At 49.2% G+C, this 71,861-nt stretch overlaps 1 pseudogene; it reads left to right on the top strand.

Annotated features, from left to right (window-relative positions):
• Window positions 1–46,530: 46,530 nt before the first annotated feature.
• LOC146632947 (rab3 GTPase-activating protein catalytic subunit-like) lies at window positions 46,531–60,118 on the top strand (annotated as a pseudogene).
• Window positions 60,119–71,861: the final 11,743 nt, after the last annotated feature.

Below are 71,861 nucleotides of genomic sequence, written 5' to 3' on the forward strand. Positions count from 1 at the left end.
TCCGGAATGTTCAGAGTTCCGGAATGTTCAGAGTTCCGGAATGCACAAAGGTTCCGGAATGTTCGGAATTCCGGAATGTTCAGAGTTCCGGAATGCACCAAGGTTCCGGAATGTTCGGAATTCCGGAATGTACCAAGGTTCCGGAATGTTCGGAATTCCGGAATGTTCAGAGTTCCGGAATGTTCAGAGTTCCGGAATGTTCAGAGTTCCGGAATGCACCAAGGTTCCGGAATGCACCAAGGTTCCGGAATGTTCGGAATTCTGGAATGTTCAGAGTTCCGGAATGCACCAAGGTTCCGGAATGTTCGGAATTCCGGAATGTTCAGAGTTCCGGAATGTTCGGAAATTCGGAATGGACCAAGGTTCCGGAATGTTTGGAATTCCGGAATGCACAAAGGTTCCGGAATGTTCGGAATTCCGGAATGTTCAGAGTTCCGGAATGTTCAGAGTTCCGGAATGTTCAGAGTTCCGGAATGCACCAAGGTTCCGGAATGTTCGGAATTCCGGAATGTTCGGAATTCCGGAATGCACAAAGGTTCCGGAATGTTCGGAATTCCGGAATGTACCATGGTTCCGGAATGTTCAGAGTTCCGGAATGCACCAAGGTTCCGGAATGTTCGGAATTCCGGAATGTTCAGAGTTCCGGAATGTTCAGAGTTCCGGAATGCACCAAGGTTCCGGAATGCACAAAGGTTCCGGAATGTTCGGAATTCCGGAATGTTCGGAATTCCGGAATGTTCGGAATTCCGGAATGCACCAAGGTTCCAGAATGTTCGGAATTCCGGAATGTTCAGAGTTCCGGAATGTTCAGAGTTCCGGAATGCACCAAGGTTCCGGAATGCACAAAGGTTCCGGAATGTTCGAAATTCCGGAATGTTCGGAATTCCGGAATGTTCAGAGTTCCGGAATGCACCAAGGTTCCGGAATGCACAAAGGTTCCGGAATGTTCGGAATTCCGGAATGTTCAGAGTTCCGGAATGCACCAAGGTTCCGGAATGTTCGGAATTCCGGAATGTTCGGAATTCCGGAATGTACCAAGGTTCTGGAATGTTCAGAGTTCCGGAATGCACCAAGGTTCCGGAATGTTCGGAATTCCGGAATGTTCAGAGTTCCGGAATGTTCAGAGTTCCGGAATGCACCAAGGTTCCGGAATGCACAAAGGTTCCGGAATGTTCGGAATTCCGGAATGTTCGGAATTCCGGAATGTTCAGAGTTCCGGAATGCACCAAGGTTCCGGAATGTTCGGAATTCCGGAATGTTCAGAGTTCCGGAATGTTCAGAGTTCCGGAATGCACCAAGGTTCCGGAATGCACAAAGGTTCCGGAATGTTCGGAATTCCGGAATGTTCGGAATTCCGGAATGTTCAGAGTTCCGGAATGCACCAAGGTTCCGGAATGCACAAAGGTTCCGGAATGTTCGGAATTCCGGAATGTTCAGAGTTCCGGAATGCACCAAGGTTCCGGAATGTTCGGAATTCCGGAATGTTCGGAATTCCGGAATGTACCAAGGTTCCGGAATGTTCGGAATTCCGGAATGCACAAAGGTTCCGGAATGTTCGGAATTCCGGAATGTACCATGGTTCCGTGTGAAAGAAAGAAGAAAAGAAGAAAAAACCCGGACCGGGCCGCCTGGCCACCCTTTTGTGCGGGTGTCCACTCCCCAGGCTCCGAAAGCCTTGCCAGCCCTTGTGATCGGGTGGCACCGCCCACCAGGCGCGTGAAAGAAAGAAGAAAAAACCCGGACCGGGCCGCCTGGCCACCCTTTGTGCGGGTGTCCGCTCCCCAGGCTCCGAAAGCCTTGCCAGCCCTTGTGATCGGGTGGCACCGCCCACCAGGCGCGTGAAAGAAAGAAGAAAAGAAGAAAAAACCCGGACCGGGCCGCCTGGCCACCCTTTGTGCGGGTGTCCGCTCCCCAGGCTCCGAAAGCCTTGCCAGCCCTTGTGATCGGGTGGCACCGCCCACCAGGCGTGTGAAAGAAAGAAGAAAAAACCCGGACCGGGCCGCCTGGCCACCCTTTGTGCGGGTGTCCGCTCCCCAGGCTCCGAAAGCCTTGCCAGCCCTTGTGATCGGGTGGCACCGCCCACCAGGCGCGTGAAAGAAAGAAGAAAAGAAGAAAAAACCCGGACCGGGCCGCCTGGCCACCCTTTGTGCGGGTGTCCGCTCCCCAGGCTCCGAAAGCCTTGCCAGCCCTTGTGATCGGGTGGCACCGCCCACCAGTCGTGTGAAAGAAAGAAGAAAAAACCCGGACCGGGCCGCCTGGCCACCCTTTGTGCGGGTGTCCGCTCCCCAGGCTCCGAAAGCCTTGCCAGCCCTTGTGATCGGGTGGCACCGCCCACCAGGTGCGTGAAAGAAAAAAGAAAAGAAGAAAAAACCCGGACCGGGCCGCCTGGCCACCCTTTGTGCGGGTGTCCGCTCCCCAGGCTCCGAAAGCCTTGCCAGCCCTTGTGATCGGGTGGCACCGCCCACCAGGCGCGTGAAAGAAAGAAGAAAAGAAGAAAAAACCCTGACCGGACCGCCTGGCCACCCTTTGTGCGGGTGTCCGCTCCCCAGGCTCCGAAAGCCTTGCCAGCCCTTGTGATCGGGTGGCACCGCCCACCAGGCGTGTGAAAGAAAGAAGAAAAAACCCGGACCGGGCCGCCTGGCCACCCTTTGTGCGGGTGTCCGCTCCCCAGGCTCCGAAAGCCTTGCCAGCCCTTGTGATCGGGTGGCACCGCCCACCAGGCGCGTGAAAGAAAGAAGAAAAGAAGAAAAAACCCTGACCGGACCGCCTGGCCACCCTTTGTGCGGGTGTCCGCTCCCCAGGCTCCGAAAGCCTTGCCAGCCCTTGTGATCGGGTGGCACCGCCCACCAGGCGCGTGAAAGAAAGAAGAAAAGAAGAAAAAACCCGGACCGGGCCGCCTGGCCACCCTTTGTGCGGGTGTCCGCTCCCCAGGCTCCGAAAGCCTTGCCAGCCCTTGTGATCGGGTGGCACCGCCCACCAGGCGTGTGAAAGAAAGAAGAAAAAACCCGGACCGGGCCGCCTGGCCACCCTTTGTGCGGGTGTCCGCTCCCCAGGCTCCGAAAGCCTTGCCAGCCCTTGTGATCGGGTGGCACCGCCCACCAGGCGCGTGAAAGAAAGAAGAAAAGAAGAAAAAACCCGGACCGGGCCGCCTGGCCACCCTTTGTGCGGGTGTCCGCTCCCCAGGCTCCGAAAGCCTTGCCAGCCCTTGTGATCGGGTGGCACCGCCCACCAGGCGTGTGAAAGAAAGAAGAAAAAACCCGGACCGGGCCGCCTGGCCACCCTTTGTGCGGGTGTCCGCTCCCCAGGCTCCGAAAGCCTTGCCAGCCCTTGTGATCGGGTGGCACCGCCCACCAGGCGCGTGAAAGAAAAAAGAAAAGAAGAAAAAACCCGGACCGGGCCGCCTGGCCACCCTTTGTGCGGGTGTCCGCTCCCCAGGCTCCGAAAGCCTTGCCAGCCCTTGTGATCGGGTGGCACCGCCCACCAGGCGTGTGAAAGAAAGAAGAAAAGAAGAAAAAACCCTGACCGGACCGCCTGGCCACCCTTTGTGCGGGTGTCCGCTCCCCAGGCTCCGAAAGCCTTGCCAGCCCTTGTGATCGGGTGGCACCGCCCACCAGGCGTGTGAAAGAAAGAAGAAAAAACCCGGACCGGGCCGCCTGGCCACCCTTTGTGCGGGTGTCCGCTCCCCAGGCTCCGAAAGCCTTGCCAGCCCTTGTGATCGGGTGGCACCGCCCACCAGGCGCGTGAAAGAAAGAAGAAAAGAAGAAAAAACCCGGACCGGGCCGCCTGGCCACCCTTTGTGCGGGTGTCCGCTCCCCAGGCTCCGAAAGCCTTGCCAGCCCTTGTGATCGGGTGGCACCGCCCACCAGGCGTGTGAAAGAAAGAAGAAAAAACCCGGACCGGGCCGCCTGGCCACCCTTTGTGCGGGTGTCCGCTCCCCAGGCTCCGAAAGCCTTGCCAGCCCTTGTGATCGGGTGGCACCGCCCACCAGGCGTGTGAAAGAAAGAAGAAAAGAAGAAAAAACCCTGACCGGGCCGCCTGGCCACCCTTTGTGCGGGTGTCCGCTCCCCAGGCTCCGAAAGCCTTGCCAGCCCTTGTGATCGGGTGGCACCGCCCACCAGGCGTGTGAAAGAAAGAAGAAAAAACCCGGACCGGGCCGCCTGGCCACCCTTTGTGCGGGTGTCCGCTCCCCAGGCTCCGAAAGCCTTGCCAGCCCTTGTGATCGGGTGGCACCGCCCACCAGGCGCGTGAAAGAAAGAAGAAAAGAAGAAAAAACCCGGACCGGGCCGCCTGGCCACCCTTTGTGCGGGTGTCCGCTCCCCAGGCTCCGAAAGCCGTGCCAGCCCTTGTGATCGGGTGGCACCGCCCACCAGGCGTGTGAAAGAAAGAAGAAAAGAAGAAAAAACCCGGACCGGGCCGCCTGGCCACCCTTTGTGCGGGTGTCCGCTCCCCAGGCTCCGAAAGCCTTGCCAGCCCTTGTGATCGGGTGGCACCGCCCACCAGGCGCGTGAAAGAATGAAGAAAAGAAGAAAAAACCCGGACCGGGCCGCCTGGCCACCCTTTGTGCGGGTGTCCGCTCCCCAGGCTCCGAAAGCCTTGCCAGCCCTTGTGATCGGGTGGCACCGCCCACCAGGCGTGTGAAAGAAAGAAGAAAAGAAGAAAAAACCCGGACCGGGCCGCCTGGCCACCCTTTGTGCGGGTGTCCGCTCCCCAGGCTCCGAAAGCCTTGCCAGCCCTTGTGATCGGGTGGCACCGCCCACCAGGCGTGTGAAAGAAAGAAGAAAAAACCCGGACCGGGCCGCCTGGCCACCCTTTGTGCGGGTGTCCGCTCCCCAGGCTCCGAAAGCCTTGCCAGCCCTTGTGATCGGGTGGCACCGCCCACCAGGCGCGTGAAAGAAAGAAGAAAAGAAGAAAAAACCCGGACCGGGCCGCCTGGCCACCCTTTGTGCGGGTGTCCGCTCCCCAGGCTCCGAAAGCCTTGCCAGCCCTTGTGATCGGGTGGCACCGCCCACCAGGCGTGTGAAAGAAAGAAGAAAAAACCCGGACCGGGCCGCCTGGCCACCCTTTGTGCGGGTGTCCGCTCCCCAGGCTCCGAAAGCCTTGCCAGCCCTTGTGATCGGGTGGCACCGCCCACCAGGCGTGTGAAAGAAAGAAGAAAAAACCCGGACCGGGCCGCCTGGCCACCCTTTGTGCGGGTGTCCGCTCCCCAGGCTCCGAAAGCCTTGCCAGCCCTTGTGATCGGGTGGCACCGCCCACCAGGCGCGTGAAAGAAAGAAGAAAAGAAGAAAAAACCCGGACCGGGCCGCCTGGCCACCCTTTGTGCGGGTGTCCGCTCCCCAGGCTCCGAAAGCCGTGCCAGCCCTTGTGATCGGGTGGCACCGCCCACCAGGCAAAAAACCCTGACCGGGCCGCCTGGCCACCCTTTGTGCGGGTGTCCGCTCCCCAGGCTCCGAAAGCCTTGCCAGCCCTTGTGATCGGGTGGCACCGCCCACCAGGCGCGTGAAAGAAAGAAGAAAAGAAGAAAAAACCCGGACCGGGCCGCCTGGCCACCCTTTGTGCGGGTGTCCGCTCCCCAGGCTCCGAAAGCCTTGCCAGCCCTGGTGATCGGGTGGCACCGCCCACCAGGCGCGTGAAAGAAAGAAGAAAAGAAGAAAAAACCCGGACCGGGCCGCCTGGCCACCCTTTGTGCGGGTGTCCGCTCCCCAGGCTCCGAAAGCCTTGCCAGCCCTTGTGATCGGGTGGCACCGCCCACCAGGCGTGTGAAAGAAAGAAGAAAAGAAGAAAAAACCCGGACCGGGCCGCCTGGCCACCCTTTGTGCGGGTGTCCGCTCCCCAGGCTCCGAAAGCCTTGCCAGCCCTTGTGATCGGGTGGCACCGCCCACCAGGCGTGTGAAAGAAAGAAGAAAAAACCCGGACCGGGCCGCCTGGCCACCCTTTGTGCGGGTGTCCGCTCCCCAGGCTCCGAAAGCCTTGCCAGCCCTTGTGATCGGGTGGCACCGCCCACCAGGCGCGTGAAAGAAAGAAGAAAAGAAGAAAAAACCCGGACCGGGCCGCCTGGCCACCCTTTGTGCGGGTGTCCGCTCCCCAGGCTCCGAAAGCCTTGCCAGCCCTTGTGATCGGGTGGCACCGCCCACCAGGCGCGTGAAAGAAAGAAGAAAAGAAGAAAAAACCCGGACCGGGCCGCCTGGCCACCCTTTGTGCGGGTGTCCGCTCCCCAGGCTCCGAAAGCCTTGCCAGCCCTTGTGATCGGGTGGCACCGCCCACCAGGCGTGTGAAAGAAAGAAGAAAAAACCCGGACCGGGCCGCCTGGCCACCCTTTGTGCGGGTGTCCGCTCCCCAGGCTCCGAAAGCCTTGCCAGCCCTTGTGATCGGGTGGCACCGCCCACCAGGCGTGTGAAAGAAAGAAGAAAAGAAGAAAAAACCCGGACCGGGCCGCCTGGCCACCCTTTGTGCGGGTGTCCGCTCCCCAGGCTCCGAAAGCCTTGCCAGCCCTTGTGATCGGGTGGCACCGCCCACCAGGCGCGTGAAAGAAAGAAGAAAAGAAGAAAAAACCCGGACCGGGCCGCCTGGCCACCCTTTGTGCGGGTGTCCGCTCCCCAGGCTCCGAAAGCCTTGCCAGCCCTTGTGATCGGGTGGCACCGCCCACCAGGCGTGTGAAAGAAAGAAGAAAAGAAGAAAAAACCCGGACCGGGCCGCCTGGCCACCCTTTGTGCGGGTGTCCGCTCCCCAGGCTCCGAAAGCCTTGCCAGCCCTTGTGATCGGGTGGCACCGCCCACCAGGCGCGTGAAAGAAAGAAGAAAAGAAGAAAAAACCCGGACCGGGCCGCCTGGCCACCCTTTGTGCGGGTGTCCGCTCCCCAGGCTCCGAAAGCCTTGCCAGCCCTTGTGATCGGGTGGCACCGCCCACCAGGCGTGTGAAAGAAAGAAGAAAAAACCCGGACCGGGCCGCCTGGCCACCCTTTGTGCGGGTGTCCGCTCCCCAGGCTCCGAAAGCCTTGCCAGCCCTTGTGATCGGGTGGCACCGCCCACCAGGCGTGTGAAAGAAAGAAGAAAAGAAGAAAAAACCCGGACCGGGCCGCCTGGCCACCCTTTGTGCGGGTGTCCGCTCCCCAGGCTCCGAAAGCCTTGCCAGCCCTTGTGATCGGGTGGCACCGCCCACCAGGCGCGTGAAAGAAAGAAGAAAAGAAGAAAAAACCCGGACCGGGCCGCCTGGCCACCCTTTGTGCGGGTGTCCGCTCCCCAGGCTCCGAAAGCCTTGCCAGCCCTTGTGATCGGGTGGCACCGCCCACCAGGCGCGTGAAAGAAAGAAGAAAAGAAGAAAAAACCCGGACCGGGCCGCCTGGCCACCCTTTGTGCGGGTGTCCGCTCCCCAGGCTCCGAAAGCCTTGCCAGCCCTTGTGATCGGGTGGCACCGCCCACCAGGCGTGTGAAAGAAAGAAGAAAAGAAGAAAAAACCCGGACCGGGCCGCCTGGCCACCCTTTGTGCGGGTGTCCGCTCCCCAGGCTCCGAAAGCCTTGCCAGCCCTTGTGATCGGGTGGCACCGCCCACCAGGCGCGTGAAAGAAAGAAGAAAAGAAGAAAAAACCCGGACCGGGCCGCCTGGCCACCCTTTGTGCGGGTGTCCGCTCCCCAGGCTCCGAAAGCCTTGCCAGCCCTTGTGATCGGGTGGCACCGCCCACCAGGCGTGTGAAAGAAAGAAGAAAAGAAGAAAAAACCCGGACCGGGCCGCCTGGCCACCCTTTGTGCGGGTGTCCGCTCCCCAGGCTCCGAAAGCCTTGCCAGCCCTTGTGATCGGGTGGCACCGCCCACCAGGCGCGTGAAAGAAAGAAGAAAAGAAGAAAAAACCCGGACCGGGCCGCCTGGCCACCCTTTGTGCGGGTGTCCGCTCCCCAGGCTCCGAAAGCCTTGCCAGCCCTTGTGATCGGGTGGCACCGCCCACCAGGCGCGTGAAAGAAAGAAGAAAAAACCCGGACCGGGCCGCCTGGCCACCCTTTGTGCGGGTGTCCGCTCCCCAGGCTCCGAAAGCCTTGCCAGCCCTTGTGATCGGGTGGCACCGCCCACCAGGCGCGTGAAAGAAAGAAGAAAAGAAGAAAAAACCCGGACCGGGCCGCCTGGCCACCCTTTGTGCGGGTGTCCGCTCCCCAGGCTCCGAAAGCCTTGCCAGCCCTTGTGATCGGGTGGCACCGCCCACCAGGCGCGTGAAAGAAAGAAGAAAAGAAGAAAAAACCCGGACCGGGCCGCCTGGCCACCCTTTGTGCGGGTGTCCGCTCCCCAGGCTCCGAAAGCCTTGCCAGCCCTTGTGATCGGGTGGCACCGCCCACCAGGCGTGTGAAAGAAAGAAGAAAAGAAGAAAAAACCCGGACCGGGCCGCCTGGCCACCCTTTGTGCGGGTGTCCGCTCCCCAGGCTCCGAAAGCCTTGCCAGCCCTTGTGATCGGGTGGCACCGCCCACCAGGCGTGTGAAAGAAAGAAGAAAAGAAGAAAAAACCCGGACCGGGCCGCCTGGCCACCCTTTGTGCGGGTGTCCGCTCCCCAGGCTCCGAAAGCCTTGCCAGCCCTTGTGATCGGGTGGCACCGCCCACCAGGCGCGTGAAAGAAAGAAGAAAAGAAGAAAAAACCCGGACCGGGCCGCCTGGCCACCCTTTGTGCGGGTGTCCGCTCCCCAGGCTCCGAAAGCCTTGCCAGCCCTTGTGATCGGGTGGCACCGCCCACCAGGCGTGTGAAAGAAAGAAGAAAAGAAGAAAAAACCCGGACCGGGCCGCCTGGCCACCCTTTGTGCGGGTGTCCGCTCCCCAGGCTCCGAAAGCCTTGCCAGCCCTTGTGATCGGGTGGCACCGCCCACCAGGCGCGTGAAAGAAAGAAGAAAAGAAGAAAAAACCCGGACCGGGCCGCCTGGCCACCCTTTGTGCGGGTGTCCGCTCCCCAGGCTCCGAAAGCCTTGCCAGCCCTTGTGATCGGGTGGCACCGCCCACCAGGCGCGTGAAAGAAAGAAGAAAAGAAGAAAAAACCCGGACCGGGCCGCCTGGCCACCTTTTGTGCGGGTGTCCGCTCCCCAGGCTCCGAAAGCCTTGCCAGCCCTTGTGATCGGGTGGCACCGCCCACCAGGCGCGTGAAAGAAAGAAGAAAAGAAGAAAAAACCCGGACCGGGCCGCCTGGCCACCCTTTGTGCGGGTGTCCGCTCCCCAGGCTCCGAAAGCCTTGCCAGCCCTTGTGATCGGGTGGCACCGCCCACCAGGCGTGTGAAAGAAAGAAGAAAAGAAGAAAAAACCCGGACCGGGCCGCCTGGCCACCCTTTGTGCGGGTGTCCGCTCCCCAGGCTCCGAAAGCCTTGCCAGCCCTTGTGATCGGGTGGCACCGCCCACCAGGCGCGTGAAAGAAAGAAGAAAAGAAGAAAAAACCCGGACCGGGCCGCCTGGCCACCCTTTGTGCGGGTGTCCGCTCCCCAGGCTCCGAAAGCCTTGCCAGCCCTTGTGATCGGGTGGCACCGCCCACCAGGCGTGTGAAAGAAAGAAGAAAAAACCCGGACCGGGCCGCCTGGCCACCCTTTGTGCGGGTGTCCGCTCCCCAGGCTCCGAAAGCCTTGCCAGCCCTTGTGATCGGGTGGCACCGCCCACCAGGCGCGTGAAAGAAAGAAGAAAAAACCCGGACCGGGCCGCCTGGCCACCCTTTGTGCGGGTGTCCGCTCCCCAGGCTCCGAAAGCCTTGCCAGCCCTTGTGATCGGGTGGCACCGCCCACCAGGCGCGTGAAAGAAAGAAGAAAAGAAGAAAAAACCCGGACCGGGCCGCCTGGCCACCCTTTGTGCGGGTGTCCGCTCCCCAGGCTCCGAAAGCCTTGCCAGCCCTTGTGATCGGGTGGCACCGCCCACCAGGCGCGTGAAAGAAAGAAGAAAAGAAGAAAAAACCCGGACCGGGCCGCCTGGCCACCCTTTGTGCGGGTGTCCGCTCCCCAGGCTCCGAAAGCCTTGCCAGCCCTTGTGATCGGGTGGCACCGCCCACCAGGCGTGTGAAAGAAAGAAGAAAAAACCCGGACCGGGCCGCCTGGCCACCCTTTGTGCGGGTGTCCGCTCCCCAGGCTCCGAAAGCCTTGCCAGCCCTTGTGATCGGGTGGCACCGCCCACCAGGCGTGTGAAAGAAAGAAGAAAAGAAGAAAAAACCCGGACCGGGCCGCCTGGCCACCCTTTGTGCGGGTGTCCGCTCCCCAGGCTCCGAAAGCCTTGCCAGCCCTTGTGATCGGGTGGCACCGCCCACCAGGCGCGTGAAAGAAAGAAGAAAAGAAGAAAAAACCCGGACCGGGCCGCCTGGCCACCCTTTGTGCGGGTGTCCGCTCCCCAGGCTCCGAAAGCCTTGCCAGCCCTTGTGATCGGGTGGCACCGCCCACCAGGCGTGTGAAAGAAAGAAGAAAAGAAGAAAAAACCCGGACCGGGCCGCCTGGCCACCCTTTGTGCGGGTGTCCGCTCCCCAGGCTCCGAAAGCCTTGCCAGCCCTTGTGATCGGGTGGCACCGCCCACCAGGCGCGTGAAAGAAAGAAGAAAAGAAGAAAAAACCCGGACCGGGCCGCCTGGCCACCCTTTGTGCGGGTGTCCGCTCCCCAGGCTCCGAAAGCCTTGCCAGCCCTTGTGATCGGGTGGCACCGCCCACCAGGCGCGTGAAAGAAAGAAGAAAAAACCCGGACCGGGCCGCCTGGCCACCCTTTGTGCGGGTGTCCGCTCCCCAGGCTCCGAAAGCCTTGCCAGCCCTTGTGATCGGGTGGCACCGCCCACCAGGCGCGTGAAAGAAAGAAGAAAAGAAGAAAAAACCCGGACCGGGCCGCCTGGCCACCCTTTGTGCGGGTGTCCGCTCCCCAGGCTCCGAAAGCCTTGCCAGCCCTTGTGATCGGGTGGCACCGCCCACCAGGCGCGTGAAAGAAAGAAGAAAAGAAGAAAAAACCCGGACCGGGCCGCCTGGCCACCCTTTGTGCGGGTGTCCGCTCCCCAGGCTCCGAAAGCCTTGCCAGCCCTTGTGATCGGGTGGCACCGCCCACCAGGCGTGTGAAAGAAAGAAGAAAAGAAGAAAAAACCCGGACCGGGCCGCCTGGCCACCCTTTGTGCGGGTGTCCGCTCCCCAGGCTCCGAAAGCCTTGCCAGCCCTTGTGATCGGGTGGCACCGCCCACCAGGCGCGTGAAAGAAAGAAGAAAAGAAGAAAAAACCCGGACCGGGCCGCCTGGCCACCCTTTGTGCGGGTGTCCGCTCCCCAGGCTCCGAAAGCCTTGCCAGCCCTTGTGATCGGGTGGCACCGCCCACCAGGCGTGTGAAAGAAAGAAGAGAAAACCCGGACCGGGCCGCCTGGCCACCCTTTGTGCGGGTGTCCGCTCCCCAGGCTCCGAAAGCCTTGCCAGCCCTTGTGATCGGGTGGCACCGCCCACCAGGCGTGTGAAAGAAAGAAGAAAAGAAGAAAAAACCCGGACCGGGCCGCCTGGCCACCCTTTGTGCGGGTGTCCGCTCCCCAGGCTCCGAAAGCCTTGCCAGCCCTGGTGATCGGGTGGCACCGCCCACCAGGCGTGTGAAAGAAAGAAGAAAAGAAGAAAAAACCCGGACCGGGCCGCCTGGCCACCCTTTGTGCGGGTGTCCGCTCCCCAGGCTCCGAAAGCCTTGCCAGCCCTTGTGATCGGGTGGCACCGCCCACCAGGCGCGTGAAAGAAAGAAGAAAAGAAGAAAAAACCCTGACCGGGCCGCCTGGCCACCCTTTGTGCGGGTGTCCGCTCCCCAGGCTCCGAAAGCCTTGCCAGCCCTTGTGATCGGGTGGCACCGCCCACCAGGCGCGTGAAAGAAAGAAGAAAAGAAGAAAAAACCCGGACCGGGCCGCCTGGCCACCCTTTGTGCGGGTGTCCGCTCCCCAGGCTCCGAAAGCCTTGCCAGCCCTTGTGATCGGGTGGCACCGCCCACCAGGCGCGTGAAAGAAAGAAGAAAAGAAGAAAAAACCCGGACCGGGCCGCCTGGCCACCCTTTGTGCGGGTGTCCGCTCCCCAGGCTCCGAAAGCCTTGCCAGCCCTTGTGATCGGGTGGCACCGCCCACCAGGCGCGTGAAAGAAAGAAGAAAAGAAGAAAAAACCCGGACCGGGCCGCCTGGCCACCCTTTGTGCGGGTGTCCGCTCCCCAGGCTTCGAAAGCCTTGCCAGCCCTTGTGATCGGGTTGCACCGCCCACCAGGCGTGTGAAAGAAAGAAGAAAAGAAGAAAAAACCCGGACCGGGCCGCCTGGCCACCCTTTGTGCGGGTGTCCGCTCCCCAGGCTCCGAAAGCCTTGCCAGCCCTTGTGATCGGGTGGCACCGCCCACCAGGCGTGTGAAAGAAAGAAGAAAAAACCCGGACCGGGCCGCCTGGCCACCCTTTGTGCGGGTGTCCGCTCCCCAGGCTCCGAAAGCCTTGCCAGCCCTTGTGATCGGGTGGCACCGCCCACCAGGCGCGTGAAAGAAAGAAGAAAAGAAGAAAAAACCCGGACCGGGCCGCCTGGCCACCCTTTGTGCGGGTGTCCGCTCCCCAGGCTCCGAAAGCCTTGCCAGCCCTTGTGATCGGGTGGCACCGCCCACCAGGCGTGTGAAAGAAAGAAGAAAAGAAGAAAAAACCCGGACCGGGCCGCCTGGCCACCCTTTGTGCGGGTGTCCGCTCCCCAGGCTCCGAAAGCCTTGCCAGCCCTTGTGATCGGGTGGCACCGCCCACCAGGCGCGTGAAAGAAAGAAGAAAAGAAGAAAAAACCCGGACCGGGCCGCCTGGCCACCTTTTGTGCGGGTGTCCGCTCCCCAGGCTCCGAAAGCCTTGCCAGCCCTTGTGATCGGGTGGCACCGCCCACCAGGCGCGTGAAAGAAAGAAGAAAAGAAGAAAAAACCCGGACCGGGCCGCCTGGCCACCCTTTGTGCGGGTGTCCGCTCCCCAGGCTCCGAAAGCCTTGCCAGCCCTTGTGATCGGGTGGCACCGCCCACCAGGCGCGTGAAAGAAAGAAGAAAAGAAGAAAAAACCCGGACCGGGCCGCCTGGCCACCCTTTGTGCGGGTGTCCGCTCCCCAGGCTCCGAAAGCCTTGCCAGCCCTTGTGATCGGGTGGCACCGCCCACCAGGCGTGTGAAAGAAAGAAGAAAAGAAGAAAAAACCCGGACCGGGCCGCCTGGCCACCCTTTGTGCGGGTGTCCGCTCCCCAGGCTCCGAAAGCCTTGCCAGCCCTTGTGATCGGGTGGCACCGCCCACCAGGCGCGTGAAAGAAAGAAGAAAAGAAGAAAAAACCCGGACCGGGCCGCCTGGCCACCCTTTGTGCGGGTGTCCGCTCCCCAGGCTCCGAAAGCCTTGCCAGCCCTTGTGATCGGGTGGCACCGCCCACCAGGCGTGTGAAAGAAAGAAGAGAAAACCCGGACCGGGCCGCCTGGCCACCCTTTGTGCGGGTGTCCGCTCCCCAGGCTCCGAAAGCCTTGCCAGCCCTTGTGATCGGGTGGCACCGCCCACCAGGCGCGTGAAAGAAAGAAGAAAAGAAGAAAAAACCCGGACCGGGCCGCCTGGCCACCCTTTGTGCGGGTGTCCGCTCCCCAGGCTCCGAAAGCCTTGCCAGCCCTTGTGATCGGGTGGCACCGCCCACCAGGCGCGTGAAAGAAAGAAGAAAAGAAGAAAAATACCCGGACCGGGCCGCCTGGCCACCCTTTGTGCGGGTGTCCGCTCCCCAGGCTCCGAAAGCCTTGCCAGCCCTTGTGATCGGGTGGCACCGCCCACCAGGCGCGTGAAAGAAAGAAGAAAAGAAGAAAAAACCCGGACCGGGCCGCCTGGCCACCCTTTGTGCGGGTGTCCGCTCCCCAGGCTCCGAAAGCCTTGCCAGCCCTTGTGATCGGGTGGCACCGCCCACCAGGCGCGTGAAAGAAAGAAGAAAAGAAGAAAAAACCCGGACCGGGCCGCCTGGCCACCTTTTGTGCGGGTGTCCGCTCCCCAGGCTCCGAAAGCCTTGCCAGCCCTTGTGATCGGGTGGCACCGCCCACCAGGCGCGTGAAAGAAAGAAGAAAAGAAGAAAAAACCCGGACCGGGCCGCCTGGCCACCCTTTGTGCGGGTGTCCGCTCCCCAGGCTCCGAAAGCCTTGCCAGCCCTTGTGATCGGGTGGCACCGCCCACCAGGCGTGTGAAAGAAAGAAGAAAAAACCCGGACCGGGCCGCCTGGCCACCCTTTGTGCGGGTGTCCGCTCCCCAGGCTCCGAAAGCCTTGCCAGCCCTTGTGATCGGGTGGCACCGCCCACCAGGCGTGTGAAAGAAAGAAGAAAAGAAGAAAAAACCCGGACCGGGCCGCCTGGCCACCCTTTGTGCGGGTGTCCGCTCCCCAGGCTCCGAAAGCCTTGCCAGCCCTGGTGATCGGGTGGCACCGCCCACCAGGCGAGTGAAAGAAAGAAGAAAAGAAGAAAAAACCCGGACCGGGCCGCCTGGCCACCCTTTGTGCGGGTGTCCGCTCCCCAGGCTCCGAAAGCCTTGCCAGCCCTTGTGATCGGGTGGCACCGCCCACCAGGCGCGTGAAAGAAAGAAGAAAAGAAGAAAAAACCCTGACCGGGCCGCCTGGCCACCCTTTGTGCGGGTGTCCGCTCCCCAGGCTCCGAAAGCCTTGCCAGCCCTTGTGATCGGGTGGCACCGCCCACCAGGCGCGTGAAAGAAAGAAGAAAAGAAGAAAAAACCCGGACCGGGCCGCCTGGCCACCCTTTGTGCGGGTGTCCGCTCCCCAGGCTCCGAAAGCCTTGCCAGCCCTTGTGATCGGGTGGCACCGCCCACCAGGCGCGTGAAAGAAAGAAGAAAAGAAGAAAAAACCCGGACCGGGCCGCCTGGCCACCCTTTGTGCGGGTGTCCGCTCCCCAGGCTCCGAAAGCCTTGCCAGCCCTTGTGATCGGGTGGCACCGCCCACCAGGCGTGTGAAAGAAAGAAGAAAAGAAGAAAAAACCCGGACCGGGCCGCCTGGCCACCCTTTGTGCGGGTGTCCGCTCCCCAGGCTCCGAAAGCCTTGCCAGCCCTTGTGATCGGGTGGCACCGCCCACCAGGCGCGTGAAAGAAAGAAGAAAAGAAGAAAAAACCCGGACCGGGCCGCCTGGCCACCCTTTGTGCGGGTGTCCGCTCCCCAGGCTCCGAAAGCCTTGCCAGCCCTTGTGATCGGGTGGCACCGCCCACCAGGCGTGTGAAAGAAAGAAGAAAAAACCCGGACCGGGCCGCCTGGCCACCCTTTGTGCGGGTGTCCGCTCCCCAGGCTCCGAAAGCCTTGCCAGCCCTTGTGATCGGGTGGCACCGCCCACCAGGCGCGTGAAAGAAAGAAGAAAAGAAGAAAAAACCCGGACCGGGCCGCCTGGCCACCCTTTGTGCGGGTGTCCGCTCCCCAGGCTCCGAAAGCCTTGCCAGCCCTTGTGATCGGGTGGCACCGCCCACCAGGCGTGTGAAAGAAAGAAGAAAAAACCCGGACCGGGCCGCCTGGCCACCCTTTGTGCGGGTGTCCGCTCCCCAGGCTCCGAAAGCCTTGCCAGCCCTTGTGATCGGGTGGCACCGCCCACCAGGCGCGTGAAAGAAAGAAGAAAAGAAGAAAAAACCCGGACCGGGCCGCCTGGCCACCCTTTGTGCGGGTGTCCGCTCCCCAGGCTCCGAAAGCCTTGCCAGCCCTTGTGATCGGGTGGCACCGCCCACCAGGCGTGTGAAAGAAAGAAGAAAAGAAGAAAAAACCCGGACCGGGCCGCCTGGCCACCCTTTGTGCGGGTGTCCGCTCCCCAGGCTCCGAAAGCCTTGCCAGCCCTTGTGATCGGGTGGCACCGCCCACCAGGCGCGTGAAAGAAAGAAGAAAAGAAGAAAAAACCCGGACCGGGCCGCCTGGCCACCCTTTGTGCGGGTGTCCGCTCCCCAGGCTCCGAAAGCCTTGCCAGCCCTTGTGATCGGGTGGCACCGCCCACCAGGCGTGTGAAAGAAAGAAGAAAAAACCCGGACCGGGCCGCCTGGCCACCCTTTGTGCGGGTGTCCGCTCCCCAGGCTCCGAAAGCCTTGCCAGCCCTTGTGATCGGGTGGCACCGCCCACCAGGCGCGTGAAAGAAAGAAGAAAAGAAGAAAAAACCCGGACCGGGCCGCCTGGCCACCCTTTGTGCGGGTGTCCGCTCCCCAGGCTCCGAAAGCCTTGCCAGCCCTTGTGATCGGGTGGCACCGCCCACCAGGCGTGTGAAAGAAAGAAGAAAAAACCCGGACCGGGCCGCCTGGCCACCCTTTGTGCGGGTGTCCGCTCCCCAGGCTCCGAAAGCCTTGCCAGCCCTTGTGATCGGGTGGCACCGCCCACCAGGCGCGTGAAAGAAAGAAGAAAAGAAGAAAAAACCCGGACCGGGCCGCCTGGCCACCCTTTGTGCGGGTGTCCGCTCCCCAGGCTCCGAAAGCCTTGCCAGCCCTTGTGATCGGGTGGCACCGCCCACCAGGCGCGTGAAAGAAAGAAGAAAAGAAGAAAAAACCCGGACCGGGCCGCCTGGCCACCCTTTGTGCGGGTGTCCGCTCCCCAGGCTCCGAAAGCCTTGCCAGCCCTTGTGATCGGGTGGCACCGCCCACCAGGCGTGTGAAAGAAAGAAGAAAAGAAGAAAAAACCCGGACCGGGCCGCCTGGCCACCCTTTGTGCGGGTGTCCGCTCCCCAGGCTCCGAAAGCCTTGCCAGCCCTTGTGATCGGGTGGCACCGCCCACCAGGCGCGTGAAAGAAAGAAGAAAAGAAGAAAAAACCCGGACCGGGCCGCCTGGCCACCCTTTGTGCGGGTGTCCGCTCCCCAGGCTCCGAAAGCCTTGCCAGCCCTTGTGATCGGGTGGCACCGCCCACCAGGCGTGTGAAAGAAAGAAGAAAAAACCCGGACCGGGCCGCCTGGCCACCCTTTGTGCGGGTGTCCGCTCCCCAGGCTCCGAAAGCCTTGCCAGCCCTTGTGATCGGGTGGCACCGCCCACCAGGCGCGTGAAAGAAAGAAGAAAAGAAGAAAAAACCCGGACCGGGCCGCCTGGCCACCCTTTGTGCGGGTGTCCGCTCCCCAGGCTCCGAAAGCCTTGCCAGCCCTTGTGATCGGGTGGCACCGCCCACCAGGCGCGTGAAAGAAAGAAGAAAAGAAGAAAAAACCCGGACCGGGCCGCCTGGCCACCCTTTGTGCGGGTGTCCGCTCCCCAGGCTCCGAAAGCCTTGCCAGCCCTTGTGATCGGGTGGCACCGCCCACCAGGCGTGTGAAAGAAAGAAGAAAAAACCCGGACCGGGCCGCCTGGCCACCCTTTGTGCGGGTGTCCGCTCCCCAGGCTCCGAAAGCCTTGCCAGCCCTTGTGATCGGGTGGCACCGCCCACCAGGCGCGTGAAAGAAAGAAGAAAAGAAGAAAAAACCCGGACCGGGCCGCCTGGCCACCCTTTGTGCGGGTGTCCGCTCCCCAGGCTCCGAAAGCCTTGCCAGCCCTTGTGATCGGGTGGCACCGCCCACCAGGCGTGTGAAAGAAAGAAGAAAAAACCCGGACCGGGCCGCCTGGCCACCCTTTGTGCGGGTGTCCGCTCCCCAGGCTCCGAAAGCCTTGCCAGCCCTTGTGATCGGGTGGCACCGCCCACCAGGCGTGTGAAAGAAAGAAGAAAAAACCCGGACCGGGCCGCCTGGCCACCCTTTGTGCGGGTGTCCGCTCCCCAGGCTCCGAAAGCCTTGCCAGCCCTTGTGATCGGGTGGCACCGCCCACCAGGCGCGTGAAAGAAAGAAGAAAAGAAGAAAAAACCCGGACCGGGCCGCCTGGCCACCCTTTGTGCGGGTGTCCGCTCCCCAGGCTCCGAAAGCCTTGCCAGCCCTTGTGATCGGGTGGCACCGCCCACCAGGCGCGTGAAAGAAAGAAGAAAAGAAGAAAAAACCCGGACCGGGCCGCCTGGCCACCCTTTGTGCGGGTGTCCGCTCCCCAGGCTCCGAAAGCCTTGCCAGCCCTTGTGATCGGGTGGCACCGCCCACCAGGCGTGTGAAAGAAAGAAGAAAAGAAGAAAAAACCCGGACCGGGCCGCCTGGCCACCCTTTGTGCGGGTGTCCGCTCCCCAGGCTCCGAAAGCCTTGCCAGCCCTTGTGATCGGGTGGCACCGCCCACCAGGCGCGTGAAAGAAAGAAGAAAAGAAGAAAAAACCCGGACCGGGCCGCCTGGCCACCCTTTGTGCGGGTGTCCGCTCCCCAGGCTCCGAAAGCCTTGCCAGCCCTTGTGATCGGGTGGCACCGCCCACCAGGCGTGTGAAAGAAAGAAGAAAAAACCCGGACCGGGCCGCCTGGCCACCCTTTGTGCGGGTGTCCGCTCCCCAGGCTCCGAAAGCCTTGCCAGCCCTTGTGATCGGGTGGCACCGCCCACCAGGCGCGTGAAAGAAAGAAGAAAAGAAGAAAAAACCCGGACCGGGCCGCCTGGCCACCCTTTGTGCGGGTGTCCGCTCCCCAGGCTCCGAAAGCCTTGCCAGCCCTTGTGATCGGGTGGCACCGCCCACCAGGCGTGTGAAAGAAAGAAGAAAAAACCCGGACCGGGCCGCCTGGCCACCCTTTGTGCGGGTGTCCGCTCCCCAGGCTCCGAAAGCCTTGCCAGCCCTTGTGATCGGGTGGCACCGCCCACCAGGCGCGTGAAAGAAAGAAGAAAAGAAGAAAAAACCCGGACCGGGCCGCCTGGCCACCCTTTGTGCGGGTGTCCGCTCCCCAGGCTCCGAAAGCCTTGCCAGCCCTTGTGATCGGGTGGCACCGCCCACCAGGCGCGTGAAAGAAAGAAGAAAAGAAGAAAAAACCCGGACCGGGCCGCCTGGCCACCCTTTGTGCGGGTGTCCGCTCCCCAGGCTCCGAAAGCCTTGCCAGCCCTTGTGATCGGGTGGCACCGCCCACCAGGCGTGTGAAAGAAAGAAGAAAAGAAGAAAAAACCCGGACCGGGCCGCCTGGCCACCCTTTGTGCGGGTGTCCGCTCCCCAGGCTCCGAAAGCCTTGCCAGCCCTTGTGATCGGGTGGCACCGCCCACCAGGCGCGTGAAAGAAAGAAGAAAAGAAGAAAAAACCCGGACCGGGCCGCCTGGCCACCCTTTGTGCGGGTGTCCGCTCCCCAGGCTCCGAAAGCCTTGCCAGCCCTTGTGATCGGGTGGCACCGCCCACCAGGCGTGTGAAAGAAAGAAGAAAAAACCCGGACCGGGCCGCCTGGCCACCCTTTGTGCGGGTGTCCGCTCCCCAGGCTCCGAAAGCCTTGCCAGCCCTTGTGATCGGGTGGCACCGCCCACCAGGCGCGTGAAAGAAAGAAGAAAAGAAGAAAAAACCCGGACCGGGCCGCCTGGCCACCCTTTGTGCGGGTGTCCGCTCCCCAGGCTCCGAAAGCCTTGCCAGCCCTTGTGATCGGGTGGCACCGCCCACCAGGCGTGTGAAAGAAAGAAGAAAAGAAGAAAAAACCCGGACCGGGCCGCCTGGCCACCCTTTGTGCGGGTGTCCGCTCCCCAGGCTCCGAAAGCCTTGCCAGCCCTTGTGATCGGGTGGCACCGCCCACCAGGCGTGTGAAAGAAAGAAGAAAAAACCCGGACCGGGCCGCCTGGCCACCCTTTGTGCGGGTGTCCGCTCCCCAGGCTCCGAAAGCCTTGCCAGCCCTTGTGATCGGGTGGCACCGCCCACCAGGCGTGTGAAAGAAAGAAGAGAAAACCCGGACCGGGCCGCCTGGCCACCCTTTGTGCGGGTGTCCGCTCCCCAGGCTCCGAAAGCCTTGCCAGCCCTTGTGATCGGGTGGCACCGCCCACCAGGCGTGTGAAAGAAAGAAGAAAAGAAGAAAAAACCCGGACCGGGCCGCCTGGCCACCCTTTGTGCGGGTGTCCGCTCCCCAGGCTCCGAAAGCCTTGCCAGCCCTGGTGATCGGGTGGCACCGCCCACCAGGCGTGTGAAAGAAAGAAGAAAAGAAGAAAAAACCCGGACCGGGCCGCCTGGCCACCCTTTGTGCGGGTGTCCGCTCCCCAGGCTCCGAAAGCCTTGCCAGCCCTTGTGATCGGGTGGCACCGCCCACCAGGCGCGTGAAAGAAAGAAGAAAAGAAGAAAAAACCCTGACCGGGCCGCCTGGCCACCCTTTGTGCGGGTGTCCGCTCCCCAGGCTCCGAAAGCCTTGCCAGCCCTTGTGATCGGGTGGCACCGCCCACCAGGCGCGTGAAAGAAAGAAGAAAAGAAGAAAAAACCCGGACCGGGCCGCCTGGCCACCCTTTGTGCGGGTGTCCGCTCCCCAGGCTCCGAAAGCCTTGCCAGCCCTTGTGATCGGGTGGCACCGCCCACCAGGCGCGTGAAAGAAAGAAGAAAAGAAGAAAAAACCCGGACCGGGCCGCCTGGCCACCCTTTGTGCGGGTGTCCGCTCCCCAGGCTCCGAAAGCCTTGCCAGCCCTTGTGATCGGGTGGCACCGCCCACCAGGCGCGTGAAAGAAAGAAGAAAAGAAGAAAAAACCCGGACCGGGCCGCCTGGCCACCCTTTGTGCGGGTGTCCGCTCCCCAGGCTCCGAAAGCCTTGCCAGCCCTTGTGATCGGGTGGCACCGCCCACCAGGCGTGTGAAAGAAAGAAGAAAAGAAGAAAAAACCCGGACCGGGCCGCCTGGCCACCCTTTGTGCGGGTGTCCGCTCCCCAGGCTCCGAAAGCCTTGCCAGCCCTTGTGATCGGGTGGCACCGCCCACCAGGCGTGTGAAAGAAAGAAGAAAAAACCCGGACCGGGCCGCCTGGCCACCCTTTGTGCGGGTGTCCGCTCCCCAGGCTCCGAAAGCCTTGCCAGCCCTTGTGATCGGGTGGCACCGCCCACCAGGCGCGTGAAAGAAAGAAGAAAAGAAGAAAAAACCCGGACCGGGCCGCCTGGCCACCCTTTGTGCGGGTGTCCGCTCCCCAGGCTCCGAAAGCCTTGCCAGCCCTTGTGATCGGGTGGCACCGCCCACCAGGCGTGTGAAAGAAAGAAGAAAAGAAGAAAAAACCCGGACCGGGCCGCCTGGCCACCCTTTGTGCGGGTGTCCGCTCCCCAGGCTCCGAAAGCCTTGCCAGCCCTTGTGATCGGGTGGCACCGCCCACCAGGCGCGTGAAAGAAAGAAGAAAAGAAGAAAAAACCCGGACCGGGCCGCCTGGCCACCTTTTGTGCGGGTGTCCGCTCCCCAGGCTCCGAAAGCCTTGCCAGCCCTTGTGATCGGGTGGCACCGCCCACCAGGCGCGTGAAAGAAAGAAGAAAAGAAGAAAAAACCCGGACCGGGCCGCCTGGCCACCCTTTGTGCGGGTGTCCGCTCCCCAGGCTCCGAAAGCCTTGCCAGCCCTTGTGATCGGGTGGCACCGCCCACCAGGCGCGTGAAAGAAAGAAGAAAAGAAGAAAAAACCCGGACCGGGCCGCCTGGCCACCCTTTGTGCGGGTGTCCGCTCCCCAGGCTCCGAAAGCCTTGCCAGCCCTTGTGATCGGGTGGCACCGCCCACCAGGCGTGTGAAAGAAAGAAGAAAAGAAGAAAAAACCCGGACCGGGCCGCCTGGCCACCCTTTGTGCGGGTGTCCGCTCCCCAGGCTCCGAAAGCCTTGCCAGCCCTTGTGATCGGGTGGCACCGCCCACCAGGCGCGTGAAAGAAAGAAGAAAAGAAGAAAAAACCCGGACCGGGCCGCCTGGCCACCCTTTGTGCGGGTGTCCGCTCCCCAGGCTCCGAAAGCCTTGCCAGCCCTTGTGATCGGGTGGCACCGCCCACCAGGCGTGTGAAAGAAAGAAGAGAAAACCCGGACCGGGCCGCCTGGCCACCCTTTGTGCGGGTGTCCGCTCCCCAGGCTCCGAAAGCCTTGCCAGCCCTTGTGATCGGGTGGCACCGCCCACCAGGCGCGTGAAAGAAAGAAGAAAAGAAGAAAAAACCCGGACCGGGCCGCCTGGCCACCCTTTGTGCGGGTGTCCGCTCCCCAGGCTCCGAAAGCCTTGCCAGCCCTTGTGATCGGGTGGCACCGCCCACCAGGCGCGTGAAAGAAAGAAGAAAAGAAGAAAAATACCCGGACCGGGCCGCCTGGCCACCCTTTGTGCGGGTGTCCGCTCCCCAGGCTCCGAAAGCCTTGCCAGCCCTTGTGATCGGGTGGCACCGCCCACCAGGCGCGTGAAAGAAAGAAGAAAAGAAGAAAAAACCCGGACCGGGCCGCCTGGCCACCCTTTGTGCGGGTGTCCGCTCCCCAGGCTCCGAAAGCCTTGCCAGCCCTTGTGATCGGGTGGCACCGCCCACCAGGCGCGTGAAAGAAAGAAGAAAAAACCCGGACCGGGCCGCCTGGCCACCCTTTGTGCGGGTGTCCGCTCCCCAGGCTCCGAAAGCCTTGCCAGCCCTTGTGATCGGGTGGCACCGCCCACCAGGCGCGTGAAAGAAAGAAGAAAAGAAGAAAAAACCCGGACCGGGCCGCCTGGCCACCCTTTGTGCGGGTGTCCGCTCCCCAGGCTCCGAAAGCCTTGCCAGCCCTTGTGATCGGGTGGCACCGCCCACCAGGCGCGTGAAAGAAAGAAGAAAAGAAGAAAAAACCCGGACCGGGCCGCCTGGCCACCCTTTGTGCGGGTGTCCGCTCCCCAGGCTCCGAAAGCCTTGCCAGCCCTTGTGATCGGGTGGCACCGCCCACCAGGCGTGTGAAAGAAAGAAGAAAAGAAGAAAAAACCCGGACCGGGCCGCCTGGCCACCCTTTGTGCGGGTGTCCGCTCCCCAGGCTCCGAAAGCCTTGCCAGCCCTTGTGATCGGGTGGCACCGCCCACCAGGCGCGTGAAAGAAAGAAGAAAAGAAGAAAAAACCCGGACCGGGCCGCCTGGCCACCCTTTGTGCGGGTGTCCGCTCCCCAGGCTCCGAAAGCCTTGCCAGCCCTTGTGATCGGGTGGCACCGCCCACCAGGCGTGTGAAAGAAAGAAGAAAAGAAGAAAAAACCCGGACCGGGCCGCCTGGCCACCCTTTGTGCGGGTGTCCGCTCCCCAGGCTCCGAAAGCCTTGCCAGCCCTTGTGATCGGGTGGCACCGCCCACCAGGCGTGTGAAAGAAAGAAGAAAAAACCCGGACCGGGCCGCCTGGCCACCCTTTGTGCGGGTGTCCGCTCCCCAGGCTCCGAAAGCCTTGCCAGCCCTTGTGATCGGGTGGCACCGCCCACCAGGCGCGTGAAAGAAAGAAGAAAAGAAGAAAAAACCCGGACCGGGCCGCCTGGCCACCCTTTGTGCGGGTGTCCGCTCCCCAGGCTCCGAAAGCCTTGCCAGCCCTTGTGATCGGGTGGCACCGCCCACCAGGCGCGTGAAAGAAAGAAGAAAAGAAGAAAAAACCCGGACCGGGCCGCCTGGCCACCCTTTGTGCGGGTGTCCGCTCCCCAGGCTCCGAAAGCCTTGCCAGCCCTTGTGATCGGGTGGCACCGCCCACCAGGCGCGTGAAAGAAAGAAGAAAAGAAGAAAAAACCCGGACCGGGCCGCCTGGCCACCCTTTGTGCGGGTGTCCGCTCCCCAGGCTCCGAAAGCCTTGCCAGCCCTTGTGATCGGGTGGCACCGCCCACCAGGCGTGTGAAAGAAAGAAGAAAAGAAGAAAAAACCCGGACCGGGCCGCCTGGCCACCCTTTGTGCGGGTGTCCGCTCCCCAGGCTCCGAAAGCCTTGCCAGCCCTTGTGATCGGGTGGCACCGCCCACCAGGCGCGTGAAAGAAAGAAGAAAAGAAGAAAAAACCCGGACCGGGCCGCCTGGCCACCCTTTGTGCGGGTGTCCGCTCCCCAGGCTCCGAAAGCCTTGCCAGCCCTTGTGATCGGGTGGCACCGCCCACCAGGCGCGTGAAAGAAAGAAGAAAAGAAGAAAAAACCCGGACCGGGCCGCCTGGCCACCCTTTGTGCGGGTGTCCGCTCCCCAGGCTCCGAAAGCCTTGCCAGCCCTTGTGATCGGGTGGCACCGCCCACCAGGCGCGTGAAAGAAAGAAGAAAAGAAGAAAAAACCCGGACCGGGCCGCCTGGCCACCCTTTGTGCGGGTGTCCGCTCCCCAGGCTCCGAAAGCCTTGCCAGCCCTTGTGATCGGGTGGCACCGCCCACCAGGCGTGTGAAAGAAAGAAGAAAAGAAGAAAAAACCCGGACCGGGCCGCCTGGCCACCCTTTGTGCGGGTGTCCGCTCCCCAGGCTCCGAAAGCCTTGCCAGCCCTTGTGATCGGGTGGCACCGCCCACCAGGCGCGTGAAAGAAAGAAGAAAAGAAGAAAAAACCCGGACCGGGCCGCCTGGCCACCCTTTGTGCGGGTGTCCGCTCCCCAGGCTCCGAAAGCCTTGCCAGCCCTTGTGATCGGGTGGCACCGCCCACCAGGCGCGTGAAAGAAAGAAGAAAAGAAGAAAAAACCCGGACCGGGCCGCCTGGCCACCCTTTGTGCGGGTGTCCGCTCCCCAGGCTCCGAAAGCCTTGCCAGCCCTTGTGATCGGGTGGCACCGCCCACCAGGCGCGTGAAAGAAAGAAGAAAAGAAGAAAAAACCCGGACCGGGCCGCCTGGCCACCCTTTGTGCGGGTGTCCGCTCCCCAGGCTCCGAAAGCCTTGCCAGCCCTTGTGATCGGGTGGCACCGCCCACCAGGCGCGTGAAAGAAAGAAGAAAAGAAGAAAAAACCCGGACCGGGCCGCCTGGCCACCCTTTGTGCGGGTGTCCGCTCCCCAGGCTCCGAAAGCCTTGCCAGCCCTTGTGATCGGGTGGCACCGCCCACCAGGCGCGTGAAAGAAAGAAGAAAAGAAGAAAAAACCCGGACCGTGCCGCCTGGCCACCCTTTGTGCGGGTGTCCGCTCCCCAGGCTCCGAAAGCCTTGCCAGCCCTTGTGATCGGGTGGCACCGCCCACCAGGCGCGTGAAAGAAAGAAGAAAAGAAGAAAAAACCCGTACCGGGCCGCCTGGCCAGCCTTTGTGCGGGTGTCCGCACATGAATGCACATACATTTGCACACATCCAGAGATAAACTCACCCCAAACAATCCACATTCCAAGAAATCCAGACGTGGCTCTGATTGCACACACATGTGATTATGCGCAGAGGTCCACCCTACCAGCCAACCTCAGATCTCCACGCACGCACACATGAATGCACATACATTTGCACACATCCAGAGATAAACTCACCCCAAACAATCCACATTCCAAGAAATCCAGACGTGGCTCTGATTGCACACACATGTGATTATGCGCAGAGGTCCACCCTACCAGCCAACCTCAGATCTCCACGCAGGCACACATGAATGCACATACATTTGCACACATCCAGAGATAAACTCACCCCAAACAATCCACATTCCAAGAAATCCAGACGTGGCTCTGATTGTACATACATGTGATTATGCGCAGAGGTCCACCCTACCAGCCAACCTCAGATCTCCACGCAGGCACACATGAATTCACAAACATTTGCACACATCCAGAGATAAAATACTCACCCCAAACAATCCACATTCCAAGAAATCCAGACGTGAATCTGATTGTACACACATGTGATTATGCGCAGAGGTCCACCCTACCAGCCAACCTCAGATCTCCACGCAGGCACACATGAATGCACATACATTTGCACACATCCAGAGATAAACTCCCCAACAGAAACCAAATTCCAAGAAATCCAGATGTGACAATGCTTGCACACACATGTGGTTATGCGCAGAGGTCCACCCTGTTATGGTAAGGACTAATTCAATGGTTCATGCAGCACCCTCTGGTGGTTGTGCCGTGTGTATTTGTTTTTGCAATTTGGCAATAAACGGAGTCGCCACGTTAAGACAGAGCTGTCCCAGCGAAGAAGAACGTCACGAAAACGGAAGCTTTCTCACCGGAGAGAACTCGCCCTCCAAGTTTGCATTAACAGCCACAGTAAGAGCTAAGCTAACAAATTAGAAAACACTAACTAGCATCTAGTGACTAGCAGCATGGCAGCCGCGCCAGCAGCCTTCCAAGTATCACCGCCGCCGAAGTTCGACTTTTCAAAGCCAGAAGAGTGGCCAAAATGGATCCGACGCTTTGAGAGGTTCAGGATAGCATCCGGACTCGAGCTACAATCGGACGAAAACCAGTTTAACACTCTGATATATACAATGGTCGATGAAGCTGAAGACGTGATCACCTCGTTGAACCTGACCGAAGAGGAGGCGAGTGAGTACCACACTCTCAAAGACAAACTCGAGACACACTTTGTAGTCAGAAGAAATGTTATCTTTGAACGTGCAAAGTTCAACCAAAGGCAGCAAGAAGCAGGACAGACTGCAGACTGGTTTATTACATCCCTATATGCCTTGGCTGAGCATTGCGGCTACGGGGCTCTGCACAGTGAAATGATAAGAGACAGACTCGTTGTCGGAATAAGAGACATTAGGCTCTCGGAGCAACTGCAAATGGACGCAGAGCTCACGTTAGAAAAAGCAGTGATACGGATTCGCCAAAGTGAGCTTGTTAAGAAGCAGCAGGATCTTCTTAAAAACAACTTCAAGCAGGAAAATCTTTGTAACGTGGACATCATTAAAGGAAAAATAAAACACTTTAAACCAAGAAAGACTGTGCCACAAACCACAGAGAGGAATGTGAAAAGCCAATGCAACCGATGTGGAAAGACACCCTTTCACAGCAAGAACCTGTGCCCAGCCAAAGAGGTACTCTGCAATCAGTGTAAAAAGAAAGGTCACTATGCAAGAGTGTGCAGATCTGGGGCAGTGGGAGAAATACGTGCAGCAGGTGGTGACAGTGAGGAAAGGGAGGTAGCATTTTTGGGAACAGTAGCTTCAGAGAGAACTGAGGATGCGTGGTTGACTAAAATAAAAGTTAACAATGTAGACTGCTGGCTCAAAATTGACACAGGAGCGGACGTAACCGTCTTGCCTGAAAAAGAGTACATTGCTCTAGCACAAAAACCACAGCTGCAACCCACAGATCTGAAACTGTATGGGGCGGGACTGTCTCCACTAGCAGTTAGAGGGACATTTACTGCTAACCTGAGCACTCTGAGCAAAACTACAGTACAGCCTGTGTATGTAGTAGCAGACCTGACGCAAGGGTTACTTAGCCGCTTAGCAAGTGTAGCACTTGGGCTAGTGGCCAGAGTAGAAGCAGTGTCACTCACTTCGGTAGAGGCAGTAAAGCAGCAGTTTCCAAAACTATTCAGTGGGTTAGGCTGAATGGAGGGGGAATACAAAATCGAGCTTAAAGCAGACGCTAAACCATTCGCCCTGTCAACCCCAAGAAGGGTCCCGTTTCCCCTGTTGCCCAAAGTCAAAAGAGAGCTCGCTCGTATGGAAGAGTTAGGTGTAATCTCCAGAGTAGAGCAGCCTACTGACTGGTGTGCAGGAATGGTTCCAGTACCTAAACCAAACAGAGATGAAGTGCGTGTGTGCGTGGACTTGACCAAACTAAATACTTCTGTGAAAAGGGAAAGACACATGTTGCCATCAGTTGAGCACAGCCTAGGACAGCTAGAGGGCGCAAAGTTGTTCTCAAAACTCGATGCTAACTCAGGGTTTTGGCAAATACCTTTGTCCAAGCAGTCAGCTCTTCTCACAACCTTCATCACACCATTCGGAAGGTACTGTTTCAATAGACTCTGTTTTGGCATATCCTCAGCCCCTGAGCATTTTCAAAAACGAATGTCTCAGCTTTTGGAGGGGCTGGATGGAATTGTCTGCCAGATGGATGACATTCTGGTTTATGCTGACACACAGACCCAGCACGACAAGAGGCTGGTTGCAGTCCTCGAATGGCTCACAAATAAACTCCCCTAAAGAAACTCCCCTGACACTGGCAACAGTGACGCCAGTATGTTACGTGGCGATGAAAAGTCTAACGGTGCAGATTCACGGAGTAATCAGAAAAGTTTAGCATGAATCTGGATATTAGATTCAAGATTTAAGTTTTAAGCTTATCAGATATCACTTGTTAGAAGAGATTTCTTTCTAAGGATACCGTTTGAAAAAATCTCTTCTCAATCTGCTGTCCTTTTCTGCTTGCATCTTTTTTTTTTTTCATCTAACACTGACGTTATTCCATGTTAATTATTTTTTCTCCGTGAAAAACACAGCAAATCATCTTATCCCGGTACCAACTCATCTTATCCCGGTATCCACGGTACCCATCCCTAGTTGTCACATGACATTTGTGGACCCCGCTATTTTTTTAGTTGGACAATTTATCAGTAAAGTTTCAATCTCTGTTATTACCCCTAGACTAGACCGGCTGCACCACACAGACACAGACACTGCAAACCTCATCTCTGGAGAAAAACCACAAGAACAACATCCAAAAGAAAGAAAACATACCTTAGAAACATGCCGGGTTAGAGGAGACGGCAGCACTGCAGAGGTGAGGACAGGCATCTGTTTGAAATAGACAAAACAGTAAACATAGTCATACAGACTCAGAGACGCTTTCCATCCAATCTATCTGAGTTTGAGCTGTTTTACAGTGAAGAATGGGCAAATATTTCAGTCTCTAGATGTGCAAAGCTGGTAGAGACGTACTCCAAAAGACCTGCAGGTGTAACTGGAGCAAAATGTGGCTCTATGAAGAGCAGGGGGTGAATAGAAAAGAATGACACACTTTTCCAAATTTCATTTGCTTAGAATTTTGACAACCATGTATTATTTTCATGCCACTTCACAATTATGTGCTACTTTGTGTTAATCTACCATTGAAACTGTCAATAAAAACATATTTTGTTTGTGGTTGTAAGGTGACAAAATGTGCACAAGTTCAAGGACTATGAATGCTTTTTCAAAGGACTGTAATGTCAAATCACCCCCCATGCACACATCAGTGCACAGGCATGTACACATATGCAGAGTTACATTATCAAAGAAGCTAAAAAAAACAAGCTCTGCTTTAACTTTTAACTAAAAAAAAAGACTGCAAACTTTAGGAACAATATGGAATGAGTGATAATGTCATCATTCCATGAATTGAAAAAATTTGTTTCACCTTAAATCTTTTTTTCTTTTCTTAATTGCAAAAACTGTAAATTTGGCTCAGGGGGACCTGAAAGCCAGGAGACAATTTATTGACTTTGCCCACAATCTTATGGAGGAAAAGATTTCCATTAAATATTAATAGAGCAAAATCTCTCTCTCTTAAGTATTTGCACCTAACCACGTCCTAACCTAGCAGTCATATACAGCTATTAATTAATCCTGCATTTTTTTTGTCAAAGACATTTCTCACCATGAAATTACCCGATTCAAAACATGAACACTGTTAGCCTTTGCAGTAATTTCCATAGCTTAGTACTGCAAAATCAACAGTAAAAAACTCTAAAGGATGTTAGCAGTTTAGTACTGTAATTTGCATGTAATTGTGGGAAAATTCCATGAGATTACACTATTTTTACGGTAACTCACCGTACTCATGGAAACAGCTGTAAAATACAGCAAATGTAACAATTGGTGATGTTACTGAGATTATACTATTACACCATCCGGATTTCTGTTGTTTTCTACTGTAGATCTAAGAGTAATTACTTAAATCCTCATTCAGTTGTTTTTATTTGTTTGCTTCTTTTTTCTTGCTTTGTTTGTTGGGTTTTTTCCTTCCTGGTCTGAGGGATAGGGGTTCTAAGTGTTGTGGGTAGGGGATAAACTGCTGGAAGCAACTATAAGACATGTGAGTGTGTCATTAATCTGTATTCTGATATTTCAGTTTTAACAGTCACTGTGAAACTTGCTTGTTTGGCGTTTGACAATTCTGCGTGTATTTGCTTTTCTTTGTTGCTTCAACTCAATAAAAATATCTTTGAGAAAAAAAAAATCCTCATTCAGAGTGTATTACTATAAAATGTGATTCACTGTGAAAGCAGTATAACATATAAACTACAATATACAGCATAATTTTTAACTTAAGGAGTAAGTTGCAGCCACACTAAAATTTAATTCCTTGAACTGAATGGAACCTCATATATTAATAAATGCATTTGTTTAGTCAAACAATGTGAAACATTAGTAATACTATTAATTAATAGTATACTTGTAAGGTTAGTATTGTGATAGAGTCGAGTATATTTAATTATACTCTTGTAGACATTATGACATTATGCTAGTACAATTATGGTGAACAAAAAGTACATCTAAAAGTTAATTTCAAGAATACTGTTATGTACTAAAACGGGGGCCAATATAGTCCCAAGAAGCATTATTAGTATACGTACTAGGTAAGATATACTTGGGAAATATAATTGAAGTATACTTATTTTTGTATGGCCAGCAACAAAAACTAATGGCTACATTTAGAGTAATGTTTAAAAATGACTTCATTTAGCAGGATGTTGCTTTTTTTCTCTTCTTATTCTTTCTTATACTGGACCTTCATTTGTTTTGTATAAGGTGGTACTTTTTAAGACACCTCTGCCTAACTACAGTGAACTGACCTAATAATATGCTCTGGTCGTCATTTTACACAAGGTGTCACATCCATGAAACCTACACCACTAACCAGCATCAGTCCTACAACTTCACTGTCAAAATTAATAAATTCTGGGACAAGCAGAAACTGTATTTTTAGCGGTGCATTTTGTTGCAGGCCAGACTGCTATTAAATGCTCTCCTAAAGAAATAATTCCTTTGTAGCACCACTTCGTCTTGGTTCAGAAGAGATGTCCTGATATACGTGATTGTTAGGTATTTTAGTACCATGGGAGCATTTACTGGATATTGTTTTATAGTGACATTATGCAGGAAAACTCTGTCATTCAATAAGGCCCCTTTGTTTTAGTTATTTTTCTCTTTGACCCAAGAATTGATGTGTGAGAATCACAGGCTGGTACAAGGTTGAAATACCACAGAGATCACTCCCTCAGCTACATTAGTTTCTTAATCTTTTAGGAGACGCCTGTTGAAGGCCAGATGGTTTGTTTCAGAATTCACTAATGAAAGAACTCTTTATTTCGTGCCTTGAAAATATGTCGCTGAGATAATCACAATTGTAGCTGAACTGATACACTATACAAAGGATGCTTCTTCACCCAAGGGCAGAAAGACGCTCCCTTATCTTGGTCTGTACTGGTTTAAACTGAGAATCTGCTGACTCGTGAATTTGTCCCTCTATATAAACTGTTGTACTTGTGAATAAAGTTGAGTCAATTTGGGAAGACAACCTGAAGCAGTCTCTGTTTTCTTGTTCTCCCAAGCTGCTCCCGAGCTCGTACTAACACGCTGAATGGCATGCTTGAATATTACTTGAGAATATATTTGACTGTGTTACAGACTAAGGTACATTCTCTGCTGATAGACGTCCACGCCTCGGAGGAAGCCGATCCACGGATTAGGCCCTGGAAGCCGTTTCCTTCAATTTTGGTGTCAGAAGTGGGATCCTGACGAAGGTAGGCACTCGTCTTTTATTTTATAAGACTGTGTTATGCCTTTCTCAGTGATCCACATAGAAACGGGATACGCTGACGAGGCCTTCTTCAGTGGCCCACATAGTAACAAGTGGGATACGCTGAGGAGCCTTCTTTAGTGGCCCACATAGAAACACAGGAAGTTGCCTGTTGTTTTGTAAATTAAAGCAGAAAGGACACAGGAAGTTGCCTGTTGTCATAAACTAAGAAGTTGCTCACCAGCAGAAAGGACACAGGAAGTTGCCTGGGGTCATAAAACGAGAAGTTGCTCGTTAAAAAGTGAGAAGTTGCTCACTAAAAAGATAAAATTGCTAGCAAAAAATCAAGTAACCTCAGGTGTGCCACAGCAAAATAAAAACTAACTTAAATCCTTCAAGCGTCTAAACCCCTCTGGAAATCACTGACCATGGGTCAGAATAATTCAAAGACCTTAGACGGGTCCGATAAAAAAATCAAAATTAACTGTAAAACCAGATACCACCACTTGGGTGGGCCTGATTATAGATATATATTATGTCAACGAATTCCAGGTGTGACTGAATCTCAGCTTATTGAAGAAGTAGAGGAACTAGACCCTAAAGATGACCAAGCAGCCAACACCACCTCGTTTTTGTGGATAAACGATGACAAAATCACAGCCTTTTTTCAAAATCTAAAGAAATTTCTGCTCACAATGTCTAGAGATAAAATCAAACGTTTCACACACTGCTGGACTAATGAGGCATGCATGCCTGAAGGAGGAAATGATCAGATTTTCATAACAACATTCTTAAACAATATTCATCCAGAATGTTCACAACTATTGAAGCTGACTGCCACTGATAATCTCTATGACATGAAGATAAAGAACTTTATCACACTTGTCAAAACAAAAGCTGGTGCAGATCTTTTCCCCAACAGCACAAAGGCTAAAAGTGTTAAGATGATGTTGAATTTTGATGTTGAAGGCTCAGAGGAAAGTGAAAAAATGATGTATGCAGGGGCCCCGCCCCCTCAACAAGCGCAGCAGGGAGATTTCAGAAGGAGAGATAGGAGTGGAGACGCATGTTTTTATTGTGGAAAAATAGGACACTGGAGGAGGGAATGCAAATCAGCAGCACGTAGGTCTCAACCACAAAACACAGGACCAGCTCCTGCCACTAGGCGTCAGCAGAGCTCTTCCAGACAAGGTAACTGGCAATGCAGACAGGAATCACATCAAAATAATGGCCCTTTTGCACTTAGGCAGCAACCTTATAATCCACATTTTAATCCCCACCCATATGATAACGAAAGACTGGACCGACAATAGGGAGGCCCAGGTGAAGACGAGGGACAGTGTGAAGCACTACACACGATGCTGCATTTGCAATTGTCCCGTAACACAGAAAGCTTGCCCACGTTAGATATAGAAATAGGTGAAAAGATTTATTCCTTTTTAGTTGACAGTGGAGCCACTAAAAGTTCACTGTCTGGAAAATTCTATAGTGGGCCTGTTTCCTCTGTGTGCATCAACACCATGGGAATAAACGGAACTCTAGTGCAATGCCCCAAAACTCATTCTCTAAAAACACGCTGGGGCCCAAAACCAGACGAAATTACATATCATCCATTCATAATTATTCCAAACTCGCCTGTGAATCTATTAGGCAGAGATTTAATGGCAAAAATGAACTTGTGTATTTCATTTAACACAAAGGGTGAAATGTTTGCAGACACTGATAACAGCTATGTTTTCTCTGCCCTATGCACCGACACCATGGAGAAGGAACAGCCTCTGTGTCAGCTGGACGCCTCAGCAGAGAATGAACTCAATATCCATCTGACTGGTACCCCACGTCACACACTGTGCCAAACACGTGTACAGACACCACTACCAGGTAACCCCATGCCTGGAAGCCACATATTTGTTTCTCTCACACTGTTCAACAACATGATAACTGCTCACACCAGTGAAGGCCAAACAGTGGTTTTGTCACATAACTCAGACATAGGCTATGACATTACTGCACCATGTCGACACATAGATCTAACCTACCCCATACACTGTACTATCTTTGCTGTCACATTGCCAGCTGAATATCAAAACATGACATTATGGTCAAGAGGTGAGAATGATGTAGGATTTATTGACTGTACACCTTATCATGCTCAGCTGAAAAACAACAAGCCGGTATATGTCAAGCAATATCCCATTTCCGCTGAAAAAGCCGCAGCCTTAGACATCATCATAGGAGATTTATTGACAGCTGGAGTAATAAAGCCCACAGTATCTCCATATAACACTCCTGTCAATCCTGTGCCAAAGCCTAACAAACCTGGCGTATGGCGTTTCACACAAGACTTAAGGCAAATTAATGCAGTCATTATGCCTCTGCCACCTCTTGTCCCAGATGTTCCCAGCATACTGACATCTATTCCAGCAACAGCCACACATTTTACTGTGGTGGATTTGTGCTCCGCCTTTTTCTCAGTACCTGTGCATGAGGACACACAGCCGATATTTGCTTTTACACATAGAGATAAGCAGTACACATGGACTCGCTTACCCCAAGGCATGGTAGACAGCCCTGCGGCTTTCTCAATGGTGGTACGTGCTACCCTGGACGGCTTCATTCCTCCAGAGGGCTGTACCTTGATCCAGTACGTGGATGATCTCCTCCTCTGTGCTGAAAGTGAAAAACTATGTCAAACTGCCACACATATGCTACTCCAGCACCTCCAACAGACTGGCCACAAAGCATCAGCAAAGAAAATGCAGTACTGTCAGACTTCTGTTCAATATTTGGGATTTACACTGTCTCACGGACAACGTTCCATGACTACAGACAGGGTCAAAGCTGTGACCTCTGTCCCTAAGCCCACTACACAGAAGGAAATGCTGTCTTTCCTAGGCATGGTGAACTATTGCAGACAGTGGATACCAGACTGTTCTTTTCATGACCACATTCTGCGTGAATGCTGCAAAAAAGACAAGCCTCCTCGAATACTGTGGTCAACAGAAATGACTGCCTCTTTCAATGCATTACAGGGAGCGCTGACCTCTGCCCCTTGTTTGGGTCTGCCTGACTACCATTTACCGTTCCACCTGTACGTCACAGAGAACGGCACAACCTGTGCAGGCGTATTGGCCCAAGAGCATGGCTGTGGCTACTGTCCAGTAGCCTTCTACTCAAAGGTGCTGCCAGCAGTAGTTCAGGGGATGCCGGCCTGCCTGAGAGCAGTAGCAGCTTGCTCTATCATGATAAGGGACTGCGAGAAGCTCACACTCTCACATGACACTATTCTACACACCAATCACCAGGTCACGACCATTCTAGCAAACATAACTACACAACATATGACCGCACAACGTCGCTCAGGTTATGAAGCTACACTGACTTCAACAGCAAATCTCACTATAAAAGCAAACAGCACACCCAATTCGCCAGCACACTTACTCATTCGTATGCTGTGTTCCTCTGACCGACAGGATGGTTCAGACGACCCTGACGATCATGATTGTATGACACGTATACAGGAATCCACAGCACCACGCCCAGACTTAGAGCAGACACCAATACCAGACTCAGTCATTGTTTATGTGGACGGGTCCTGTTCAAAACCAAATGACAACTCATTTCTTTGTGGCTATTCGGTGGTGACATTGCCTGACATCATACTAGAGGCTCACTCATTACCATTTCACTCAGCACAAAAAGCAGAGCTCATGGCTTTAATACGCACCTGTGAGTTACATGTGGATAAGCGGGTAACAATTTACACTGATAGCCGTTATGCATTCGGTGTGGTGCATGACTTTGGCACATTGTGGAGACAGAGAGGCTTCACATCTGCTGATGGAAAATCGATCGCTAATTCTGATCTTGTTCAAAGACTTTTGCAGGCTATACAGCTGCCATCGGCAATTGCAGTTGTTAAAACGAAGGGGCACAGCACGGCTGACACAGACGAAGCAGTGGGAAATGCTCTTGCAGACGTAACCGCGAAAGCAGCTGCTGCCTCACAGCAACCACCCAGAAAGGAAGTATTATCTTTGCCTTTACAGCTGCCACTTGTCGCACTCCCAGACTATTTAGAAACAAATGTTGACCTAAAATTCATACAAGAGCAAGCCTCTGCCTTAGATTACACTTACTGGGAAAGTAATGATTGTACCTTAGATAACAGAGACGGCTTATACAAAAACCTTGAGGGTTTGATTGCCCTCCCATCTTCACTACTGCCAATCCTTGTCCGCCATTTTCACGGTGTGAGTCATGTCGGACAAAGAGGGGTAATAGGAGCAATAAAATCAAGATTTGTAATCGAGAAAACATCACACGCAGTAAAACGCATATTAGCAACCTGTCTAACATGTGCACGAACTAATGTAGGTAGCTCAAAAGCAAAACATCAGCATTTACCACAACCAGATTTCCCATTTCATACATTACAAATTGATTTTACACACATGCCAGCACAAGGAAGCATCAAGTACTTACTGGTAATAGTGGACCAATTTAGTAAATGGGTAGAAGCTTATCCAACATCAAAAGAAACTGCAGAAGTAGTCTGTCAAAAGTTGTGCAATGAAATAATACCCAGATTTGGAATACCTCACCAAATTAACAGTGATAGAGGACCTTCAGTCACATCAGAAGTAATTCAAAAGTGTGCTAAAACTCTAGGAATAGACTGGAAATATCATGTGCCATACCATCCTCAGAGTTCAGGAGTTGTAGAAAGAATGAATAGGACCATAAAAAAATCGCCTGACTAAAGCAATGATAGAAACAGGAATGACCTGGATCAAACTACTTCCTCAAATCCTCTGCGAGATTAGAATGACTCCATCCGCAGCAACCAAATTATCTCCATTTGAAATAATCATGGGAAGACCGTTTCCAACACCATGGTCAGCCTCCAGAGGGGCACCGCTATTGGAAGGGGACATAGACACTGCATTGTCTGACTATGTTCATAACCTGGTAGAAACACTGAATAATAACTATCAGAAAGTTTGTCTCTCTCAGCCTCTCCCTTCCACAGATCCAACCCATCCGTGGAAACCAGGAGATGCGGTGTTGGTGAAGTCGCTAAAACCAAGGGCACTCAGGGAGGCCGCGTGTTCCAGCCCCCAGACTGTACTTGCAGTGACGAGAACCAGCATCCTAACAGACGGACAACCTCAGTGGATTCATGCCAGCAGGGTTAAGACCAGCCCCACCAAACCACCTAAGGCGTCGGATCAAGTAGATGACGACTCAGGCGAGCCAGCGCCCGGATTCAATACACCTACACACGCACAATCACTGATTAACACACAACGCCTGAAAGAGCCAAGACTCAGAAAGCCCTTTGATCCCCCACCTGAACAACAACAAGGTACTCGAACATCCAGCAGGAACAGAAAGCCTAGAGTACCACACAATGTCTAACCTGATAAAGATAGACTCGTTTCATCCTGATAATGGAAAAAATGAAATGCCCATTGTCATCACACGACGCTTAGGTCTCTCGAACCTGGGACCAGGCCAGGAGACGACTGAAGAACTGTGTTTTTTTATATATTTAGATTATTAATCATATCTACTGCATTAACCTTAGGATTTTTATTTACTATTTTGTATTGTAAACTGCAACCCTGTTCACATTTCTACAAGCCACATTTTGCTGACAATACCTCATGCTCCACTTGGCAAGACACCCACCTAGTACAGCTACTTCAATGTATTTGCAATTAGCACAAATTGATCCTGAGGATGTGCCAGATGTTACCAATGATGATCCTGGTGTGTATATTGAACATTAGGCTGTGAACTATTACATTTTATGATTTGCTTTTTATATTATGTTATTACATTTGTGATTTTTCCTTTCTATTTGAGTTATTATTTTAAAAAAATAATAAAAGAGGGGAACTGTTAGGTATTTTAGTACCATGGGAGCATTTACTGGATATTGTTTTATAGTGACATTATGCAGGAAAACTCTGTCATTCAATAAGGCCCCTTTGTTTTAGTTATTTTTCTCTTTGACCCAAGAATTGATGTGTGAGAATCACAGGCTGGTACAAGGTTGAAATACCACAGAGATCACTCCCTCAGCTACATTAGTTTCTTAATCTTTTAGGAGACGCCTGTTGAAGGCCAGATGGTTTGTTTCAGAATTCACTAATGAAAGAACTCTTTATTTCGTGCCTTGAAAATATGTCGCTGAGATAATCACAATTGTAGCTGAACTGATACACTATACAAAGGATGCTTCTTCACCCAAGGGCAGAAAGACGCTCCCTTATCTTGGTCTGTACTGGTTTAAACTGAGAATCTGCTGACTCATGAATTTGTCCCTCTATATAAACTGTTGTACTTGTGAATAAAGTTGAGTCAATTTGGGAAGACAACCTGAAGCAGTCTCTGTTTTCTTGTTCTCCCAAGCTGCTCCCGAGCTCGTACTAACACGCTGAATGGCATGCTTGAATATTACTTGAGAATATATTTGACTGTGTTACAGACTAAGGTACATTCTCTGCTGATAGACGTCCACGCCTCGGAGGAAGCCGATCCACGGATTAGGCCCTGGAAGCCGTTTCCTTCAGTGATAATGTAACACATTATCACAGTTTAGCGCGTTGGGTTGTGTTGGATTGTTACGTTTTTAAAGCTTTGTAATGCGACAGGTGCGATAGCCGACACCACACCTTCACCTGACGTACAACGTGACGTATGACGCACACGTTGGGTATTCACTTTCAAAACAACACTGGGGATAGAAAATAGTGCTCGAGGTGGTTAATGCTCCTTTCGCTGGTTGCCAACCACCATTAAATAACAACAAGAAGAAAATATTGATCTGCTTCTCTTAGTTTTGCACGTTTAAGCCGCAATTCAGACTCAAAAAAAGCTGCAAAGCAGGAGAACGACATGGCCATCAAATATTCTGTGCCACAGATACAGTTCGCTGCAGCACAGAGTGATGATGAGACCGTTAACATGTGCAACTTAGAAGTAGTCAGAGGTAACTGGATGTTCAATCGGGTTAAATGCAAGGTTGATTGGATTATATCTGAAGATCGTATGCTAATCGTGGTAACTCTGCTAGACTCCAAATTGCTGCTCGTCCATGCGGGAGTATCTCAAAATTAAATGAAACCACTTAACACTTTTTCCCTAAAACGGACTGACATGGGACACATTAAAGTTGGATCGGAACCTGCTAATCAGTCTGAAGGTAAGTGTTTTTTTCACTTATTCGAGAGAAGTCCGAAATGCGTTCTTAGTACTGTTTGTTTTGACTTTTAAGCTACCCTACCAGGATATTTTCATTTAAAGACAAATTGTCAATATCTCTGAATGTGGAGACTCAAAAGACTAGTTAGGTAATTTGCCGATGGATTTATGAGACTTGATAGAAACTTGGACGTTTGCAACAGGTGAATCGGTGAACTACCGAGGTTGCGCCCAAATGCTTAAAGCTGTTAGCTGGTCAGTGTTTTCAGGTGTGCTTGTACTACCTGTACGGTGCGGAGTGCTGACTAAGTCATGTTAAACCCATTAAAGCGTCGAGCTCAAATATCTTTTCATTTTTGTGCACTGTTCTCTTGTTGGCACACATTTTCTGTTTATTGAAGCCTTTTGTGAATAATTTTGATCATGTAAAAACTGGGAATTGGTCCCTATTGACAATACTCTTATTTTTTGCATTGAATATGTCATTCAGGAAAGGTAATTGGTCACTGAAGTTTTTGCAACTGTGTATTTCTAAATTTTGTGGCTTCAGTGCACGCAAATTTATATTGTTCAGTTTGCATGTTAAAAGCCTGCCAAGCACCCCAAGGCTGATTATGCTTGGTAAGAAGTCATTTATGACATAGAGCTGATTAGACCATATTAAAATTTCTGTTTGGCACAGGAGCTTTTCGTGGACACAGGTATCCAGTCTCTGTTTTGTTAGCTCAAATTTCTGTAATTTCCTTTATAAACCAAGGTTGTTGGACATGTGTCTCAGTGAATCCAGCAAAGTAACAATATCAAATTTCACATTACATATTACTGATCAACAGTAGTCTAGCTACACCAACAGCAGAAATACTGAAGTCAATACTGTAAAGTTTAACAGCAGCACAAACTATAAACTCCAAAATAACCATACAGTTGATTCACCTCCGGTACTTTAACTGGGCTGACTCTTTGTTAGGTGTGTTTAATGTGCAGAATAATTCCCAATTATATACAATTATAATATGTTAAAATGGACCTATGTACACAAGGCCATTAATAATTAACTGTACGTAGGTATTTGCTTTATGACTATCTAGACAGTGTGAAGAAGTGAAGTATTGAAATTATTTTATGTTGCATAATGACAACATGTTGCCCCTATACATTTAAGGACAAAGTTCAATGACCGCCACCTGCTGGATGGTGAGTGCAGAGGGGCGTGTAATTGTTGAGCTGGACAAAGAGAACACCTGTGCTGATGCAATGTCAGTCTTCTTTGGTTCATTCTATGTATTGAACCTGGAATACCAGGAGTCAGCGGGTGCAAGGTTTTTTGTAAGGATAAACCCTGAAGAGGGAACAAAATGTACCTCCAAGGTTGGGACAAGCAGGAAGACTGGGACCACTGTGAAGCGAAAGGTTGTTCACATTAACCCTCATGTCACAACTTTCCTCCAGTGGCTTACTGAATTTGAGTGGAGAACTTCAAATTAGGGAAATTAGTAAATTTCTTGTATAATTTAAGTGACCAATGTGTTGTTACCCATGTCTCCACAGATGATCCATGGCCCATGCTTTCTGGACATTTACACAAGACGAGCAACAATGAAGACAAGCTCTCTCGCCATCTTGCAAGACGCTGTCTCTGTCCAATAGGTTTTTTTGAGTGCAACAGTTTTGATTTTTTTCCCTTCTTTTACCCATCCATCCATCCATTCACTTCCGCTTATCCTTTTTCAGGGTCGCGGGGGGCGCTGGAGCCTATCCCAGCTGTCACAGGGCGAAAGGCGGGGTACACCCTGGACAGGTCGCCAGTCTGTCGCAGGGCCAACACACAGGGACAGACAACCATTCACACTCACATTCACTCACACATTCACACCTAGTGGCAATTTGTATTATCCAATTAACCTATCCCCACAAGCTGCATGTCTTTGGACGGTGGGAGGAAGCCGGAGTACCCGGAGAGAACCCACGCAAACACGGGGAGAACATGCAAACTCCACACAGAAAGACCTGATGGTGGAATTGAACTCAGGACCTTCTTGCTGTGTGGCAACAGTGCTAACCTTCTTTTACCCGTTTGTTAAAAATTATTTCAGCTACTTACACTTTAATTGTCACATGTATTGGCTCACCCTACAAATCAATGAACTCAGTCCACAAAGCAAGATCAGGGTTCAGTGCAGGTCAGTCAAGTTCCTTCACACCACACACGCTCATCCATGTCCTTGTGGACCCTGTTTTGTGCAATGATTTGGTCGTGTGAGCCAGTATTTTGGACAAAGTGTATATAAAGGCAGACGTGTGGGGCTTGATATTATATCCATTACAATTCAGTTTGTTTGTATGGTGCCAACAAAATGAATGCCAAGGCACTTCACATTGTAGGTTTGAGACCCTACAAAATATAAGTAAGGAAACCCAACACTTGAGCATGTGTTGTCTGCCATGATATGGATATGACATAATATTGTTATTGTTTGTACAACCATCTGAGAAAATAATGGATTACATGGTTTAGTAAAAACAAGTGCTTCCTCAATGAAAATATGTTTTCAGTTCTTTTCAGTTTTTGATTTTGGAAATGTGTATTTCAGCAGGGAAGAATCAGAATTGAAATAAAGTGGTGTAAAGCACATGAATTATATTTTGTGTGTGTGTGTGTGTGTGTGTGTGTGTGTGTGTGTGTGTGTGTGTGTGTGTGTGTGTGTGTGTGTGTGTGTGTCCATCCATCCAATTTTTTTGGAACCCTCCAGTCTCTTACAGTATGTTACTGTTAGCTGAAATTACGGTAAATTACGACCTGTTAAAAGAGTAAATGACCGCCTGTTAGGACACGGTGTCCTCTAGCAGAGATGAATATTTTTGGTACTGATGATGCGTACCAACGGTAAGTTACTGGTTAATATATTGCAGTTTATTACCTTGCAGCGGGCTTACAGTGACATACCGTGAATAAACGGTAGTATACCAATTTATTAATCACAGTATGATGTTACTTTGTTGACGTAATTTACGACATAACGACATAACTGTATCTCACTGACATAACTGTCGCCAGTGAGATACCGTAAAAAAGGCTACGGTGCGTTACCATAATTTGTCCAACAGTATTATACCACACCAGCAAAAAACGGTATCATCCTGCAGAAAGGTAAGCTACCGTAACACGGCGTCACGATATGACGCTGGCAGCAGTGACGCCAGTATGTTACCGTAAAGTGGCGATGAAAAGTCTAACGGTGCAGATACATGGAGTAATCAGAAAAGTTTAGCATGAATCTGGACATTAGATTTAAGATTTAAGTTTTAAGCTTATCAGATATCACTTGTTAGAAGCTCCTTACCGTTTGAATAAATCTCTTCTCAATCTGCTGTCCTCTTCTGCTTGCATCTTTTTTTTTTCATCTAACACTGACGTTATTCCATGTTAATTATTTTTTCTCCGTGAAAAACACAGCAACTCATCTTATCCCGGGGTGCCAGGAAGTCGAGCTGCGGATCTCAGCAGAAAACTTTTCAAACTGATTGCAGGTTGATCCAGGTATACATTTGAAACAGGTTCTCCTCGGTGACGTGACAGTCGGAATGCATCTGCGTAACCATGGTTACAGGGGGACGCTTTGGAACTCTGCTGTTCAGCAGCAAAATATTTCAGATCAATATGTAAATACTCCAACTCTAAAACCAAGTAAAATAAATATGCTGCATATGTGTATAGTGCGTTCATGTGTGTGTGCGCTGCGTGGTGACGTAGGCGCGTGCATGTGTGCCCCGGTCACAGCTCCTTTCAGCATGGCCGGAGGTAAGTCACTGCCACGTTGCTCTCAGCTAATTAAAGTTTGTTCAGATCCCAAGCTGCAATGTGAATACAGCCAAACCGCCGCGTTTTTATTTGTCATTAAGAGACTCATTCGGGATAAGTTTTGTGGAGGGCGGAGTTCACTAATATACGCTTATGAGTTTTAGCCGAGAACGCAGCTAAAATGCTAGCATGCTAAGTTAGCCTGATTGCTAGCGGCTACTCGCGGCAGTCTTTTTTTAACAGCATGCACTCTTTTTTCCTTCGTCAGGAGAGGTGTACTGGCAGTCGCGTGACACACACAGATCAGACACATATTTCTGTGTTGCAGGTATGGAGATGTTCTTATGTTTTGGAGATGCTGTCTTTCAGTCATTGTTTTTATAAGTACAGTGTTGTATTGCCTGTTAGATGGCGGTTATTAATATAATTGTACTGAAGTATAATGTTTGAACTATAAGTACCAGAATATTGGGTCCTGGTTATTGAATTGTATTTATCTGACTGTTTATTTGTTTTTGAATTATTTTGTTTATTGTTCTTATAAGTTGTTTTTGATGTTTTTTTCAGTGACATATTATTTATTTTGTGCTTTTTGTTTTTGAGAGCTTAAGTTAATGTTTTAAAACAATTTGTTGTATTTGATTCATTATATTATTGTAGTGTTAATGAAGCTGCAGACACAGCTCCTTTCAGCATGGCCGGAGGAGAGGTGTACTGGCAGTCGCGTGACACACACAGATCAGACACATATTTCTGTGTTGCAGATGTGCAGTAAAGAGCCAAAGACCCAGTACTGTCTCCTGCCTCTTACTTTCACGCCAGAACACAACGCAAGAACAACAGGCGTAACACATGAACGGGTTACACATACTGAGGTGAGTTGTTGAGGATATGTCGAGCTGTCGATAAGCACGGCTGGTTTTGTGCTCTTATATACTGTTAGCCTGTTTTGCTGGCGTTAGTGAAGCTGTTTTCAACTGGATGTAACATTGTTGAACTCTGATGATTAATGAATAAACTCTCGATGTGACGATGTGAGCATGTAATTGTAACCCTGTGTTCATTTAGTCGTTTGATACCGTTTAATATCCAGTACATCTATTGGGTGTTTTATAACATGCCCTGGAATCATTTTAAGTTTTACAATGCCGGTGATTTACGACTCTTTCGCGACAGTCAACTGTGGCGTAAACTCTGGCGGGTCTCAGAGCTAGCTTATGTGAGCAAGCAGTGACATCTATACATGCAGTAGCCTTAAAATACTGATTATTTATTCTCCTGCTAGGTAAGAATTTGTGTTTTATACGTTTATTGTCACATTGTGCGCCATGTTATTGTTTCGGTGAAATGAATTTCTACAATGGCGGACTTAGACAAAATAGTGTTACTGTTAATTTGACTCTCTGCAGTGTTTAAATGCTTACATATACACACACAGTTACTGTCCCGCCACACGTAGGACTCAGTTCTGCTTCTATGCCCCATCTTTGTTTACTCTTTCCCACCCAACAAGTGCATAAATAAGATGTTAAAAACGTCATCATCATATCAAACATGATCGATTTGGGGGGAGTTTGTTTGGCACATGCTGACTGCATCCTAATTATAACCAGAAGAGGAGGCGAGAGCAGAGAACGAGAGTGCAGCAGTTTGGTGAAAGGAACAGGTGAAGAAGAGGTGAGCATCCAAGAGACGAGCAAGAGGACAGTTTCAAAGCAGACATTATGGCACAATAAAAGCTGTAAGAGCAGAGATTCATTCATATCTTTACTATTTTTCTTTAGCTTCTACTCCCGCTGCTTACAATAAATCTGAGATAAAGAACAAACAAGAACAACTCACATGGCATTGATTGTTTAGTTCAGTGTCACTCTGTGATTGTTTGACATTTCATATAAATGTGACTCTAAAATATAGTCAATAATATTAAAAAGCTGCTGTTACTGAGTGAAACTTGAAGGATTATGATAAACTTCAGTTCTTACTGAATCTGTAACATTGCTTTTTTTTAAAATTGTTAAATGACTTTTGTGTCACTGCACAGTGAAAAGCTCACCTGATGTAGTGGTGAGGCCATGTTCACCACTAGATGGAGACAACCTGGCACAGGTATTTTCTATACACTAAATTTCACACTGAAAAGCCTTGGTGGGAATTGTTGTTTCATAGAAAGTAAAGGAAAACATGTCTTGAGGTCTTTTTCCAGTGTTTTCAAAATTGTGTTTTTCACATACACATCAAAACTTCACACAGACAAACACACACACAAAACAACAAAATATGTCAAATTAGGGAGGGCAGAGAGCGCAGCCTTTACATTGTTTTATTGTAGAGTGACAGGAACTGCCTATGAGCTTCTAATCAAGCAGAAGTGTTGACGGAAAATCTATCAAAGGAAATACATTGATGAAAATCAAAGAAGAGAAATATTTATATGATGTTCCATTTTCCTGAGAGCTGATTGGCTTTGATGACCCCTTCAAGTACTACATGCTACTTTGTCCTGCTAGTTAAGCCTGCTGTCTGTTCTCAGGCCTCCTCCTGTTTCACTGCCATATATCCACCACCAGAGGGCTCCACTGACCTGCCTGCTGACATCAGAGCACACCCCTGTGTCATGTGACCTGGCAGGAGTAGCAAAGCTGGACTCAGACCTGGCCAGGCAAGTTCAAAGGCAGCTGTGGTAGAGAGAGTATATGGGCTCAAATTGTGCTCATAAATATTTTGTACTTGTAAATCAATTTGTGTGTGTATGGGATCAGAACGATGCCACCTTGAAATGAAACCGAAAAAAATATTGAAACTGAAAAAAATATTGAAACTGAAATAAATGTACAGCGCGGCTGCGGTCACGGACAAACTTGCATGTGTCTGTTCGGGAATGGCAGATGCTGAGAGGTCCAGCGTTTACATTACCGGCTATTTCAAAGTGACAGCCTGAGGTGTTCTTCAGTAAATTGGACTACCAGACAGGAGGACCTGAGGCCCCACCGTATTATTTTCGGTAAGTTAAATGTGTGTGTAAGCTAATCCGTAACTTAGGTCCTTAGGTGAGCACTCGGCTGTCGGGGAAACTTGTTTTGTAAAGTTCGTTTAGCTAACCCGTGCAGGTGAATGAATTTACCCTGACTAAAGAAATCAAGAGAAACGCACCGGGCTGCTCAGTGACTAACCACGGTTACTGTACTTTTATTATGAGTATTATACTGTAAGAGCAACAGGCTGGACTCTGCTTCTGCTCCTGTGCAGAGCTGATTATTAATAAGAAGCTCGGTATACAGACAAGGATAACACAGTACCCGGGCTAGAAAGACAACTCCAGTTTGAGGCGCATGTCCTCCTGACATTTGGTGTTTGTGTTAACGATCCAATGGAAAAGCTTTGATGGGAGTGAGCTGTTCACTTGCACTATAGCACACAAAACGCTGCGCTGAGCACTGAGTGTTGCATCCGTGTACACACTGCATTGCTTCATATTTCACTCGTAAAGTAGGAAATGGGTGGAGCAGTTTATTAAAAGGGTAAACGTACATGGGTTTGATTGTAAGGCCCAAACAGAGCTGGCACAGGTCTAACAAGCTTGTGCATGAAGGGACAAACTGAGTGTGACATAAGGAAATGCTTACATGTGTAATTATCTTGATTACTGGTGAAGGACTACGTCACATGTAATCAAACATGATTCATTACTTATAAAAACCCTTTAACTAAAAGTGTATCAGAAACTCTCCTCTACTGTTTACTCTGTTTATCACCCAACAGTGACCTCGACCCTCTTCAAGCTCCTCACTGGTCAGTTCGAGTCAGGACGGCTGAAAATCCTCAGTGTTTACTGGGTAAGTTAAACTGATCAGTGGGACACTCGGGGACAGAGACCATGATGCTTTGGGGCTGACCACAGAGGTTTTACTAGTCAGTACAGATTTCAAACACACCGCTACATACTACATTAAGGTCAGTGCATTAAGTGCACTGACCTTAATGTTGTATTTTTCTGGTTGCTAATACACTTGGATCCATTACAAACATACACATTGTTGTGTGATGTGTGAAGACTTTTTATGGCTTTGTTTTTTGTCCGAACAGCACAGAGGAAACTATTTCTAAGCCAAGAGGCTAAAATTCATGCACCAAATGATACGCAGCAGATAAGACGGATGTAATCAAGCTACCGATAGAAAGAACATAATCAAGGACAAATAAAGTGTCTTTTTTTCCTCATTGTTCTCTGTGTGGGCCTCCTACTTCCTCCGTGTGGTAGTTTGACTCGTACTGATGTGGCTCCTCTGCTTCTTTTCACAAACAGTTTTTCCTTCCTGGTCACTGTTGAGCCCGTCACACTCAGCAGCTCGAGCTCGAGCTAAGACAGCCTTGAATCTTAAAACTACAGCCGTAATTGCATTTATGTCTTAGAGTGCTGGCCACAGATATTGATCCCATCTGACAGCAGCTCAGTAAAGCACAAGAGCGTCATCTTAAACAGGATATCAGACAGCGTTCTTATTTTTATTGTCTACTTCTGGTCACATCCTGCTTTTGCCACTGAGCGATCAGCATCCTGTGTTTTATCATGAAGTGATGACTACGTGAGCTCCACTTGTTTAATTCTTCTAACATCTATAAAACAACAGAGTTTCTAAATGACAGACTTATTTATTTGTGTTTGTGTCTCAGTATCTGTTTCCAGATGCTGCTGTGGAGAAGTCTGACTTTAAGAATAACACTCAGCTGTCCAACTCCAGTGGGACATCGGAGCAAGAGAAAACCTCTGATTATGTATGTTTGCCTCTTCACCACTCGCACACTCAAGGTTACACTCAGGTCAGGTCCAATATAAGTTTCAGAGTGAAGACTGGCTCAGTGCTGTCAGTACTTTGTCAGGATTTTTATTAGAATGTATTAAATTTGGTGTCCTGCTGTTTGATTTCATGCTGGTCTTTTCCCTCGTTGTAGAACCTTTTCCACCAGCTGAAGTCAGCCCCCAGTGACAGTCTGACCTACCGTCTGGCTCTGTGTGTGTGTCTGGTCAACTAATACTACGGTGGGCTGCGGGCTGTTGGACACCTCTGGCAGGAGTTTGTCCTTGAGTTGCGTTAGCGGTGGGAAAATAACCATCTTATTTGTGGGTGGGTACCTCACAGGCTCATGCTGCTTTGATTTTAAAGATGTCACACATATTAACATTTTCATTTTATAGCAGGTAAAATAAGTATTGAACACGTCAGCAGTTCTCTAAGCAAATATATTTCTAAAGGTGCTTTGATGTGAAATTATCACCAGATGTCGGTAACACAGGGACATTAAACACACAGACATTTATTTATTACTTTATACAAATGTTGGTGATGACAGTTCATGGCAGCTTCTGTATGGAGAAACCAGCCCCATCATTGCTCATGACTTTGACCCACTCACCACACAAACAGTCTATAAATCCCGAATGCTCCGTGGATCCTTCCCACAGATTCAGCTCAGGTGATTGGCTGGGCCGTTCCAGCAGCTTTACTTGATTCCTCTGAAACCAACAGTTTCCATTGGCTGTGTTTGTGATCATGGTCTTGCTGAAACATCCATCCTTGTTTCATCTTCATCATCCTGGTAGATGGCAGCAGATTTTAATCAACAATGTCTCCATTCATCCTTCCTGGAGTTAGATTTAATGGCTCAGTCCCTTTTGCAGCTTGTTATAAAGTTTTTATGCATAACTTTTCTAAGCAATCACACATTTTTTTGGGAACATCAAAATCATAATGCTCCCACCTCCAGACTTCAGTGTTGCTGTGGTGTTTTTGGGATGCAGCCACCCAAACACGGTGTGTTTACAGCATTCAAAGAGTTTTGCTCTTAACAAAGGCAGTCGCACTTTTCTCCTCTCCCTTATCTTCCCTGCTTAGCCTCTTGTGTCCTTGTTTACTCTCGTGTTTTTTGTATTACTTTTCCCTGGAACACTCTCTCACAGTCTGTTCTCTAAAACCTAAAAGAGGAATTATGGATTTGATCAACTGGTCCCTGAATGCAATTGACACCCCTTTCTCAACGAGAAGTCTGGGCTCGGGTGAGCCTGAGTGCTGAAGAGATCTACCTGTTCGGAACCATGGTAACAGGGTTCTGGCTGATCGGAGCTGGCTTGGCCCTGACTTATCGAAGAATTAAGAAAGCGGAACCGGCTGTTCAAACCCCCACAAGGCTGCCCGCTGGGATTCAAACGATGGGAAGAGGCGTGAGTTTCTCAAAATGAGCTCATTGAGTGCAGCATGGATAAGATCTTGGAGAAGCTTACGGCTGCTGTGAATACTCAGAATAAGACTTCTGAGTGCAAATTGGATCACATCTTGGAGAAGCTCACTGCGGTCGTTGTTAACTTGTTATTTTCTGTTATACTGCGAGAGTACTGTTGCCCGCGAAGGGTTGTTGTTGGTGTGGAGAAAAATGGCGTAACAAATAAAGCGCTTGGAGTGAGACTACGACGTCGTGTCTTTGAGTTCTCAGAATCGGCTCTCTGAGCACAAGAATGACAACATCACGGAGCGCAAGTTTGATAACATCATGGAGAAGCTCACGGCTCTCCAACGGGAGATTGAGAGACCAGTGTCGGAGTGTTAGAACAGCTTTGAAATTCATATGAGCTGTTCGCACTAAAGTAAAAACCTCCATCACTTATGCGGATACCCCTTCGGCCCCAGCCGTGGGCTCAAGGCTGGAGCCGAACAACAACTCCCTGATAACGACTGTGTTTAGACTGTTCTTCCCACTCCATGCAAGGCCACCTGGGTTGGCTGGAAGACTGTTTACTTAGCCTGGCAGGGAGGAGGACACTGTCTCAGCTGAACTCTGGACACGCACACGCTTACACAGACATATATACACATGCAGATGTACACTCCTCCCCCCTCCAAACGCCTTCGACGCTTATTCCCCTCCGATGCTGACGGTGGATCATGGAGACCAGCGCACGCAGGCCTGGATGTACTGTCTACACTGGCTGTCTCTCACCCTTTACCCATCCCTGTTGCTTGTCATGTGTTTCTTTCGTGTATTAAGAGTTTTTTCATGTGCAGAGGTGTTTTTTTTCTGTTCTCAAACTGATCTCCCTGTTGGAGCTCAGTCTGGGGGGAGTTATTTTTTTCTCCTTATCTTTCCTCATGTGGTGCATTTTCCATTGTTATGCCTCTCTGACCTGTCTTCCCCATGTGATGTTTGTGTCATGTATGTATGGTCAGAAGGGTAAGATGGCGCTGGCAAAGGTCGGCAGCCTTAACCCAATTTCCATTGGGGTCAGCCTTCAGGATCAATAAAGTTTTATTGAATTGAATTAAGTGACCAAACTATAAAGTTAAAGCGTATTGTTGTACCTATGCATTACACTGGAGCAGAGCTTACATACATTCTTACCTGCTTACACTCATCATTCATTCGTCAAACTGAATAAAATAGCAATAAAATAGGGTGGCTGCAGCTCAGGCGGTAGAGCGGGTCGTCTACTGATCGGAAGGTTGGTGGTTCAATTCCTGGCTTCCCCCAGGCTGCATGCCAAATATCCTTGGGCAAGATACTAACCCCAAATTGCTCGCCGATGCGTTCATCGGAGTGTGCACGTGTGTGTGTGTGTGTGTGAGAGAGAGAATGTTACTTAGAAAGCACCTAGAAAAATGTGCTTGTGTGAATGGGTGAATGCACAAGTTGTGTAAAGCGCTTTGAGTGCTCAGAAGAGTAGAAAAGCGCTATATAAGAACCAGTCCATTTACCATTTAACCAGAGGAGTATTGCACTGGTTGGATGGCAGCAGCCATGGAGGGAGGGTGTAATTGTCCCGTGTTATGCTGCTGGTGTATTAGATGTAAGCTTACATTTGGCAGCATTAGTGAACATTATACTGAATGTTACACAGGAGTGTCTCAGGTAGGAGGGAGGCTCACTCGGTCCATTCACTGAGCTTAGTGTTCAGTGATCGATGGTCCAGGGGAAAAGCTGTTTTCTTAGCCTGGCTGTCCTGTTTCTTGAACAGGTGCTGTCCAGGATGAGATGAGATTTGATTGGCTCTCCTGAGACAGCGAGTGCTGACCATGTCCTCCAGGGAAGGAAAGGGACAGGCACTATTCTTCTGTGCTGTCTTAATGACCCACTGAGCAGTTAGCATACCAAGCTGTTAGCAGTAGGTGGGGACACACTATGGTGCTGTGGTAAAAAAGCCACCAAGACTTTCTTCTCCAGATGGTTCCTCCTCCTCCTCAGCATCCTGAGGTGGAGTCTTTGACTTTGGACCATGAGAGGTCCTCAGCTACGTGAGTCCCCAGGAACGAGGACACTCGCTGAACACAGTCTGCTTGATGTGGAGAGGAACGTGTTTCCCTCTGCTGAGGTCACATCTCCTTAGTTTTGATGGCGCTGAGCAGACGCTTGTGTTCATTGCAGCAGCCTGTCAGGTTTTTAACCTCCTGCCTGTTCGCCGTCTTCTCCGCTGATGATTGTCGCATCATCAGCAAATGTAACGATGGTGTTAGAGGGGCAGGTAGGTGTGAACTCATGAGTGTACAGGAGAGCAGGCAAAGACGCCTGTGGATACTTTATGAATGCAGATGATAATATTCTGCCAGCGTTTCACAGACTTGTTCAGCAAACTTTAAACACACTTCACGCTTCTCTTTTTTTCTGTGGCTCTTGCGCACATATTGTTTTCTTTGAAACAGTCGTACCTGCTGATTCCAGGCCTTTCTGTGGCTCTTCATAACTGGGCCTTGACTCTTCTGATAATTCTTTTCACTGGTCTGTGTGAAATCTTGTGGGAAGCACCTGGTCGTGGCCCATTTATGGTGAAATAATATTCTTTCCACTTTACCAAAAGTGCGCTGGAACCTTCAGTAGTTCTACTGTGACCACTGCCACCAGCATGTTTTGCAAAAGTCTTGAGAGAGCTCGTTGTTTTTACCCGTCATGAGACGTTTCTTGTGTGAAACCTGAATAATGAGACCATCAGTTGGGACTGAACCAGCTGATATTTGATTTGATATTAATTGGCGAGGTCTGTGACGAGTTACATGACTCTTTGGTGGCAGGACTCCTGGGCTGGAGGTGCGAGTCCCACTGAGTCTGTGGATGTTGTTGGACTGTCCTGGTTTCCCACCTCGGGATAAGCAGACTACAGTAGCGGTTTCCCTTTCTAAGAAGTGGGACTAGGGGCTGAGCTTGAACTTGGGAATGATACTCCAAAGCCTCCCTGGAAGTCTGTGACTGGGTCAGTTCGTTAGTTGAACCTGAGGTTGAGGATATATTTTCAGCCCTGGAGCTCCTCTGTCAGATGGTGACGGCATACAAAGTATCTGGTACCACTGTCCTCTGTGTGCTGCTGCTGTTGGTCCATCAGCTGTGGAGAGAGTGAAGAATAACTGATAATGAAAAGTTGTTGTTCTCGTTGAACTCTGTTATTGCTGCTTTATTCGTGGCCAACACTCAGCAGATATTGGCACCAGCCGATTTCAGTCGGGATCTCAAAGGACTTCGTGGAAGAGCAGAACCTATTTGCAGACATTTGTGGGACCTCGTTAGACTGTTGACTTGGACACAGACAGAAGACAGAAACACATTTTGAGACCAGAGGAGATGGATCTGTCAGAGTGGGGGCCCCCAGGCTGTGGAGTGCTTTGCCTCCATCATTATGTTGCTTTGATTGCATTTATTTTTATAAACAGCAGCTTGAGACTCATTTATTTAGCCTGGCTTTGAACTAGATTTGTGCTGTTTCATATTATTGTGAAGCACTCTGTGGTTCTTATCCTGTGCCATATAAATAAAGTCAAATGCTGGATGTCTGTACTTTGTCCAGCTGAGCCGACACTTTAGAATCGGGCTTTGGTCTTGTTGTCAGTCATGTTGGATCTCCGTCCGTCTCTAATAACAGACAAATGACCAAAATGTAAAAATCCAAGTACATAATACCAGGCACAAAAGCCCCTGCAGTGTTTGTGCCGTGCTCTAACTAAAACTTTGCTTGAAATTGTTTAAGCAGTATTTGTTTCTCTGTTAACACACTGGTGTTCACTCATATCCATCTCTGTGCTTCCTAATCTGCAGGCTGGCAGGTGGAGCTCCTGATCTTCGCTGTTGTCTTTTGCATCAGAAGTTCCAGGTAGCCACACAGTGCACAAAGTGCAAGGACTAATCGAACGATTTAAAAGACAAAAAACAACATCATGCACATTTGTAGACTTGCAACTTTAATTCCAGTGGTTTATCAAAAGTGTTGTGTTAACTTTGATAATTGGAACGATGTTTAGGTGATAAAGAGAAAAATGAATTCTGAGAGCTGATGCTCAGTGTGATACAGCATCTTCAAACTCCCAAACACCTGTTTATGTCGTGTTGTCTGTTGAACACAAGTAGCAGTGTTATGTTTCCATGTGTGAAAAGAGTTTTTGTTCCTGGACAGATGCTGAATTGTTGTATCAAAAGGAAGAAGGCCAGAGATGAATCTCACAAGGTACCCGAGGGGAAAGAAAAGGAACACAGGGTCTCAGGTGCCTGCCAGAAGAGCCGCCAAGGACCAGAGTGTGCAACCAGTGCTTCCAGTTCAACAAGAGAGATGTCTCAAGGAAAATCCTGGGACTCGTGGAGTGACAGCGAGGAGGAATTCTTCGAGTGCCTGAGTGACCAGGGCGAGACTGAGGCGACACAAGCTGAGGGCAGAGCTGAGGGCAGGCTGCACCCCCACAACAACATGACTCTGCTCAACTCTGCAGAGCCTCTCTATGTTCACAGGTCAGAGTCACTGCCTCACTGTGCAAACACATCATATGCTGTTATTTATTCCAAATACAGCATGTTGAAAATAATAGTCGGGTCACACGGGGTGGAGCCTATCCCATACCATAGGGCGAGAGGCGGGGTTCACCCTGGACAGGTCGCCAGTTGCAGGGCGAACACAGAGAGACAGACAAACATTTAACCCAGGGGTGGGCAACTCCAGGCCTCGAGGGCCGGCGTCCTGCAGATCTCACCCTGTGTCAACACACCTGAATCAGATGGTTAGTTCAGCCTCTGGAGAACTTCCACGATAAGGATAAGCTTTATTTGTTGGTTGCCTGCAACTGAGATGACCTAATCGACCATACATACCATGTACAAACTTAACATTGGGGATACAGGTCAGGCTAACTAGCAACAAAGGATAGCCCTAACCCAAGACACTTTGAGGAGGTCATTTAGCCATTTAAATCAGCTGTGTTGGATCAAGGACGCATCTAAAACCTGCAGGACACCGGCCCTCGAGGCCTGGAGTTGGACACCTCTGATTTATGCTCTCATTCACACCTGTGGGCAGTTTAGAGTCAGAGTTAACCCAACCCCACTCGCTCCATGTTCAAAGACGTGCAGTTAATAATTAGAACTAAAAGAAAGCGGTTGTAACAGTACAGAGGCGGCCTTTGTGTGACAAAACCATGAAAGCAGATCTCATATAAGTGGTTCACAGAAATGTCATTAACCTCAGCTGAAGCTGACTGAGTCTGATATCTGTGCATCATGTTTCATTTTCAGGAACCGTCTTCTCTGTGCAGTTAATGAATGGGATATTAATGAATTAATAAAAAATGTCATGTAGGCTTTTACAAGTAAACTAGTGTGGAATAAGAGGACTGTTGATCAGCCTACGCTGTGGAAAGCTGTGACTCTGTCACTGACACGTGTGGCATGATGGATGCAGTCATGCTGGGAGAAGCTACGTGAGTGCAGAAACCTCTGATCACCAGACGATCACGTGGTCGTCAGTTTTCAAACAGCTCATTGCAGTTTTATAAATCATCTTCAGAGGTTATTTGAACCTTGTCTTTGCAGAGACCTGCAGATCTGAGGCAGTAATGCAGTGATAATGACCAGCACACAGTGTAAGTCATGCTGCAGCTGCCCTGAATCTACAGTGTTGGTTATTCCCACCATGTCTCTGTTTCTGATCCAGTGTGGACGAGCTCTTTATTCAGTCTGAACTGGTTTTAATACTAAAATACAATTGATTTGTTATTCATAGATTTTCAGATTTACTCTTACACAAAAAAGTAAAACATTTTTGTTGCCAGATCACACGTATTTACTTCCAGTCCTGAACAGAAGGAAATCGTTTTGATGCCTAAATGACATTTTATGTTCAGTGACAGCCTGGTGTGCTTGGGTCCATGAATGCAGTGGTGTCGTGAGTGGGCCCTGCTCGAGTCGTCAGTGCCAGTATGAGGTGTCAGTGAATATATTTACACATTACTTCATTTAAAGTACGAGTTTGTGTCTCTGTCCACAGGCAGCCAACCCCGGCTGTGTCCTGGAGGATTTTGTGCGCTGGTATTCACCTCGGGATTACGTAGAAGAGGAAGTGGTTGATGAGAAGGTCAACACAATGGTGATGGGGACACTCAGTCCCAGGATGAAGATCCCAGGCAACATGTGGGTGGAGGCTTGGGAGACTGCCAGGGTCACACCTGCACGACGCCAAAAAAGACTTTTTGATGACACCAAGGAGGCCGAGAAGGTCTGAAGCAGGTCGTTCGTTTTGCCACATGCGTGTTTTAAGCCAAACGTGTTTACTAAGTGGATCACAAAGTGTTTTCATGAATGTTTCTGCTGATTTTCAGGATCAGCTTCTGCCATGGGACCGTTTTGGCTCATGTATGTTGAAGAAGTCAGTTTAACACAGATCTGTGCTCACAGACATGTTGAAGCATTTTCACATGTTGATGAAAAAGGATCTGATGCTGTCACACACGATGTTTAACTGACACACAGCAGCTCTCTGTGGTGTGATGGTGTTAAATGAAGAACAACTTTAAACCAGCTTCTATTAATGATCCGGTCGGCTTTATGGGAAAGGGACAAACAGTAACTGGGGTTAGTTGTTTCCTCACCCAAAGAGGGTCCTGGATTTGGACCCGGGCAGGTCCCTGCCAAGCGTTTGCATGTTCTTCCTGCACATATGAAAGCAGAGCTCGGAGCTCCAGTTTGCACCGTCACTGAAAATGTTGCCTGTCTTTTAAAGACATTGTTTATCCAAAAAGAGAAAGTTAAAAATAATGCTCACTGATAGTCTTATGACAGATTTAAAGATCTGGGTATGACTGGTCCCTCTGTGAATAACCATCATAGAGAAAGGTCACCGTTTATCTGGAGTCTTCTTCAGAGGCAGCCTGTTGGCTGTGCAAAAATATTCTGTTGATCTGAAAGAGCAAAAGGAAAACAGAAGCCAGGCAAACTAAACTTTTTGGGGGTTTGTCTTTAGGTTCTGCACTACATGGCGATGCAGAAACCTGCAGACCTGGCCCGTCACCTCCTGCCCTGTATACTTCATGCAACTATTCTGAAGGAAGAAGGTAAGTCCTCACCGTTTGGTTGAAAAACACGTTTATATGAAATAAAATCAGGGAAAATAACTCTAAGCCCACAGCAGGTAAATTACAGTAAGACCGAAATACAAAAAACTAAAGATATTAAAATAAGTACTAAGAAAATGAAATGCAACCCGAGATGTTAATGGAGAAAAAAAAACAGAAGCTGCATGAATAAAAAAGTAGAAATCTTGGACGCTGCCAGCATAATGCACAGCCTTTTGACGGGGCTCGCACACAAACACAAAGCAGAGGATGAAGCATCACCAAATATGTTTCCAAGCCAAAGAAGATAAGATGAAGCATACCTGCGCAGCGGTGGGTGATGAGGAGAGGCCGCAGCGTGTCTGTCTTAAAGTGCAAGTTTGTGACAGTTTAAAGCTTAACAAGCTAAGACGCCAAATATCCAGAGCACAAAGACAAGTCAGAGGGCTTTTTCAGACACACACTTCTAAACCGTCGTGCTCAACAGTGTCTCTGCTAAAACTGCGTCTGTGCTCTGCTCCTGTAAAGTTGCCTATCGAGTGCTTAATGATAAGGTGCATGGTAGCTGCTTTCCTCTGCAGGTGGACAAAGGAATGACTTCTCTGCAGACAGGCTCCTGGCAGAGCCACTGCAGAGGAACTCTTTACAATCACTGACTGTGAAACGTGAGGACTGTGTGGGGATGTGCAGACGGGGGCGCGACGGCTGGGAAACGAGGAGGGCTGCAAGTGGATGCACTGTATGATACACGCTGGCGTCTACACAGCTCAGTCCTGAGCTGAGTGATGTAATGACTGATTGCATCGACACAGTCATTACATCAAAATACAACCCCTTTTTTTCGGCACTGAAGTGAAACAGGCTCCGCCCACACAGCCGTTCTGTATCACAGCTGTGATGCAAAAAGATTTGGGCACCACTGGTATAGAGTGAATGGAACCCAGAACCTGGAAGTGTCCAGTGATGTGAGGGTAAAGGACGTCTCACTGTGTACTTTGGTGCACAGATGAGTTTGTGGTCAGTTCAGTGAATGCAGCCCATGAGCTGCAGAAAAAGCCCAAATCCTGAGCCCCCCAAGATTTGGGCTCAAGATGTGTTCTGCACTGCAGGCCCTTGGACTCCATCAGGGTTTGGGCCAGTTTTGAGCTCTTATAAGTATCAGAGATGGACACGTGATGTTTTCAGGGCTGCGTAGGCATGATGGGTAGAACATGACCCTGGTGTTAAAATGCAGGTAAATGTGATTTAGTTTGTTTACTCTAACTAGCTACCCAACCCTCACTGTGAAAGGAGCCTGGAAAGTTTCCCCAGCATGAATTTCTTTCAGTCAAGTTTTCTCCAGTAATGATCAGAAATCAGATAAAACCCACTCTTTATTTTATTCTACACACAATAAATTGATAATTATTCCAGGATACAGAAAAGTCTAGATTTCGTCTTCAGGCTGTCACATCTGGAGCAGGGCATAATTTGAATTGGTTTTTAGAAGAAGCTAAAGATCTTTCAGTCGTGTTGCTGTTGTTCCCTGACACCTGCAGTGCAACCATTAATTTAGCTAATGAGAGTTCACGTATAATTATAACAGGTCTTAGTTTCTGGATCGTCTCTAAGTTGACGGTATACTGCTAAGACCAGTTCTGAGTCTAGAGACAGCCAATGGTAAGGACTAGTAAGGACATCACTGAGGAGAGTTTTCTAGTACTTTGGAGAAACCTCAATCAGCTAACGTCCTGCTGTGATACTCAGACCTTTTCTCTAATTAAACCAGAAAGCTAGTTTTCATTTATTCTGTAATATCCCAGAATGTTTCAGCAGGTCAGAAATGCTTTGGTGCATATCCAGGTTGTATGCAAATTAATTCTGATTAAGTCTGGACTACAAAATACAAAACATAGCAACAATAATGTCCTCGTTTCACTTCTTTAAAAAATGTATTTTGATCTTATGACACTTACTAAAAGCTTTACTTCCAGAGGTTGACAGAGACGCTCCGTGCTGATAACACGTGAATGTGTGAAGGTTTGGATCATATCTATCTAATAGACTCCAGTTTGTGCATGTAAATGGAGAGTCCTCTTCACACACTGAGGTTAATTATGGAGTTCCACAGGGTTCAGTGCTAGGACCAATTCTGTTTACATTATACATGCTTCCCTTAGGCAGCATCATTAGAAGACATAGCATACATTTACACTGCTATGCTGATGACACCCAGCTCTATCTGTCCATGAAGCCAGATAACACACACCAATGAGTTAAACTGCAGGAATGTCTTAAAGACATAAAGACCTGGATGGCCGCTAACTTTCTGCTTCTTAATTCAGATCAAACTGAGGTTATTGTACTCGGTTATTGTAGATGGCCCCGCCCCTCCCTGAGCCTGGCTCTGCTGAAGGCTTCTTCCTGTTTAAAGGGAGTTTTTCCTTGTGCCAAAGCACATGTGGGTATATTCCTGGACAAAAGGCTTAGTTTCTATTTGCAGATGTGTTCTGTGATCCTCTGAAATAGCTGGATTAATTAACTCCAATAATAATCCATCAAGACTTTGTGGATATGTTTTAATCTCTGTAAAGATTATTATAAAATGTAAGGTAAGGTAAGGTAACTTTATTTATACCTAAAGGCAAGGTAAATTTGCTTTACAGAAAAATGACAGCATTTGACATCCCTTTAAAAACACACATACCTAGTAAATATATAAAACTCACTGTGACACATGTTGTGAAGGTTTTGTTTATTTCAAAAGGATCTGTATTAGTAAGATAATAGTTTGCAGGTTTACTCAATTTTAGGCTTTTTCTCATGTTAACAGTAATTGAGGTTACAAACGTGGCAGGTCTTTCTTTTAATCACAGCTTTCTGTCACTCTGGAAACACTGTCATTTCTTCTCTTTCAGAGTCTGCTGAAGATATTCCATCAGTGCAAAAAACCATTCAGCAAGCTACAGTTCAAGCGAGCAAGCTCCTGCAGTCCCCCAACCAGGACTACAAGAAGTTAGAGGTCAGTGAAAACTCGACCGGACTTTCCACAAATAATTCAGTTTAAAAGAAAGTATCATTAGATTCACCCAAAAAAGTTTTGTTTTTAAATACATTATTGATTGATTGTTAACTGTGTTTTTGTTGTAGTTGAGTATGTGCTGTACATGAGGTGTACGTAGACTGGACAGTGTGCACCATGGCTGAGAACTTGGCTGATAATTATTATGGCCATTGATGGTTGAACCATGAAAACAGGGGTGTGGTGCAGTGGGATTGTAGTGGGAGCTGGAGTAACAAACTCCAGTGCTTCCTCAGTGATGGCTAACTTTTTTCTAAACCTAGGTAATTCCTTCGGCTGTTCCCACCTGGGCTCAAAGCTTTTATACTCTGCTGATATCGGATGTGTTTATCAGTGATCGAAAACAGAGACTGAGATTGTTATTATTGAGTTTGATCACACGTTAGGTGCATTAAACGTCTGCTTTAATACTGTCCTAAAGTCTGAGAACAATCATCACTTCTTCACATATAAAAATGTTCTTCTCACTAGCACTCAGTATCCATACAGCCCCTTTTCTTTGAATAACACTGTACAGCTGCACAGCTAAACCCCACCATGTTAGTTCGGCTTGACTGGACAGTCTTGTTGTGTAAAAGTATTCTTGGCTTTCTCAAAGTACATTTAAGTATGCCATGTATCCACTGTGACTCCAAACACGCCTTTTACACCCCGAGACTCAGCCTATAACGTTCCACGTAGGAAAAACCACGTATGTGTATAAATGTGACAGTCTTGGGGTCTCATGCTGTCAGGATTGAGCAGACAGTTGTTCTTGTCCTGTGTGCAGGATTTCATTAACCAGCTGCTGAGCATGGAGACAGTCATCACTCAAGCTCGCTCGCTCAAGGCCAAGTTCTCCGTTCCTGAGGACGACAGCGGAGAGGCTGCTGATGAACTGAAGAAGTGAGTCGCAGAGTTTGAGCTGCGCTCACTGACAGCTTTGTTTGTGCTGTTGGTAACATGTAACAGTCTTCACCGTCACTATAGATAGTTAGTCAGTAACAGGTTGTCACGATGAATCTGTTTCACAAAGACGGCGTCTGAAGGATCACAGTCAGTTCACACGTTTCTTTCTCGCTCATGTTGGTGGTCTTATTTTATAGTTTTGGTGTCTTCAGGTTTTACATGTTCTTATTTAAGTGTTTTGTTTTGTGGGAATATTGTAACATTTTCCACATTGTGTGTTGTCTCTAGGTTTGTGAGCTCCCTGCTGGAGGAACCAGAGGTGGTAGTGACAGGAGCAGGCCAGGGCCTGGCTGGCAGTATAATCCACGGACTCTTCATCAGTGCTCAGAGGGTAACTCTCACTCTGCCTCCGTGTCCTTCCCACGTCTTGCTGTCAGTTTCATGTATACAGTCATGTATTTGTCATCTATAGAGACATCTTTAGAGGTACACACACACACCAGTCAACCACTTATTCAATATCAGCATCAAGAATAGGTCGGTGTCCCGGTCCTAGAACAAGACATGAAGTCAGCGCTGTTTTATTTTGTTGTGGGCAGTCTGAGGCACACCTGTGCACTACTCATGATGTCAGATCAGCATCCTGATGTGGCACACCTGTGAGGTGGGATGGATTATCTCAATATAGCAGATGTGCCCACTACCACACATTTGGACTGATTTGTGACCACTGTTTGGGAGGGATGGTTATATTGTGTATCTGGAATGAATTTTAGGTCTCTACGTCCATCCCATGGGGAATGGGAGCAGTAACAAAGGTGTTGCGTTTATATTTTTGTTGAGTGTATATACTTCATGTAGATGAAACTGGAAGGACGTGGTCAGCACTGATGTAAAGATGCGGTGTTTTCTGTCAGTGTCAGGAGAGTCTGCTCTATTGTAACGTTGTTTCTTCCTGAAACACACAATTGCTGCTGCTGTGCTGTGAAGCACGTTCAGAGCTATAAGAACCAGTCTGTTTAACTATCAATGAAAAATGAAGAATTATCAGTTTGACTGTGTGACAATTCTGCAGGAACAAAGTTGTGCAGCTCTCTCCACAGTGGAGCAGATCTCCTTCCTGTCTTTGACGCTTCTTTTTCTCTTTCTGCAGTAACAACTATTAATGTGCATTTGTATATGTTTACAGTGTTAGCAGAAACAAAGCTTTGGTGGCCGTGACTCCAGAGATGGAGCCGAGTATCTAATCGAATCATCGGTTTGTTCTTTAAGCCTTAAAAGTGTCCATGTGCTCCACACTGGATCCCAGATTGACTCTGATGCATCAACTGGAACATGAATCCAAAATCCTGCTCCTCACATACAAGGTCTTAAATAATCAGGCCCCATCTTATCTTAATGACCTTGTAGTACCATATCACCCTATTAGAGCACTTCGCTCTCGCTCTGCAGGCCTACTTGTTGTTCCTAGAGTATTTAAAAGTACAATGGGAGGCAGAGCCTTCAGTTTTCAGGCCCCTCTTCTGTGGAACCAGCTTCCAGTTTGGATTCAGGTGACAGACAAAACTTTCCTCTTTGATAAAGCACATAGTTAGGGTTGGATCAGCAACCTTAATTAGTCTGCAATAGACCCTGTGCACGAGAAAATGCTAACTTCCTGTTTTAAGATTGGATGCAGGGTTGTACATTTCCGGTAGCTTTACTTTGCGGTCAATTGCTGCTGCAAAGATGGACTCCAAAATCATGTCCAAAATATGAAAACAGAAAGATGGCGTTAAGTTACAAAGAGCAGAAGGTGGGAACACTCACCACTGCTGTGTCATAAAAAAAATCAAATGATCAGTTTTGAGGTTTGAAGCGTGCAGATCGATTGGTGGTTTACATCACTCAACACAAGCAGAACTGCATTACAGAATCAGAAGCACATCTCTGTATTGATTGATTGATTGGTAATTTATTTCAACATGTGAACAATATACAAGTACATTTAGAAAAGAAATAAGAGAGAAAAAAATACTATACAAATTACATACAAAAAAAAACATTCTGATTAATTTACATGTATAGTGACAGTTCTTATGATTTAAACAGGCAGATGTTCAGCATTCAAACTACAGGTGAACAATAGTCAAAGGTTTCCCTGCTAGTCAAGTACACACCTACACAGCATGTCAACAAACCGTGGTAAGGGTCTCTATGCATGAGTATTTACGAAGGGTATGTTGTGACGTACCTTCAAAATTACCGCGGTCCCTCGCTATAACGCGGCCTCGCTGTTTCGTACATTTTTTTTGTGCAAGTTTGCATGCTTTTTTTTTTTTTTGCGCACAGCGCTTTGTGTTCTGCGTCCTGATTGGCTGCAGACTATTGTTGATCTCCTCCGTGCCGTCTCTCCTGTACAGTACAGAATCGCTGATTCATTGATTCATTAATGATTCATTGATGTTGAATTATCTCTCAGCTGCTCTGTTCTCATGTGCTGGACCTGAAAACACGGTTTGATCTTTGGTTTCTGTAATACTGGACTTATTTGTCTACGAAGGTTTGAACTTTGAGAGCTTAAACAGGAGAGAAACGTGTGAAAATGTTCATGTCTGTCTGAGTGTATAAAGTGTGTAGTGAGGGGTTTTACCTTAAAACATCTATAATAATTGTAAAAAATAAAGTTGGCTACTTCAGATTTCACCAATCGCATTTTATTTTTAGAACGTAACTCCCGCGATAAACGAGGGAGCGCTGTATACAAATACTGAGAAGTATAAAATTTGAATCCTGTCTCTCTCTGAGGCGCGGGGGGAAAAAATATCGACAAGTCGATCAACATCATCTACAGATACATTCGACATCTCGAGAAATGTAAATCGCCACTGGATTCGTCCATTTGGTTGAAAAACCCGACCGTGAACAAGGAGCGAATATCACACCGGAAACTAAGCGCTATGCCCTGGAAGTAGCATATGCTAAGGCGCACAGGTCTAAGTTATAGGTCTAAGTTCCCCATAATGCACTGGGTGTTTCTTCTTCACTCAACATGTGTTAGTAGACCTCTCTGCATTCAGTCCGTCTGCCCCTCATCTATCGATGGATGTTAGAGGCTTTGGTTCCCACTGTCGCTCACAGACGGTCACCTAATGTTTCCTGTGTAACTGCAGGGTCTTTGCCTTATAACATAGAAGCAGCTTGAGGTAACTGTTGTTGTGATGCTGTGTGTGTGTAATAAAGCTCCCTTACTGACAGTGGGTCACCACAGCTTGTAGCTCCATGTATTTGATGTGGCACGTTTGCCCTCGCTGACACAACCTTAAAGGGATTTGTGTGTATGAATAAAGTTTATTGTTCATACAGTTCATTGCCGTATGTCTGTGAAAGGCTGAATGAGGGTTGTAGCTCCCTCAGCAGCTGTGGAGCGATGGCTCGTGGTCACCTGATTCAGCCCTGGAGATGTGGTTGGTTAGACACGCTGCTTTAGTTTACACTACAAACCACACTCACCTGTTTACACTCCTTTTGTGTTACAACCACCTTGTTACACTCAAACACCAGATGATGCATCTGAGCCAACTAAGGATTCACTGAGACTGAAGAAGCTCGAGATCATAAGAATTTGAGGCTCAGCTGATACAGTATCATAGGAGAATCCAACCATTGTATGTCAAGAGACTATAGGCAGTGAAAGCTCCATCTGGAGGAGGAACGACGTGGTTCAGAGCGTTGCCTCCTGCAGCTGGTGACATGTTCAGATTTCAGCTCTGTCGGTTAGAAAGTCTGTTTTTGTTTTTCATCTGTGTGTTGCTCTTTCATCCTTTTCTTCTTCCTGTTTCTTGCATCAGGCTGGCTGACTTCACCACTGATGAGGTAACCATGAGCAGTAAGCCTCGTGTCGCTCACAGTTACATTTAACATAGTGCGATAAACACACTCAGTCATTATAAGGTACATCCTCTCTAAAGGTTCACATAACAGACAAACAGGATAATAAAAATGATCTGGTTCTTTGCAGCGTCCTGAGATGAACAACACACGACATTATTACACGTCTCAGTATTTGTTACACTGAACACAAATATAAACACAACACTTTTGTTTCCATGAGCTGAACCGGATCCTGACTGGTTTTGCGACATGTGTGTCATTGTGCTACACATGTACGGCATATTTCAGAGTGGCCTTTTATTGTGGGCAGTCTCAGACACACCTGTGCAATATTCATGCTGTCTAATCAGCACCTTGACATGCCACACCTGTGAGGTGGGATGGATTATCTCAGCTAATGAGAAGTTCTCACTAACACACATTTAGACAGATTTGTGAACAGTGTTTGCGAGCAATGTTCCCTGTAATGTTTCATGTGTCTGAGCGAACACACAAACTCCCTGAGCGTCCCTTGGACCACTGTGAGTAACAGCAGACGTGTGCACTGTGGTCACGCCAGCATCCAAGTTACATGTTTATTAAAATAATCAAATTACAGCATTTACATTTATGTTAGACTACTTTTAATTAACTGCTTTAGCCCACTTACAATGAAAATTAAAACAATCTTCTTCATGACCTGTGCAGCATGTTAACACTAATGGAAGTAAGAATAACTTGAACTTCAATTTTGAAAACACAACTTTCTTTAAATAAAGCTCTGACTTGTATTATGAGTCTGTGGTCTGAGAGAGAGTCTGTAACTCTGTCTGCAAAATACAGTAAATAATGACCAATGTTGGGCAATTAATTATATAGTTACTTCTTCAAAAAAGTAACTGAGTTTTGCAAACAGAGTTTTTTGCAGCTGTTTACCTAAAAATGCAGCCAAGGTGTTTTTTAAATAAACATTTCAAACTATTTACAGAACAATCAGCTGTTCTGCATCAAATCTGATGCCACACAAATTATTTGTGCCGCTCCAAAAAATAATTTCTGTCCACTATGAGATGAAAGAGAACAACAGCCTGATACCTGCAGGCCTGACAACAGGAGATGTATCACTGCTGTAACACCTGTAACACTCAGCAGTTGCCTCATTGTTCTGACACACACAACAAAACTATTGACTACACTACACACTAACTACACAAGATTTGTGCTAAACTTGGCAATCGCATCTCAAACACCGCCGTCACTCCTAAAACTTCCCCCTTCCTAAACAACTAAATGTCATGTTGCCATATCATTTTTTGATTGGTCGACATGGTGCATTTTTCCACCAATAGGAAAGGCTGGTGGGGGTTTGTTTTGGTGTTGTTTTGGCTCACAGGCTTTCGAGCGTTTTCCTTATAAAACGGCGTTTTTACCGTTTCTTCCCGCAGTAAATATAAACAACGACAGTATTCAGGAAGAAAAACAAACATTGCAGATATTTTTATCATAACTCTGGTTTTACGCGGCCGATCAACACAATTTAAAAACTGGTATAAAGTCCACACTTTGTCCGTCAGTTGTTCCGTCTGTCCTGCTCACGTCTCCAATGGTTGTACACGCCACATCAGCCGCTTTGCTAAAACACCGGTGTCGGCACATAAGGACGCTGTCATAGCCTGTCAACCACGTTGATTAGCTGCGTATATACGAATGTGAATCGCGTGATTGGCTGGACTACGGGATAAGGTGGCCTCGTTCTGATCCCATACGGGAGCAGCCAGTCACTGACTAACACTGCAGAACAGAATTGTTAAAGTTTTCATTTTAATTTCAATTCAGGTGATTTTTTTTTTTTTTTTGTGCGCAACGCAGATTTTCTGTGCAGAGCCCGTGCCAGCAGTGCACAATTGTGCCAGCAGTGCACAATTGTGCCAGCAGTGCGCAATTGTGCACGCGCGCAGCTTAGAGGGAACATTGCTTGCGAGTGTCGGGTCTTTTGTGTTTGTAGAAAATGTTTCATATCTTTGAGTTCAGCTCATGGAAAACAGGAGCAAAAACAAAAGTGTTGCGTTTATATTTTTGTTCAGTGTAAATGATAAAACATCAGGTTTGACCCAGAATACAGTTTGATCCACATGATGGCGCTGTGAAAAGTGCGCGCTGTACTGGTGGCACCAGTGTCCCCAGCCCACAGACCAGTGCTGCCACTAATCGTCATTAGCAGCATCTAAATGCTGTTTAAAGGTGGACTTCATCTGTCACACAGGAGCAGTTTGGCTTCGCTTTGCTTAAATAATGACCTGGTGTATTTCTGTATACACACCTGCTAAGGATCAGGTGACTTTTATAATAAAAGGTTAATACGTAAAACCTTAAAAATAAAAAGGGCTGTTTTTAGCAGTATTTAGGCTGCAGTCTGTGTATTATGTCCATGATATTCTACATTACAGTAAAAACAGTAATTATATAAAGAACAGATGGATCAGGATCCTGTCTGTTCTTTACTATGATCTCAGCTGATAATGAGGCTTGAAAGAGACATGTTTGAACTTTTGCATTGATCAGACAAATAAGCCTGCATGTTTGCATGAGCTTTACCTTTAACTGTAAAACATGAAGCCTTTATTATTAAAAAAACAAAACCCTTTTGGTGTCATACAGGTAAGAAAGCAGTGAAGCGTTTTTCTCTCTAACAGATGTTTCATCTGTTTTCTCTGCCGTTGCTCTGATGGGACCTGCAGGGTGTTTTTGGTGACGTGGAGGTTTGCACATGTTTCACTTGCTGCCTGTGGTTCATGTTCTAGTCCCACTGTGAAGCACATAGACGTGTCCTGACTTCCTGTCTGTCCCACACTCTGTTGTCTCTGTTTGTTGCTGCCAACAGTACAAGTCATCTTTGCAGATTTTACTGAATTAACAAAAACATGTTTACTGAAAGACTTATTCAGTAAACATTAGGGCTGGGCCATATTATACCGTTCACGGTAATACTGGTATAATGTTAGGCAATGATAGGAAAATGAAATATCGCGATAGAATATGAGTAAAACGCGCATGCGCAGTGCCTTTGTTTTCATACGCACATGGCCGATTGTTGAGTGAAACAGATGAACCAGAATTGGTTTGTAAAAATGGTGCAACTTCAGTGATGTGGAACTGGTTTGGTGTTTGTCCGTCAGATACACGACAAAGCGCTTTTTTTTGCAGAACATGCAAGCGGCCGTCGTTACTGTCGTATTTGTCGGACTAAGATGCTCTTAAATCTGGGAGTAATCTGGGTCCTAAACTCCATATGGTTCAGGTCAAACAAACACTGCAGCATCACTGAGAGTTAAAAACTGTCTAAATTCTTTCATCTTTAATAAAACGATCAGCATTGCTGCTTTACCAGGTGTAACTATGAAGTTTAACTTCCAGGCATCCATGAAAACAAAAGTTATTACATTTAACGGAGTTAGAAGTTAGCAGGAAGCTAGCGGAAGTTAGCTCGCTAGTTTCGCTAGTTACCTAAGCATGATATAGCATGTTCTGACTGAGAGATTTCTGAAAAAATTCAAACGTACAGCTCTGCTACCACTTCCAACATAAATGAAGACAGGAAACTAAACAGCAGTGACGTTTGTAGGGTTACTGAAGTTGGGCTAGCTGGTATATAATGATGTGCTACGTGATCGCTAGCGACACAGCTATGTTAGCATAACATAAAGAGTGAAGCTGGAGGATGAACGCTAACACTTTTCCACTTATAAAAGTTAACGTGAAGGTTCCTGATGGTTAGAGACAAATACAATCGCATGGCAGGATGCTGTAAACCGACCAAACTTCAGTCAGGAGAACAACTGAGATAATCCATCCACAATACGAGGTTAGTCATTAATATACTGCAACAACATGGGAATAGAGCAGCTGCCAGAGAATTCAACATTAATGAATCAATGGTACAGAAGTGGAGGAAGCAAGAAGAATGAGTTTAATAAAGTTTGATTTATCTGACTGCTTTGTTTCGCTTAATGTGCCTTATAATCCCGTGCACCGAAAACTACGTACTGCACACTGCAGTTTAATGTTGCAAAGCAGCTCTTTTTAACTTCAGTGGATATTATACATGGTTATGCTCAGGATATGTCAGCCCATTTCTACTGGAAATGCCTTTTGGTTAAACTTTCAGCAAGGAATTTGCATTTGCACTGTTACATTTTTATAAAGCTTTAATGTACATAAAAACCAGCTTCTTGTTTAAGTGAAAATAAATGGAAGGTTGTCTTTTTGCGCTAGTAATGTTGTGGAGTTGTATTTTGTCTCGCATCAATTATATCGTCAGTTATATCGTTATCGCAAATTTTCAAATATATATCGTGATAAATATTTTTGGCCATATCGCCCTGCTCTAGTAAACATGTTTGTTACACTGAGACTGAAAAAGAGATCCCTGTTTACGCTCATAGAAAACGAGCCTCTGTTTTACTTTATTGAAATCATTTCTAATCACAGACAGGATCAGCAGCGTGCAGCTGCAGTGAGGTGTTAGTAGAGGAGCTGTGTTTGTGAGCTGTAGTCTGGATCAGGTCTCTGTGGGAGACTCGGTTACAGTACTTCTGAATATCCACGTGTCCACCTCACACAGCACATTTCTTCAGAATCGGTTGCTGTTTGCTAACATTTGACCTTTGCCCTTTTAGGCTGCCCTTCTGGCGCCCGTCGATAAGGACTTGGGATCTGACAAGAAGCAAACTGGGGGAAGCAGCAGAGTACCAGACTTCCCTCCTCCAGCAGGCCGGGAGATCTTGTTGCGCACCTGTGTGCCGCGACCAGCAGCGTACTCCAAGGCGCTGCCTCAGCGGCTCTTCTGTGTCCTGATGAGGGAGGAGTTTAGGTTGACCGGAGCCTTTTCCACAGACACGTCCTTCTTTTAAGTCCTGTGAACAATTCACACCTGGGATAAAGATAAGTGAAGGACACAGGATGGAGACTTTCACATGTATGAACGTGGCCATGGAGTAAGATCATAGAAATACATTTCTTCATTTGTTTGCTTTATTTGTAAGAATGGTGCAATATTTCAGCATCTACGGCTCGCCCAAGCTTAAAAGCAGGAAGCAGTATATTACTGGCATTGATTAAGAAGCATTTATGGCTTTGTCTGGAAATATGTGAAACTACATCCTTCTCTGTATTCATAAATCTGCAGCTTCCTGCAGCTGTGATAAAACAGTTTCACACTAAAACCTTCATTTTACCTTCAAAGCTTCTCTTGATGCCTTTTTAAGGAAATGAAATTTGTCGTTAGGATGGAGTTCCCCATCCTGCACTCACCACACGCTAACACAACCTTCTCAACTCTGATATTTAGTAGATTATATTTCAGTTGCAGGGATTGGTCCTGATGGTAAACATGAGAGCCGGTTAGGACTTCATGGGTCGTTTCAGCTGAGCTCCATCCTCCAGCATGTCCTGCTGCTGGATTAACACACAGCTGTTTGTTTGCATCCAACCAGAACCAGACCGTGCAGATCTTATTCCTGTTCATAAGCTGATTGTTCAAACATGAAGCTCTTTGACGTTGTATAAAAACTGAAACGACACTTTACAGCTGACTGTGATGTTTTAAATGGAGCTGGTTCCTCGAGGCGCGTCCGACAGCATGAGGGGAAAATTGGTTTTGTAATATTTTCTTTGTTTTGTTAAGGGTGTATCCATCCCATGATACAGACACATACAGTTTAAACGAAGCACTGAAACTTGCACATATTTATTATAGATGCACTGAAGCTAATCGAGATATTTGCTGTCAATCTGTGGCTGCGATTAAACACTTTACTGGAAACTTTATTAACTAGTAACTTCATCAGTCATGACAGAAGCTAATATTTCTGTGCTAACATCGTTTAAACAGTAACAGCTTTCCTCCAATATAAGCTAACATTTACACCGTAACTTTAAGCTAGCACCATAAAGACGGTAAAACACGTAATAATATCTACAAATGCATCTTAAAGCTGTTATATTAGCACTCGGTGTATTACTAAGATAACCACATTAACATTACTGACACTCGCTGACTTTTAATAGTCATTCTATAAATGCTGTCCGTTTAAATGGTCTTACCTGTACACACTGCATATCCACCGGGTTCCAGCCAGAGTGGATTCTGGAGTCTTCCACGCTCCTGTTAGTGATCCTCCATCTGGATGGATGAGAACAACCTTCTGAACAATCTAGCAGGAGATGGCCCATATCTATGGGACTGATTTGTGCTAATAACGCCCATTGTATGGACTGATAACAGCCGAAGCGGGTGAATAAAGTCACCCAGTAGCTAGCTGTGCCATTACCCAGCATACATCACTCCCTCCGTAAATGCAATAAACGATACAAAAGCATCGTTCTACCTGTTTTTCAGGTAGTTGTTTACATTATATAATTTATTGTGTTCAGTATACGTCACTACAATGTGATTTGGAAAATGTCTAAATATACCGACAGCAGGCACTTCCGCGGCAATCTCTTCCATCGGAGGACCCTTCACGTCAATTCCCGACGCGAGGGGGGTACCCTGCGCGTCCATAAGTGAAGCAGAGGGAGCCTGACCATGCGTCACACGTTTGACGAGTTGGGAGTGAGAACGTGTTGTATTATCGGATCGTCCATCTCTAGTAAATAGTGCACATTCATACAGTGCAGACCAGCAGCGGCACTGCTCACATATTTTGTGCTCTAAGAAGAAACCAAACCCAGCGAGTGATGTCACAGTGATTGTGTCCATCTTTCATATACAGTCTGTGGCTATATCATGGTTTTAATGCCTCTGACAGCTTGTCATGAAATACAATGTGATTAACGTGGTTTTGTCCGTAGAGGACTGAGGGACCTCCAGGGTCAAGAGGGTTGCTTTTGATTTTTGTAAAGACTCACACGGTGTGCTCGGGTGCTTGAAAATCTTTTCATCTTCACCAAAGCCCTCTGTTGGTTTGAGCTCAGTCTAAATGTGTTTGTGGTTTTCTGTTTGAACCCTGAAAGAAAAATTCAACTTCCTATTGCCGAGCTAATTTGCTTCATAATGACTCTGCCGGGTCATTATGAAGAAAATTTCATCAGGATCTCAACAGTGGAAACAGGATCAAACAATCAAATGTGTCTGTGCAAACGAGCTGAAACCACACAAAAGGATCCCAGACCGGCCCCGTCTCTCAAAGCGATCAACACGAAAGCTCGTGAAGTTTCATTTGAGGTCACGCAGGTTACATTTTCTTTGAAACTACTGACTATGTGTCAAATTCAGAACTATTGCTGCAATGTGACCCAAATAATACTTTTTATTCTGTATTCAATGAGATTACAGTCGTATCGCTGGGAGATCTGGCTGTTATAATAAGGGAAAAGTTAATGGAGTTATCAGTCGTCGCTGTACTTGAAAGGAGAGATGGCCCAGCCAGATTTATTGTAATAAAATGCGTGGACAGCAACATGAGCCCACAGTTTTATGTCTCTATTGTTTTATAGTTTGGAAAATGATTTGCCAAAGATGAGTGCTTCCAGTTTTCTGCAGACTGCACGACCTGACTGTGGAAGTCTGTTTCTGCCACCCAAATATGAAGTCGATGATAGTTTTGTGTTATTTTCTTCACAAGTTGGAGTCAATAAGTGGAGATAATAACCTGTTAAGTTTTGAATCATGATGAGGATCTCTGTCAGTGCCTGCATAAAAATCTCAACTGTAGCTCAACACAACCAAGTGCAGTACAATGAAAACACTGACCCCGGGTTTAACGAGGACCAGAAGGATCCGGAACAGAGTCAACGACTAACTAAATCTGACGGGTACTTCAATACAAAAACACACGCAGAGTTCATTTTTCATGTGCTGCAGCCTCACAAACAGCTGATATCATGGAGATATAAAGTCAGAGCAACTATACGTTACTCTTACTGCGCATTTTTAATTTCTTTTATTATCCCTTTATCATCCAACCAGAGTCAGAGAGGAGTCGACCCCACCCACCACAGGGCGAGAGGCGGGGTACACCCAGGACAGGTCACCACTGAAGTACCATCAAATCAAATGAAAACATCCCTACACAGCAAATTCAAAAGTGTTAAATTTTTTGGTGTTAATAGTCTCCTTGCAAAAGTAGAGTTAATTTTACTCTAAGTAGAGTCACATTCTTTTAATGTAACTCTGAGGTGTAAAATGATAGTAGTTAAAATCGAGTGTTAAAAATGATTGTTTCTCTGTCAAATCTGGAGGTGTTACAATGGAAACATTAACTCTTGACCTCTTAACTCTGAACTCCTACAGGGGCTATGACACCAATAGAGTAAATTCACTCCGCCCCCAGCACGGCTCCAATCGAAGCTGAAGTGAAGCCGTTTCAGAACATTTTGCTCTACATATTTGAGTTGTTTGCCATGCTTGGTAAGTCATTTTTTCAAAGATTGTTTCAATTATTATTATGAGCTTTTACTTC

The sequence above is a fragment of the Diplotaxodon limnothrissa genome, linkage group LG4 (assembly GCF_057381915.1).
Source record: "Diplotaxodon limnothrissa isolate DT_005_m linkage group LG4, D_limnothrissa_male_GT1.1, whole genome shotgun sequence".
In the NCBI taxonomy this organism is placed as follows: domain Eukaryota; kingdom Metazoa; phylum Chordata; class Actinopteri; order Cichliformes; family Cichlidae; genus Diplotaxodon; species Diplotaxodon limnothrissa.